Genomic DNA, 72,089 nt, shown 5'->3' on the forward strand with positions numbered 1-72,089 from the left:
ACACATCGAACCCTCACGTTACATTTGGTGGCAGCGTGGTGTTATTTTGGTGGTTTTTGCGCATTGGGTGAGTTTTATTCCCCTGAACTGTGGATGTTGTCACTTTTTGTGCCATCTGGATTTTTTTTACACTCTTGGAGAGCAGTGGATTAACTAAAAACTAGTTTGGAGATATTAAGGACTTTTGCAGTTTATATATATATATATATATATATATATAAATTTTTTTTTTTACTCTAATTTCCGTGCTTTTTGTGATTTTGGAACTGGACATTTTGTCACCATGTCGGATGAGGAAAGTGAAGCTGGGCTGCAGTCTTCTCCCTCTCAACGCCGCCTGGATGCTGCAAGGACTCGAGCCACACGTTCTGTCTCCAGTTCCCTGAAAATTGAGCTTCCACCTGCTTTTAAAGGAGATGGGACTGAATCCTTCACAAGTTGGTCTCGACGCTTTGAAGTTGCAGTGTAGGCTATGAGTTCAACTGATACAGATCTGTCTACAGTGATGGCCTCCATCCTCCCTACTCGCCTAGCTGATGCTGCGTATCTGTATTGGGACAGCCTTCCTGCTTCAACCCAGAGAGACTATGATTCAGTGAAGGAGAAACTCAGAGATGTTTTTGGACCAAAGTACTCCCTACCATTTTTCCAGACTCATGTGAATGCTCGACCTCGTAAACCAGGTGAGAGTTTGGATGTGTACAGTGCAGACATCACTCGTCTTGTCCTTGAAGCCTTTCCCAACTATGACTTCAATGCACTAGAGGGTGAAAAATTTTGCTGCTTTGTTGCTGGCTTGGACCCGAATTTACAGTCAAAAATACATGAGATGGGTGCTGAGGATCTTACGCCGTGCGTATCGCCAGCCGCTGTGAGAGAGCACGCACAGCGCTCCAACTGACAAAAGTAGTGCCTCCACACACTCAACCTTCAGAACAGGTAGCTATGGTTCAGTCTAGATCTTCTGATGACAAGCTTCTACATGCAGTTCAGCAGCTGACTCTTACCGTCAGCAGCTTAAAAAGTGAAGTACAGCAGTTACGAGAGAAAAACAGTTACCTGGCTCAGCGTGTGGACTCCAGACCTGACAGATTCTCCTCCAACGAAGCTCGATACAGTGCATGCAGTGTCTCTCCACAACCTTACCATAACAGACAATACCGCAGAGACTATTACTCACCTGAGCAGTATTATGGTCGTGATCCAGAGTCCTACGAACGTCGTCCTCCTTCCCCTGTTCATCAGAGAAACCGTGAGTGGCACGACAATGACAAACGCGACCGGCACAACTCTCCATCACAGCAATCCTATCAGTACTCCAGGTATGGTCGCCATTATGATGTTGAAACAAGCAGATACAGACGCAGTCCTAGTCCTGCTCCACAGAGAAACAGAGATGACAGTCCACACCCTAGAGGCAATGTTCGTTTCCAGTTCCAGTTGATTTCCTGCTGAAACACCATGCCCTTCTTGACATCAAAAACAAAGTACTGCAACTTTGGGACATGAAGATTCCTCTCCTGCCCAAAGGACATGAAGTGGCTGCCTGCTGTAATGTGTCTGTGTTAGCGCCCACTAAGATTCCAGCTATGATTGAAACCCTCATCACAGCCTGTGTGTCAGCAGCTACACCTGCTTCCCCCATGCCAACTGACTACTGTGGTGTTCTCATGCCCAACCCATCCTGTGACGTTATAGTGGCACACTCTCTCAGTGAGGTTCAAAATGGCACAACTGTTATTCGAGTCTTAAATCCCTCCAGAGATGACATTGAGCTGCATTCTGGACAACACCTTGGTGAGTTTCATTCTGCTTCATCTGTTGACATCATGTCAGCTGAAGAGATGTGCTGTGCAACCTCACCTGTTCATGATATAGCTCCACCTGTACAGATAAATGAAAGCAAACTGTCACCTTCCCAAGTTCAGTTTCTGAAATCACTGCTTCAGAAATACTCAGCAGTATTCAGTTAACACTCAGAGGACAGAGGTCGCACAAGCATCATCAAGCATCGGATCCGCACTGGCGATGCCACTCCGAGTAAACAGAGAGCTTACAGAGTGACACCAGATCAGAGAGCTGAAATACAGACTCAAGCTGAAAAACTGTTGAAGGCAGATGTCATTGAAGAAAGCTACAGTCCCTGGGCTGCGCCAGTTGTTTTGGTGCGCAAGAAAAATGGCACATGGCGTTTCTGCCTTGACTACAGAAAACTCAATGTGGTGACAATCAAAGATTCCCACCCTCTCCCAAGAGTCGACGACGCACTGGATGCTTTATCAGGATCTGCCTGGTTCTCCACAATGGACCTGCAACATGGTTATTGGCAAGTTGAGCTGGATGAGAAAGATCGTGAAAAAACAGCATTCACAACAGGCAGTGGACTTTATCACTTTAAAGTTATGCCAATGGGTCTTATCAACGCTCCAGCCAAATGCCAACGCTTGATGGAAATGGTACTTTGTGGCCTCCCATGGAAAACCTGCCTGGTGTATTTGGATGATGTCCTCATCTACAGCCGCTCATGCAGTGAACATCTCCAGCACCTGGAAGAAATCCTCTCCAGATTCCAGTCAAGTGGCCTGAAGCTGAATCCATCAAAATGCTGTTTTGCCAGAGATCAGGTACAGTTTTTGGGCCATGTTGTATCCAAAGACGGCATTCGGACAGACCCATGAAATGTGAAAAGTGTTCAAGACTGGCCCATTCCACGGTCAGCTACAGAAGTAAGAGCATTTCTTGGACTTTGTTCTTACTACCGCAAGTTCATCAGAAACTTTGCACATCACAGTGTCCCCCTGCATGCACTCACAGAGAAGAATCACCTTTCCAATGGACTTTTCAATGTCAGGATGCATTCACTTACCTGAAACATGCACTCACAAACTCTCCAGTGGTTGCATTCCCTGACTTTACCTTGCCATTCTTCCTCTACACAGATGCTTCATGTTCGGCTATTGGTGCTGTGCTTGCACAGAGACAGGGACATCAGGAGAAAGTGATTGCTTATGCAAGCCATGTTCTCACGAAAGCAGAAAGGAAATGGTCAACATACGACAGAGAACTCTGGGCCATTGTCTGGGCCGTACGACATTTCCGCCACTACCTCTACAAACAGCCCTTTGTTATTGTCACCGACCACAAACCTCTCTTGGGTCTCAGAAAAATACCCATTGACAATGACAGAACTGGTCGTCGTGCTCGCTGGGCTCTTGAACTTGACCCTTTTGAATGGACTGTGGTTCACAAAGATGGCCACCGCCACCTCAATGCAGATGCAAAGTCACGTCGCCCTGCTGACATCAGACCAACAGAGCAGAGCGCCTCCTCCAGTGTTCCTGATAATCTGCATTCAGGTGAGAGACATTCTAGTCCAAGTCCTGTCAGTCTATCTTGTCCTGTCAGTTCTGTACATCACAGACCCTGCAGTACTGATCCAAAGCCAGCGTCCAGTAACCTGACGGGACCATAGCCCCCTCCAGCCTCCTCACAGGGTGCTACACAGTCTGTCTCCTCCACATTTGTGCTTCAGCTCCCCGATGATGATTTCAAAAAGGAACAACAACAAGATGCCATACTGTCAGAAGTCAGTAGTTGGAAAGCTAAAGGTCAGAAGCCACCATATTGGCGCATGAAAAAACGCACACCTGCTGAGAAAGCACTATGGCACGAGTATCACAGACTCACCTTTCACAATGGAGTACTCTGTCGTAAAGTTTTTAACCCATCCACAAAATCAGTGTTCCATCAAGTGATTGTTTCTCACACTCTTAAAGACACTGTTCTGCAGATGTTGCATGGAAATCCAGTAACTGGTCATCTTTCTGCTGATAAAGTCCTGAAACGTGCTACTGGCCCTTTATGTCACGTGATATCAAGATGTGGTGTAAGCAATGTATTCCATGTGATGCAAGACGAAGTCCCACACCTCATCACAGAGCTCCAATGAAAACAATTGTTGCTACTGAGCCATTCCAAAAGGTTGCAGCTGACATCCTTGAGCTCCCCATCACAAGCCGTGGAAACAGGTATGTGCTTGTTGTCCAAAATTATTTTTCCAAGTATGTCAACCTTTATGCCATTCCAGACCAGCGCTCCACAACAGTTGCAAAATGCCTGTTTGACAACTTCATCTGTGAACATGGTATTCCAGAAATGCTTCACACTGATCAAGGAAGGCAGTTTGAGTCTAACCTGCTGAAACATCTGTGTGAGCTGCTGGGCATTCAGAAAACACGAACCAGCCCATATCATCCTCAGTGTGATGGCATGATTGAGAGATTCAACAGAACGCTGATTGATCAGTTAGCCAAGACACTTATTCAACAGCCTGGTGAATGGGATGACTGCCTCAACCAAGTTGCTTTGGCTTACAATACCAGTCCTCAGTCTACGACAGGTTTCACACCATTCTTCCTCACACGTGGTCATGAAGCCAGGATGCCTGCCAACATGCTGTTACCTAACAACACACCATCTTCATCTACTCCAGGTTCTCCTGCTGACTATGTTGCACAGTTGGCTCAGAAACTTCAGTCAGCCTTCGGTTCTGCTGAATGGAACAGGGAATGTGCCCACAATCAGCAGAAGCGGCAGTATGACAAAAGTGTTAAGCACACTCCCTATGCTCCTGGAGACCTTGTATGGTTAAATGACCCCACCACAGCAAGACAAAAACCTCGCTCCTCACTGGAAAGGCCCCTTTGAAATATTAGAATGCCTTGGATCTGATGCAGATTTTCCCGGAGTGACATACAAGATTCACTACCTCCTGGATCAATCCGACAAGTCCCAGATTGTCCATTACAACCGTCTCAGACCCTACCATGCACCTGTGCCAGATCGTGGACATAAGACACCTGTGTGTGACTCGTTGCAGCTTCAACTCCCTCGTTTGACTGCATTGTCAGGTGCTTTGCCCTTTCAACCTTCAACGTCGACAGCTACGAAGAGCTACGGCTTATCTGGCCACAGCAGTGCTCCCTCGCCGGCACCTCCTACTGGCCATTCACAACCCCGACCACAGCCCCAATCCCCCACTCCCCTGGCTGAGTCTTGGACTGCCCTCCCCACTGGCCAAGTACGTCAGTCTGACACTGTCCCCTCTTCCACTCTTCCAGGTTCTGGTTCCATGCTACGCCCCGGAAGACATCCAGTTAGACTTCCCAGTTACCTTAGGGACTATGTTCTGAAGTGAAACTTATTGTTGTTTCCGGTTGCTTGTTTATTTACTTGTTTACTTATCTAGTTTATGAGAAACGGGGACGTTTCTTTTGTGGGAGGGGGAGGAAATGTAAGGTTCAGAAGTTAATATAATTTATATTTGACTAAAAGATGCTTTTACAATGTTATCATTTTCATTAATTGGCTTTTTGTGTATTTATATTGCACATTTATTATTTACATATTTACATGTTGAATGTTTGCAGCTGCGTCTTTAAGACAGTTTAGGACTGGCTTCTGATTGGTTGATTCAGTCTGGTGGATGTGAGAAACCAGGAAGTGAAGTTGTATTGAAGTTAGGTGACTGAGAAAAAAGGCTGTTTGAGAAAGTCATCTGTCTCCATCTTGCTGTCTCTCCTTATAAAGTGAGATCCAACCACCACACATCGAACCCTCACGTTACAGCACTGAAGTTTTGTGGACAACAACAGGCGTCAGAGACCTGAAACATCTTGCTGAAAAATGCAAACGGCACGAAAGTAGCCGTAGTCATCTTGACAATAGCTTGAAGCTAAGGTTTTTTGGCAAAGTTAGCATTGCTGAACAGTTTGATGAGGGCTATAGAGTTGGCATTAGAAAGCACAACCAAGAGGTGACAAAAAATCGTCACATACTGTCTAGAATAATAGACTGTGTGAAATTTTGTGGGGCCTTTGAGTTGGCTTTACGTGGCCATGATGAGAGTGAGAGCTTTATTAACCCAGGGATATTTTGTGGGTTGGTGGATTTTGTTGCTTCTCTGGATGGAGCTTTGAAAGAACACCTTGAGAACCCCACTGTTTTTAAGGGTACTTCAAAAACTGTACAAAATGAGCTCCTGGACTGTATGTTGTCTGTAGCAAGGGAACAAATAATCAGAGAAGCTCAAAGCAGTGATTTTTTTTATCAATCCAGGCAGATGAGACAACAGATATTGCCACACAGTCCCAACTTGTGCTTGTGCTACGCTACATTGATGACAAATACAGCGTGCAAGAAAGATTTTTTGAGTTCATTCCTCTGCAGTCAGCTACATCGGAGTCCATTGCTACTGCATTAAAAGAGCGTCTTGCTGTCATTGTTCCTGAGGATCAGAAAAGCAAGCTCATCTGCCAGGCGTATGATGGAGCCAGTGTGATGAGGGGTTCCACTGCAGGTGTTCAGAGGAAAATGAAAGATGTGTACCCAAATGCCCACTATATCCACTGCTACGCACATCAGCTCAACCTGATCATGCAACAGGCCACCTCTCACATTTCCAAGGTGAGAATTTTTTTTTCTGACCTAGGTGGATTTGCCAGCTTTTTTTCAAGATCACCCAAGCGTACATGTGTTCTTGATAAAATGGTGGCCTGTAGACTGCCAACATCCAGCAACATCAGATGGAACTTTCACAGCCGAGCCATCAACACTGTGTTTGAGCACAGGGAGGATCTCATTCACTGTTTTGAGGACATATGAGACTCAAATGACTTTGACCCCAATACCATCAAAGAGGCAGGAGCCTTGGCCAAGCTGCTGGATCATCAGGACTTTAAGTTCTTTCTGGAACTTTTTCACCACATTATGCCACATGTGGACCTTCTCTATGCCAAGCTCCAGAAGAAGAACATAGACTCAGTCCACATCAAAGGGAGCATCCAGCAGTTCGAACAGGACATACAAAAGATCAGGTAATAAGGATTCCTGTTAGTAATATGATCATTATTTACTTTTTTAAAATGATTATTAGTGGAGCGGCTAAGTGATATAATCGTTCAGTTTATGATACAAGCGTGAAAATTGGCATGAACACTCTCCATGGATCACTTGACAAGAAAATTGTCTGAGACATTTGAAATTTTAAGATGGTGGCCATTTTTCAAGATGGCCCACACCTAAGTGGAGCAGTTAAGTGATATAATGGTTTATTTGGTGATACAATAATAAAAATTGGCATGCGCAGTACCTGTGGGTCACTTGACAATAAGCCACCCACAGTTACTTGAAATTCCAAGATGGCAAATTTTTTTTCAGGATGACTGCCGCCTGCCATGTGGAACTTTAAATTATACATTTTCTCATAGAAATGTATTAGGTTCCTCAAGAGAGGTTGTTTGACCGTGTTTTGTCTGACTCCTCGCCCACGACCTGTCCAGTTTGGTAAAACCTGTCAAGAGTTCCCTCCCACCGGCATAGCTCTCAGGGTTCACCTAGGTACATAAGCTCCCTTACCATGGGGGCTTTTTAAAAATACTTTTTTAAAAACTAACCGCCATTAAACATGCCAATTAAATACTCAGGGGTGGGGAAACACAGTTGTGGTGAATGGACAGTGCTCCAAAATAACAATTGACCAATGGTTAATACTGAATGGCAACAATGACAGGTCCAGAGGCCTTTCTATAACAGTAGGTCTCATGTCTGTAACCCTTTTTGTCTCTTAGTTATAATCATTTAAATATGCCCCAGGGTTAAGGTTCAAAGGTCAATATCTCAAAGCAAGAATATTATAGAACCTTGAAATTGATATATGTTACTCTCCAGGCCAAGACCTTTCCGGTGATGTATTTGGTTTAGCTCTATGACAAAGTTTTATTTTTTTCAAACCTTGGAAATCTGCCCTAACAGACTTAGATTCCCACAGCCCTTTGAGTGCTCTGAGTGCGAGATGTGAAAAAATAAAACTCTGTCATAGAGCTAAACCAAATACATCACCGGAAAGGTCTTGGCCTGGAGAGTAACATATATCAATTTCAAAGTTCTATAATATTCTTGCTTTGAGATATTGACCTTTGAACCTTAACCCTGGGGCATATTTAAATGATTATAACTAAGAGACAAAAAGGGTTACAGACATGGGACCTACTGTTATAGAAAGGTGTTGACATGGACTATAATGTGAGCATAGTCACTAAGGGGTGGGAGTGGGGGGGCTTTAGGATATGCTGAAAAAATAACAAATCCCCCATTGAACAAGACAATATTTAAATTCTGATGCCAAAAATGTGATTGACATCCCCTCAAACCCCTGGAAAGCCACTAATTAAGTATTTCCAACTTCCAATTTTAGGGGAAAACCTGTTTTATTAAAAAAACTACAACTCCCTAGACCTCTCGTTTTGTAGTTCTTCTGTATTAGGGTTGTGAAAACCTATTTCTACCCAATATATCGAATATCACACACTGTCTAATAAATAACTATACTGTATGTATATTATCTATGCTAAAAAAAGACAACAATGTTTGTTTAATGAAGATATTTTAACTAAAACAGGAGAGCAGAGTCGGGGCCATTTACAGTGAAGTGCGATTCAATGAGATCGCACAGCACATCCGGGAGGAACGGACCACATCCGGTATGATCGCGGTAGATTACAAAATAAAACAGATTTCAAAATAAAACACAGCGGATCGTCTTTTTCTGGCGAGATCTTCGCCACAAAGTGATTATGTACATTCACTGAGTGAATATCAAGAAAATAAAACATATATTTCTCGCTAGAAATGTAATCAAAATCCATTTTTATGCAGAAAAAAAGTCAAAATATTTTTTTTTTTTCACTAAAAATGAGAGAAATGTCCGGCAGCGGAGTGCCGTAAAACAAACGAATACAAGTTTATTTCTCAGAATTGAAGGAGAAAAAAATGATACTGAGAGCCACAACATGAAGCTATTTTATTGTTGAATTATCAGTGAGACTTTGATGTGTTTGTGTTGAGAAATGTTGACGATGTCATTAAAAGAAATCCTTAAAATAGGGAGAAAAATACTTCCATGCACAGGGTCCTCGGTTCTCCAATCAGATTGTCGCTCGCAGCGTCATGGAGGGCCGTGGTCGGGATATTATTGGAGTGAATAGATGGCTGTAGCCTCTGCTCTAAGCGTTTCTCAGCGCCGCGAGCGGGTTTATATTGGAGTCAATTGAGAACCCAGAGCGTTTCACACAGACGTGGAAGGGTACCCTTTGCGTCAGTATGATACGTCTAGGGGTGTGACAAATCGTCGGTATATTACGCTTTGGGAATGAGAACGGGTTGCAGAAAATATACTAGGGAACTAAACTGAAAATGTGAAAGCAAGGTTACAAAGTAACAACTGAACATGTGACAGTAATAGGCTGGTGACAAAGTAGAACATAATGCACCGATGTGGCGAGGGGAAGCCAAGCCATAGGCCTACACTTGAAAACACAAAGGACAACAGGGAATAACACTGGCAAAAGTAACAAGCAAATAAGTTCTAGCAGGGGCAACTACATAAGCATGTGCAACTGAGTCCATATCTGTAGCACTTACTCTTTCCAGTACATGCCTTGGTGCACCCACATTTTGTCATCTCTCAACAACTCTCCGCAATTGGTGGAAGTGGAATTCAGAAGACTTTCCACTCCTTGTCCTGTTTAACTCATCCCCAGTCGGACAGACTCGGCATATGTGGATGTGTCTTCAATGCCTGTCCCCACACATATCCAGCCTCATAAGAAGTCTGGGACCTTCTTGACCACTTGACATGGATATCTTTGGTATCTTCAGTGTCTTTAGCAGCAGTAAATGCTCTTTTTTGTGCCCTTTCCAGCTGTGTGTTGTTGAACATAAGTTTACAGCTTGAAGTGTGCCAGTGTGCCCTGGTAGTGCAGATACTCACTCTTGTCTAATCTTTCTATGATCAACAAACTAACACGACTGTATTTTGATGCGTTAAAACTTGTTCTTTAGAATAATCTAAAACCCAATACATTTCTATGAGAAAATTGATCTTTTTAGGATCCAGGGGGCGGCTATCTTGAAAATAGAAATTTCAAGTGGCTGGGAGTGTTTTTTTGTCAACCCTTAGAGACTCACACCTATGTGCATGCGTGTGTCACTAACTAAACAATCATATCCCTTAACTGCTCCACTAAGGTGGTGGCCATCTTGAAAAATGGCCGCCATCTTGGAATTTCAAGTAACTGTGGCTTATTGTCAAGTGACCCACAGAGACTGCTCATGCCAATTTTTATGCTTGTATCACCAAATAAACCATGATATAAATTAATTGCTCCACTTAGGTGTCGGCCATCTTAAAATTTCAAATGTCTCGGACAATTTTCTTGTTAAGTGACCTATGGAGAGTGTTCATGCCAATTTTCATGCTTGTATCATAAACTGAACGATTCTGCCAAAAATGAGCACTTAGCCGCTCCACTATATCTCTCTTCCCCCTTTTTAATTGTTATTATGAATTCTCCTTGTTCTTTCACAGAAATTCTCTCCATTCCATGGGTGAGCAAAGCAGTGGCTCTCTGCCAGCAAAGAGGCATCAGGTACTCAGTTCAGAGGAACGTCAAAGGATTGCAGAAGAGGTGAGTTTATGTTATACAAATCTGTCATAGTCCATGTTTCATCGGAGGTTGTAATATCTGTTACAACCCAGTTTCACAGTAGAACGTGAAACTGTCACGAAATTAAACAATCTAATTCGTGCTCCCCGAAACAATTGTAAAACATTTTTTTCGTGCTCACTGAAACGATTGTACAACATTTTTTCGTGCTCACTGAAACGATTGTACAACATTTTTTCGTGCTGCTCAGGACGTATTTTACAGTTGTGCGGTCGTGCTTCTGATAATCACATTTGTGTGTTTTTAATGTCTTAATAGACGTTTAAAATCAATATCTTGTCTTTCTGTAATTTATAGGTCATAGAAGCGCACTGTTTTCATGCGCAGTCAGCACATATGACAGAAAATTAGAGAGTTTTTGCATTTCTTTCGGCTCAGAATGTATTAATTTGTTATTATAATGTACACTGATCATTAACAATACTGCAGAGTTGTGTAGTGGCCATCGCAATGAAATAATTCTGCTTCTTTTCCGAGAAATATCGCAATTTCATTGGCTTGTTGCGTGAATTTACACTACAGTTTACTGTAAGATGGACATTATTATAAGTCGCTTGCAGCACCACCTGCAGTCACCGGCGCGTTTCAGCAGCTTCCTGCGGGGATCAACTCATTGCGCTCACATTACTCTCCAGGTAAGACGTGCGCTCATAATATTCTGCTGCATGTTTTGCTGAAATGTCATTAATGATGCCGTTCTTTGACATAACTCGCATGATTTATTCATTAGGCCAATGATTCAAAGCCTGGTCGATAGTTTGGACTTTATCAGCAACATAAATGTGACATTTTTATTTCATTTTTGACTGTAAAATTAGCTAACGTTCAGGAGAAAGGAAGCATCGACCTTTTTAAAGAGTAAAATGTGAATGGTTCTGCAGGGTCGGACATGCCAAATACTGTTAAAATATGAAAGTGACATAAAACAATATTCACGGTTGAGTGGTTGGTGAATTATACATCTATATGTCTGTGGCTGGTAAAATGTTCATATCTGAAAAAATTAAGTTCCATCCCAACCTGCATGAATGTATCTGTAATGACAATATTAATTTAGCCTGACCGGCCTGCTGCACAGGCCATTTGGTCACAGTGAGGAAAACCACAGACGATATTACGCGCCTTTAACAGTGTTACAGGAAGCGGACGACCCCGAACGTCTTTTACCGTAATTACTGGAGACGCAACAGAAAATTAAAATTCCTTCATTCAGATACACATTGCAAACCTTTCAATATTAATATAGGAACGACTGAGTAGTATATTAGGCCTATTATATGTAGGCCTTCCTGTCAGACTGGATGATGTGGCAGGGGGGAGTGAGGGGAGAGAGTTCAGCATCCTGACAGCTTGGTGTATGAAGCTGTTTCTGAGTCTGGTGGTGCGGCAGTAGAGACTTCTATACCTCTTACCAGAGGGTAGGAGGCTGAACAGGCTGTGTGCAGGGTGGCTGGTGTCGTTCGCTATCGAGGTAGCTTTCCGGGTGAGGCGGTTGGTGTAAGTGGCTTGCAGGGAGGGGAGTGGGGCTCCAATGATCTTGCCAGCTGTGCTTAACTTTCTCTGTTCTCTCTGCAGATACATCAAACCAATACGCAACAACACACAACCCATACTACACCCACACCACAAAACCAACGGCACTTTTAAGAGCCAATTTCTGTCTGTCTCTCTCTTTATCTTTACCTCTGTCTATCTGTTAACCTGTTTGTCTATGTTGCCCCGTCTGTATTTCTAACAATCTCTGTCTACTTATCTGTGTATCTGCGTAATGCCAGGGGGATCTACAAAAAAGACTTGTCCATATTGTCAGGGCATTTTATTTTGTGCTCAAAATTTTTTTTCCCATTGTAAAATGGATCAGCCTGTGAAGCAGCACCTCAAGAAGAAGCTTTAGAGGTTTGACGAGAAGCGAGAGGAATGGGTGTTGGGCCGTAAGAAGAACCACAACCTTGCATCCATCTAGGATGAGGCCCTTGTCATGATATGTTCAATTTTATATAAGATATTGAACTTCCAGATGATATTGGAAATTAATTCAATGGTACCATAAGTTTTTGATAAATCATTCTATAGCAAGTTAGAAACATACATGCTCCTGTTACGCCTGGATTCCACTGGATGCGTAACGGCTGCAGATCCGTCGTCGGAGCCGTTACGCACCCATTATAATCAATGTGTGAGATTCCACCGACTGCAGATCCGCTGTGTAATGAGTCCGACAACTCAGGGCCATCCGACAGCCCTCGCAACACTTGCGCAGAGATTCTATTTTTGTCGGACGACGGAGCACTACACATAAATTCAGCACAGAGCAGATCGTTCGGGACAGGAAGTCTTGCACAGACACAAAATAAAACACCGGTATATTTTCAAAATAAAATACCTCGGGTTCGCTAACGAGGTCGGCCGGCTCGTCAACAAGCCGGCCGACCTCGTAAGCGCTCGTTAAGACGGAGTCGCTGGATTTTTCTCCAGTCATTAACGAGGAGATGTTGATTATCTTCCAGTTATATCAATTGATTAGGCGTGAATTCGCGAGATCTCGTGCGTCCTCGGGACTCTGCTGTCCGCAACAGCTCCGACACAGACGGATCTGGTGGGTGTTGACGGACTGCGTAGATACGCAGCCGTTGCGGACAGACCCCTGTTGGAGTCGTTACGCATCCAGTGGAATCCAGGCGTTATTTTTGTGTCTATGTCACATTAGTAACCAATAACTTTGAAGCAATAATTTATTGTGTTCCTGCAAGAGTATAATTGAATGTACTGTTTATACTATACTAGTACTATATTTCTATAATAATAACCATTAGTTATCATATGTCCCCATTCACAAAGTCCTAAATATCATTTGATAAATATGAATATTTTTGGGCTACACGGTGATCTAGTGGTTAGCACTTTTTGCCTCACAGCAAGAGGTTCGCCGGTTTGACTCCGGCCTGCAGCTCTTCTGTGTGCATGTGCATGTTCTCCCTGTGTCAGCGTGGGTTCTCATCGAGTTCTCCGGCTTCCTCCCACAGTCCAAAAACATGTAGCTTAGGTTTAATTGGTGACTCTAAATTGTAAGTGGGTGTGAATGAGAGCTGAATGGTTGTCTGTCTCCATATGTCAGACCTGTGATACTTCTTGCCCTATGTCAGCTGGGATAGGCTCTAGCCCCCTGCGACCCGAGTGCGGATAAGTGGAGAAGGATAATGAATGAATTAGTTATATATATTATATATAGCTATATATTATATATATATATATATTATTATATTATATATATATATATATATATATATATATATATATATTTATATATATCAGTGGTGGGCCGTCAGGGCCAGCAAGGCCTTCTCTGCTGGCCTAACATAACCAGAAATCATGATCATAATTATGATAAAGGTTCATTTAATTTTTTATTTTCTTTCCCTAAATATCTAAAAGTATGAGAGGCACCTGGCTGCAGACCTCCACTGTCAGGCCCCTACCTCCACTGTCAGGCCCAGAAGTGAGGACGTTTTTTGGGGCGTGGGGTGGTGGGGAGGACATTTTGGGAGGGTCATTTTCACCTGCCCTTTGAATTCGAGAGAGACCAGCGAGAGCGCATATGTTCGAAAAGAAGAAGAGTAAGCTTATTCTGCGAGTAGCGGTGAGTTTCTGATTTTTACTATCCAGAGAAAGTAAATGCATGGTTTGTGTTCTTCGTCAATATACGTGCCGTTGTAATAGTCGTTATAGAAGTAATTAATGACGCAAATTACCGAATGTTATATGTCGGTTTGGGTTGTCGTTTTGAAGCTAAGTTAGATGACTTTCACCATTCGTGAAAAGTTTACTTTCACCAATGGTGGTTTGCATCAACACCTAATGATTCTTAACTTTTAGTGCATAACGTAAAGTAACTGTCCGCATTTGTTTGTATGTAAGTTATGAAATATTTTTGTAAACTCTCCGTGCATTAATTGAGCATAGTCACAAAGTTGAAAACATATTTTTGAACTTGTGGAATCAACATGTGGCAGAACTACATGGAACATTTTTACTTTTATTTTTCCACCTCTGTTGTATACTACAGTGTATAAAAAACCGAATAGTAACTGAAATGCTTCTGCACCATCAGTACTTTTATTTTTGATACTTGAGTATATTTTGCTTTTAACTGTCGCAGAAATCATCGAGTCCAGTTGAGAGGTTTGCTGTGGTGGTGTGTTTATTAAGAAGCATGCCGGCTTTCGTACTTTCGTAGTCATTATTACTTCTTCTACATAAGTATGGCCTCATTTACACTACCTGGTGCAAGTGGCCATTTTACCTGTAAGCAAAGACAAGACAAACAATAAGTTTGCAGGCTGTATACATTAATTTGAATTGAAGTTCATGTACTATAATTCAAACACATGACATAGCCTATTTTATGCTTTACAGTATGGGAGGCTGTGGAAAGAAGACTTGGACGAGAACGAAAGAGAAGCAACCCTGGAGCCATTCAAATTCACATTTCACAACCCTGATGACATTTGGAGATTTTGTGAAGAAATAATAGAGAAAATAAATTATTTGGCTTATTGTGAATGTCCCACTGAGTGAGTGTGTGTGTATGTGTGAGTAAAGGTATACAGAACATTTGATCATGTTGTGACTTGGTGTTTTTTTGTGTGTGTTTTTGTTTTCTCGTTGACTTAGGTGTTCCAGCAGCACGAGAACATAATTAGCATAGACATAGAACCAAACATGAAATTTATGGTGGTTAAGAATAAAAATACAGAATAATACAACAGAAAAACTAACTGAAACAAATGTATAGAAAAAGAGCAGTGCAATAAAGTCAAAATGAAATCATAATGAAAAGGCGGTGAAGTACTAATATAATGTACAGTATAGGCCTATGACATCTTATGAGATGTTGGCTTATGAATATGAGTAATAGCTTAAGAGCAAATGTGTGCACTGACGAATCAAAAGTTTACTATACAAATAAAAACAATATATACAATAGACCGGGGATTGGCATATTTTGTCATATTGTTTACAAATGAATTAATTTGTGAAGAAAACGATTCAACCGGAAGTGCATTCGCGATTTTATTTTAAAATGTATCCCTTGCATTTCCGGGCCTGAGAGTGGAGCCTGCAGCGGTACAGACCTCACAGTGGAGGTCTGCAGTTCTATTTTGAAATGTATGCCTTGCACTTCCGGGCCTGACAGTGGAGGGGCCTGACAGAGGAGGTCTGCAGTTTTATTTTGAAATGTATCCCATGCACTTCCGGGCCTGACAGTGGAGGGACCTGACAGTGGAGGTAGGGGCCTGACAGTGGAGGTCTGCAGCCAGGACCTCTTGAAAAGTATTCATATTCTCTTCATGTCATATTATGCTCCTTCCAGTGCTGTTGTTTTTAGGTTAGAGTTTTTATCCAATCAGAATTCAGCTATCTTATGTTGCCAGGCTGTATGAAATCTGCCCGGGCCTTCAGAATCAACAATGCGGGCGTCTGTGCACTGTAAGTGAACGGGCAAATACAGTTGATAGATAGTTGCGATAGCCAATCAGATCACGAGTTGTGTCAGTAACATTTACGCGTCCTGTGATTGGATATGGATACTTACTAGTTTGAGCCATGGCAGTGCTATGCAGATCAACAGAGTCACACCCGGCCGGGACTGTTAACGGTATGTAAATAATCTGGCGCATTGGCGCAGCTGTGTGGTTGTACTCAAAGCAACAGGTCACATAAAGTCGTGATACCTCACGTTTTGACATGAAAAAGTTTTTTTTACAAAGAGACTTGTTTATTGTGTCGCTGTCGCCAAAGTATGGCCGTCTTGTTAGTGTCTTTCTGATATTAAACTGCGATTTTGCAATGTATTGTACAATCTTGTTAAAGCTTGCATATTCTTTGTGGACTCATTTAATAAAACTTTTTGGAAAGATAATTTTAAAGACCCTTTTATTTTTAAGTTTTGACAGTAGCATATCAGATATGTTTTAATTGCTGATGCGGTATTGTTGATTTTTAAAATGCGCCGGATAATAGCCCATTTTGTAAACAACTGAGGTGATGCAATGCCTAGTAGTGCTTAAGTGTGTTTCTAACTACTTTCCAGTCCTGGTGTTATAAATGCTGGCAAAATGAAAGGTATTTATTGACTAAGTTGGACATCACTGAAGGCCTAAGTGTGAAATGCACCGCCCGCCACTGATATAACTGTGGTACCAGTAAACTGACAAAGAAAAATAAAATACAGGCAGGGTCTGTTCTGATACAGATGCACACCTCTAGTGGTTTATGAGCTTGGTTTAAGCCTTATGCCTTATTTCAGGCATAGAGCATTTTAAATTCATGTAATACATTTACACATTTCCTCCTTGACAACTTTTCAGGCTCACAAATAATTTCTTGCTTTAAGCCCTGTTCAATTGATGGTTGGGAGAGATTTTAGGGAAATCCAATTCAGATTTGTTTTGCTGTTTGTTAATATATAGTTGGTTTATGCTTCTACTATGAGTCTTTCCTGTTAACACATACATCATCATACAAAAGCTAAACCCACCATGAAGTCATGTTGTATTTCCTCAATAATTAATATGCTGAGATACTTCTACTGTTGCTTTTCCATTTTAAAAAAAAAAGAAAAGTCATATTTTTGTCATTACAGCTTTAGAAACTCAGTGCAGCTGGTTACAAGCCACTGCTGCTTCTAGTCAAGGACAAGAAGAAGAAGTGTGAAATCTTAACCCCTCGCGGCCCACTTGATGCCGTGTGACCCACCGGAGGACAGAAGCAATGGGGAAAGGGCGAGGACCATAGAAGGCCAAGTGGAGCAGGAGGAGAGCACCACTGAGGGGCAGGTGGAGCAGGAGGTGGAGCAACAGAGAACCACTGAGGGGCAGGTGGAGCAGGAGGTGGAGCAACAGAGAACCACTGAGGGGAAAGGTAATCCGGACCGTGCTTGACCCATAGGTTATGTTGCTCAGCTTCCAATGATGTTTCCCCATAATATGTTAATAATTCATTTATTTATATTTCTTTGGGCCAGTAATTAAAATGACTACTCATAAACAGTTAATTAACAAGTGATTAATCTAAAGTAATAGATTAATCAATAATTCCTGCTATAAATTGCATCTGTGTTGTTGTGTTTGCAATTTAGTTCTGAAGTTCTTACTTTCCGTATTTCCAAAATTTGTCAAAAAATGATGTGTACCATTTTGTGCATCTGCATTATACACTACTGTATGTGTATAGTTTTGTTTTTTGTTGTTGTGTTTTTTTTTTACCAGTGAAGCAAACTTCACAGTGACAGAAGAGCGTTCAGAGCATGAATAAACAGAAAGATGATTGCCACAAAACTTAAGTAATAAACATCATAGTGTGTATATCCTTGTGGAGTCAAGACAGGCAGTGTCCATGTCTATGAACACTTTAGTTGAAGGCACCGCATGTATTAGTCTATTGGATTGCCGTAAAATTTGAGGAGCACATGCTGTCAAGAAATTTGGATTTTTACATACAGTACAGCACATAAACAAGCAAAAGCACCTGGAGTTAATGGATCAACACCAGTTAAGTCTTACTACATGTGCTGCAGCATTTGTGAGATGTTTACATTATTTAAAATAATAAATTAAATCATAGTGTGGTTTTTGAGTAATTTTTCTTCTCCAAACCCACAGCTGTCTCCAGAGGGTCAGTCAGGGTCAGTCAGACTGGCAAAAAGAAAAAGTCAGCTATGTAAATGTTGTAGGGTAATTAAAAATATATTTTTAATGAATTGTATTGGTATGATGATAACTCCATATATTGCCATAGCTATTTTTTCTTGTTTGTTTTTTTTGAGTGGACATGCTATATGACCAGACTGTAATTTTACACCCTACAGAGGCACCAAGGCATCTGCCTCCGAAGAAAAAGCCACAAAAGTGTAAGTTAAGTTATTCCTGTTTTTAACCTGGGTGGCACAGACAGATCATTTAATGCCTTTACATGCATAAAACAAATCTGACTATTGCCAGTCAGATAATAAAAAGGGTGTTGGTTTATATGTGTTACCCTACTCTCAAAAGTACATGTAAAGGCTATCTGTTGACATTGATATTTTACCCCTGTTTGCTTTTTAGAACTGCTCCTAACAGATCATTAGTCAGAATAGACAACCTAAATATATTCAGTCTTAGTTGATAATGTAGTGGTATGAGGCACTGTTATATTTTTGGTTTCACCCTGCCCTACCTGGCTAATCAGCCAATCACTGTTTACACCGAGAGGATAAAAGTAGGACAGGTCTCCCCCCTCTGCCCTTTCGCTTCCTGCCTCTTCGGCCCGCCCACTTCCGGGTCGTTGTCTCTGCCGCTCACCGCATAGCACAGGTAGGCACACCTTAGCTCGCCGGTTTTTCACTTGTTTAAGTATTATTTAACTAAAACATAATCTTGTCGTAGATCGGCATTACCGAGACGGCCGTGGCGATGCATTTGGGTCGTTTGCCTATGTTGACCGGAGCATAGGTGAGTTGCTGTGAGCCACCGTTGCTAATTGTTTTTAGCCAGGTGCTAAGCCATCTCCTCTCCTCTCCCTCTAACAGCTGCTGGTCGCATGGTGTGTGGTGGCAGTCCTCCCCCGCTGCGCCGACCCTCTTCACCCCTCTCCCTCTTTGGTGGGGACTCAAACCGACCGGACTGGAAACCGGTATCTTGACCGTCACGGCCAAGTAAGAACAGTATAGAGTGATCTCGGCTATTTAGCCACGGCTACCTGCTACTTTGCTGCTACTTGCTACTTTGCTGCTACCGCTACTTTGCTGCTACTTCGCCGGCTTGGTGTGGGGGTCCTGGCGGCCGTTCCCGGCCGACCTGTGTCTCTCGGCGGGCCCTGTTTCCTGCTGCTGCTGCTGCTGCACGCAACGCAGTGTGTGTTTTGGGTGTGTGGCTCCGCTTGTACTGGACATTAAGAGTCCCGTTCGGAGACTCAGCCACTGGATCGGACTGTGTGTTCGTGGATGTTTGTGTGTTTTAATGTAATTAATCAAGGTGTGGTGTAATTCTGTTTATTTCTCTGGTTAACCTATTTTGATAATTTCTTATTATCTCAGTTGTTTATTGTTTTGTTTGAATAACCTGTTTATTTTGGGGAGTTTGTTGAAATTATTTAATTTTCTTTTGGGAGGGAAATTTGCTTTATAAATGGATTAATTGATTTAAGATTAACTGTTGAGTTTATCTCTGGCCAGAGACTCCTTAATTTTCTTTTTCATTAGTTTGGTTGATTTCTGATCAATTAAATTTACTATTCTTTAGCTTCTTATTTGATCATTCGTTAGCCCATTTATGTTTTGGGATATTGTTTGTTTCTTTGATGGTGAGCCCTGTTAACTGTGTTTTTATTATTTTCCTAGAGTTGGAGGCCGACGGTGGTGGTGGTGGTGGTTCCCTGTGTGCGTGTGATTCCCATTCAAGATTATTTTGTGTGCACCTCACGTTTTGCTGTGTGAATGGGGTGTTCCCCTCTTTTTTGGACGTCACTTCCCTTTTGTTGACCCCTCCTCCAGCCGGTAAGCCTCAGCTCGCACCCCCTTCTACAGTTGGGCTCGCTTCATATTTATTTTTTTCATTATCCCAGACCTTGTGCTTATTTTTAACAATAAAGTTTTGTATAACATTTTGAACTCCGTCTCCTAACCTCCCTGTTTTGAACAAACCTGTGTCCTTCTACAATAGTTGATAATTGACCTTTCCTACGGGTCCTTGGGCCCTAACCCAAGGTGGCGTTGTCCGTAATATAGAAGAAAAGATCATTTGAGAGATAACTTAGTAAATCACCCCTAGTGCCGCCACAATAAGGTGATGAAAGCCATGCAGTATAGGATGCAGCAGTGGAGTATTTTCAGTTGTCAGCTGTGGCTCAGTAGTTTTATGGTAATTCCAGCAAGAGTACCACATTGGAACTGAGAGCAGCTCCACGGTACAAGTTAAGTTTGGTCTAACTCAGGGGTCGGCAACCCGCGGCTCTGGAGCCGCATGCGGCTCTTTGGCGCTGCCCTAGTGGCTCCCTGGAGCTTTTTCAAAAATGTATGAAAATGGAAAAAGATGGGGGGAAAATATATGTTTTTCTTTTAATATGGTTTCTGTAGGAGGACAAACATGACACAAACATTGGTAACGTTTAAAAATATTAAATTTCAACATTTCTGTCAACGAAGATTTGCGTCATAGCCTGCGACACACGTTTCTTTCAGTTGGGCGTGGTGCCAGGCAGGTGGCTGTTGTAAACAAACCAGCGGGTGTGTGATGGGCCATGGATCCTAAAGGTAAAAAGAGAAAGATAGCTGAGGAGAACAGAGGATTCAACAGTTCTTGGACTGAATCATTTGCTTTCATTGCCAGTGCGGAAGGTTTGCCTGTATGTTTGATTTGTAATGAGAAGCTGTCAGATAACAAAAAGAGTAATGTGGAAAGACATTTCCAGGGAAGGCATGCTACATTTGCAGCCGAGTACCCAGTTGGGAGTGAGAGAAAAAGTGCGATTGCACTACTTCTGGAGAAATTAGAGGAGCGCAAAGACAGATTTAAGAAGTGGATTGCATCTCCAAACTCCACTACTGCTGCTAGTTTTGTTGCAACCCGGGAGATAATAAAGCGTGGAAAACCGTTCACAGACGGTGACTACATGAAGGATTCATTCGTTAAAATATCAGAGCACCTATTTTCAGACTTCAAAAACAAAACCGAGATAATACAGAAGATTAAAGACATGCCTCTCTCCGCAAAGACAGTGAAGGAAAGGGCCATTAAAATGGCAGGCAACATCACCTATCAGCAAATCGAGGACATTAATTCAGCTCCAGCATATTCAATTGCCTGTGATGAGTCGTGTGAAGTCATCGATATTGAACAGGCAGCACTGTTATGCAGGTATGTGAACTCTGATGGGCCGCAAGAAGAGATGATACAATTAATACAACTGAAAGGCCAGACACGGGGGGAGGACATATGTGAGGCTGTGCTGAAGTGTTTAAGTGACAATGGAATAAACACCAAGCACCTGATTTCAGTGGCTACAGATGGGGCACCCAGTATGAGAGGATCACAAAAGGGGTTTGTGACTTTACTACAGAAAGCGTTGGATGGAAATCTGCTTGCATTCCACTGCATCTTGCACCAAGAAGCGCTGTGTGCAAAAACATTCCCACCGGAATGTATGGAGGTGATGAACCTTGTTATCGAGATGGTGAACAAGATAATTGCAAAAGCATTAAACCACCGTCAGTTCCGTCAATTGCTAGATGAAGTTGACAGCCAATATTCCGATCTCCTGCTACACAACAAAGTCCGATGGCTGTCCAGGGGTGAGGTTTTGTGTCGCTTTGTTGCTTGTTTAGAACACGTGAAAACATTCCTGAAAAGCAAAGACCTGAACTACCCGCAACTGGAAGATACCGAGTGGCTGGAAAAACTGAACTTTATGGTGGATATGACAAGTCACCTAAACATGCTGAATAAGAGTCTCCAGGGGGAAACACTGCACTGCAAATGCTGGAAGCTGTGTTGTCATTCGAGCGCAAGCTGACTGTATTCGCCAGAGACGTACAGCGAGGCACGCTCTCTCACTTCCCCTCCCTGAGGGATTTCAAAGAAGCCCATCACGATCACACACTCAACGGTGATTATTTACAAGGTGCGATCGTTGATATGCAAACTGCATTTGGGAGCAGATTTGGTGAGTTCCGAAAGGAAAAAATGACACTATCTTTCCCTGTCACACCCCTGGAGATTGACCTAATCTAATTGGGTGTCTAAATTCAAAAGTCTGACAGCCGAGCTTGAAGACGTCACTCGCCAGAAAGCGCAGCTTGCCCAAAGCCACAAGTGGAGCGAAATTGAAAGCCTCCCAACACCCGAGAAACTTATGTTTGACACATGGAATGCTCTTCCTGACAGTTATAGGAACATGAAGAAATATGCATTTGGAGTATTATCCATCTTTGGATCAACATACCTGTGCGAGCAAATATTCTCAAACCTGAACTACATCAAATCCAAATACCGCACCCGCCTTACTGATGAGAGCCTGCAGTCCTGCGTGAAGATTAAAGTTACATCTTACATGCCCGATGTTGAGAAGCTGTCCAGTGATGTCCGAAAACAGAAGTCACATTAAACGGGTAAGAACAGAATCCTGTCATAGGCACATATTTAGTAACAAAGTGGCCGTTTTTATAAAGTGATTTCTGATTTTTGTCAGTATATATTTGGAATGACACAGGGATATTATTGTGTTTTGTTGCTCAGGTCCGAGGATGGCTGCGTTGTGTGTGTGTTGTGTCAAAAGAGAAGAGGATGCTGCTGTGTTTTACCCTTGCACTGACTTACTTGGCATTTGCTGAAAAAAACTAAAGAGAATAGGATAATGCACAGAAATCGAACTTAAACTGTATTATTTTAATTTAATATACTTTACCTTTTCAAAAGACTGCCGTTTTATTTTTATAATTGCAGGCTGCGTTTTAACGGCAGGCTGTGTTTTATTTCAGTCTGTCTGTTGCCCAGATAAGGGGGGAAAGATCAGAGGATTGTATTATATTATTGAGGATTGGAGAGGACTGCATTTTATTTCCATGGGGAGGTCTGAAATTACAGGAGGCCTATTATGCACGTTCCATTTTGTTGTTGTTTTTTTCGAATCCTCAAAATAAAAATGACATCAAAAATCTGATTTCTTTATTGTATTTCTATAATTTCATCAATGCAACGAAACATTATACTTTGATATTGTAATGGAAGTTAAACTTAAAGCACGATCGTACAGCAGAGTAGTCACGTGGTGCGTCATTCTCTCCAGGATGTGCTGCAGGGAAAATAAACATTTAATCATGAATGCTCATTATGTATTTGTAGCCTACTTAGTCATTTTGATAGTAGGCTAATATAGCTAATATAGACACTTACAGCACATGTTGCCTTCATTATAAGGCTAATATAAGGCTTTTAATTTTTTTGCGGCTCTAGACAGATTAATTTTTTGTTTTTTTGGTCCAATATGGCTCTTTCAACATTTTGGGTTGCCGACCCCTGGTCTAACTATTCATCAGTGATAAACATTGTCACTTTTCATCCTTGCAAGTTTGGTCACTGCTTACGTCTTCATAGCTGTATTTATTTGGATCCTAATCTAAAAGTGAGTGAAATGTGTTTTTGATGTCTACAGATTGCTCCTACCACACTCGCCTACAGGCTTTCCCCATCAGGAGCATAATAAAAGAAAGAGTGAGAAAGGTTAGAAAGGCAAATAAGAAATGCATATAGTGGGCTGTAGGATTTCTAAACTTCCTTGTGTGTTTGCAATTCATACCATACTTGTCAGCTAGATACTTTATGAGTAGGGTCTTTCTGAATTACAGATTAAAATGCAGTTTGTACTGAAAATTTCATGATCCCATAATGTAAATACCAACTATTACTTATTGTACCGAAGAAACTCAGTGACTTTAACTTAAAATCTTAAAATCTATGTTTTTGTGTTTTTATTGTCTTCGCAGGGCAAAGCAGAAATGTTGGTTGAGTGGGAGCCGTGTCCAGTATGGTATATACTCTGCTGTTTTTCTGCTTCATGTCTGCTTCATCCCTTGTACTCTCAAGAGGAAGAACAAACACATTACATTTTACAGATGCGATACAACTGTCAACTTCACAGGCTATCCTACCACTTTTTTCATGTCTTTCACTTGTGCTTGAGTTAAAGCAAAAAATTGAAATATTTGCATAGATGGAAAATAAAAACAGTCATAATTAACATTATATTGAACAGCTATAAAAGACACATTCATAAAATGTTGTTTGCTTGATGCATGTTGGCTTTAAGTTTATTGGAAAGATTCAACAAGGACCAGTAACAGCAACATTTCCTTCTGTTTTCAGTGGCGAGCAGTGGCCCGATTCCTGGCAGCCAAAGAATTATCTTCAAAATAATGTTTAAAAATAAAATGTATAATTTGAACTCCACTTTTGTTTCTGCATATTTATTATTTATCTTCTGCATTTGAGGGGTCATGTCTCACCTTTCTCTTATGAGGTGAGAAACCCTGCAATTGGGTTGACACAGAGTTTAACCACAGGATTGGCCTTAATAAAAATGTACTTAATCCTACTCAGTTTCCTTTTCAGAAGTTCTTCAGCAACATATTTTTAAGTTTTCTAAAATATGTTGTACTATATGTTATTATATTACACTTTACATGTAATTAATTAATATAAATAATTCCATGTTCCACTGTTGGTGCTTTCAACCTGACCTCAGTCAGTGTTGGGATGTTACTGAGTACATTTACTCAAGTACTCTGCATAAATTGACAAACCTCAATATTACAGTTTACAGTCATGTAATTATTAGAGATGAAACATTTTCAAGATTTTCAAGTAATATAATACTGTGAAAGGAGTCATTCTCCTGTGTTTTTCAACTCAAAGCCTACAACTACACCTGAAATTCTTCATTTTCTAACAGTTCATTATTTATATTTTTAAGTGAATTATTTTAGAAGTAGCCTAACAATTTGGGGTAGCATTTAATTTAATATTAAGACAATCCTTATCTGGATTACCATGGTTATAACTACTACCTGATGGAGACACGAAAAAACTGGGTCAACAACTGGATCAAGTTCTTCATCCAGAGAGTCAGCGCTTCGTCAAGGGGGAGCCCCCACCTGTAGCCCTGAAGTAGTACACACACACACACACACTGTAGCAACTTCCCATTTTAAAATCACAGGTTGTAAAATGCAGTTTGTTAACGGAGATAGTGGCATTTAGATTCAGGTTAAGGCCGACCAGCTGCAGTTTGAAATGGGATGAAACCCATCCATGGCAGACAATGTAAAACAGGAGTCGAATGAGCCCGCCTATGTTAGGGTCAGTGGTGGAAGGTAACTAGCGCTTGCACCTAAGTACAAATTTGAGGTATACTTGTAATTCCATTTCATGCAGCTTTATACTTCTACTCCACTAGATTAGTCTGAAACCTTTAGTAACTAGTTACTTCAAAATAACAAGTTTTCACACACTTCCTGCCCAGTGAAAACCACAAAGTTGATGGTTTTAAATGAACATTTTTAGAGATTTACATGGTTCTCACAGGACAGTGATGCTACAAGTATATGGACCATATACCTTATACCTTATAGACCATGATGCATTGTTGTGGATTAAACTACCAAACAGTATATACTGTAACATCAAACTTAACGAACAGCCTGAGGCACTGCTGAGGTGTAATGGAAGCCCATGTTGCTTTTATAGCAGCCTTCAGGTCATACGGTGTCTCTCACCTTCCTCTTAACAAAAGCCCATAGACTCCTATGCTACTCCAGCTTTTGGTACCTTTGCCAGTGTGGGCAGGTGCCAAGTCCTTCTGGAAAATGAAATCAGCATCTCCAAAGAGCTTGTGGAAGCATGAAGAGCTCTAAAATGTCCTGGTAGATGACTGCGTTACTGTCCCCAGATTCTTGAATGGATTCTGCTTTCTTTATGGAGGATGCCAATGACTGTCTTCTGGACATCTGTCAAGTCAGCAGTCTTCCCCATGATTTTGTAGATTTGGACTGATAGACCATTTGAAGCCTCAGGAAACCTTTGCAGGTGTTTGAGTTAATTAGCTGGTTAGGGTGTGACACCAATATTGATTTTTCCACAATATTCTAATTTTCTGACACAGAATCTATATGACTTTCTGAAATGATTGACAAAAAATATTGAACTTTCTCACAATATTCTAATTTTTCAAGATGTGATTAGAGATGAAACATTTTCACATTGAATGGGAGGGGCACAGAGGCCCATCCCATTCAAATCTACAGTTGGAGGTGACTTAAACAGTGAGAGGTTTTGCTGCAAGGACCAAAGAGGCAGCCAGTGTCTGACCTGCTCTATATGAAAAGTGTCCTGAGATATTCAACTGAATATCTCTCCAGCAAACAACTATAATTGCCATCTTATTATGCACAAGCCAACCTGGCAAACAAAGCCTTTAATGTTCTGCATCCAAGTGATGTGACTAAGGCTGATTTGATCAGATTTTTTGTCATTTGAAACACATACTTTAAAATGGATTGCTAAGTATTTCTACTTACCCTCCTCAGCCACCCTGTTCTTGAGAACCACTGCCATGTTCTGCAACCATGTGCAGTGTTGTGCCATCTCCAACATCTTTTTTCTTCTCACAGTCGCATTGTCAACATCACTTGATCGTGCAGCTGCTTCTTGATTATGATATTACCTAAAAATCAAAAACATTACATGCATACATGAGACTGTTTCATATAATAGCATTACAAATTGTTTGAAACTATAAACGGGTACTTTGTAGAAAATTGATTTATAGGAAAACTGAAAATAAATCCATAAACTAGATGAAAATTAAAACACTCCATATGTTATTTGGATGACTCAGTTAAAGGCATACCAAGTAAAATGTTCCTAAAAAACAATGTTATTAAATGTTTTTTAAATTCGTATGAAGCATGTAAAACTGACATACCGCTACCATGAACCACCCCTGGCCATATTGGGGACACAGTGCTCTCGGTCAGGGAATGCTCCACCATGGCTGTATCTATATTTGTGGCAGAGGCTTGCACAAGATGGTTGTATCTGTTAATCTCCTCAAACAGGATCTTTTTGTCTTCCGCCAGCTTCCTTCGAATGCGATGGCGAAGTTTGCTGCTGACTAGAAAGACATGAAAAAAAGATGCAGGCTTGTAACAGAACAAAAATGCACTGCACACAATCGTCATTTAAAACACAGAATTTAATAATTCACTAAATTAGCTTGACAGCAACTAGTTTACGTACATACTGTAGTTGTTGGTGGAGAGTTAAGAAAATACTTAAATGCAGCAATTTGATTTCATCAGCCCATTATATAATATAGTCATACCATTCTGATGGTAGATGGTTTGCTTCCGCTGTGTCACACTCAGGTAACGGCCCTCGATAGACTGCTGAAGGCCAGTGTTTGCGGTGTCCTCAGTGCTATCAGATGTCTTTGGCATCTCTGTAGAAATATGTGATAGAAAATAACACACAACAGTTTCAATGTTTTAATTGGTCTTACATATCAAACCCCTTTAACCCAACCTGATTGTATAACTTAGTATATATGCTTCCTGTAGGAAAACTGGAAGTAACGGTAAACATGACATGAATATACATAACATCTAATAGTGACATGTTGTTGGCTGGTGGCAGGTCACCATCTGTTTTAATCCATACATATAATCCACTGAATTCAGTCAATCAATAGTATTAGAAAGGGATATAATTTGTTTTCTGTTATTTGGTCATATTTACCATCAGCTGCCCATTCCTTCACATCTGAGGTCCACTGTGACACTGTCTCATCCGAGCACTGTAGCTGGGTTTGTAGTTCCCCTGGCCTTGCAGTCTCATCAGTGAGTCTCTGACAGGTCTGATAAAGTGTTAAACAATAGTCTGAATTAAAACTTTGTATTACTGACAACAGGCCAAGTGTACACAAAACAATTAAGAGACACATGAGACTTACCTTCACATATCTTGTGGAACGGGCCTGATGAAGAGTGACATTTTTTTGGTGGTTCCACCCCATTGCATGCACTGTAAGCATGTCCACCCGTGCTGTTGAAAGCAAATAATGATGTTAGGATATTTACAATATAAAAAGGTATGCAAGAATATGCGACACTAATCACCTGCTTTAGACATATATTTTGTCGTCAGGGCACAACGGGAGAGGTAGCTGTTGACCTGCTCCACCTCCTCACTGGCAGTTGTCCCTGCTCCTTCCTGGTTCCTACCACTCCATTTAATCTGTTAGCAAAGGGTCGGTGCAGTGGTCATGCAAAAAGATAGCAATTTTATATTATCAATGTGGTTGTGAGCATTAGAAATGCACATATGATCCAAGAAATATTAAAACATACCTCACACTTAGTAGCATGAGCTCGAGCATGCATCACACTGAGGAACGGCTTCATGGTGGTCAGCTCCTGGAGAGCAGGAAGGACACTGGCAGCTTTCTCCAGGTATGGCCAGTACTTGCAGGCCACATCCATGGCGAAGAACTGTGCCTTGGCTGGCATGAGCTGTTTCTGGAGATACAGAGGGTAAGCAAATATCTCCCCCCTGTACATGTTAAGAGCCTTCAGAAGGAATCCATGCCGACACACTGCAACTTCCATCCCCTCTTCATCCAGTTTGATGCTGTCCACTGTGAGTCCCCACATGTGCCTCTTCCCTGTGTCTATGACATAATATGCATTACAAATCAAATTAAAGCAATGGTGTCATACAAAATTTTGGAGTAGATGGTAGGCATAAGTAGCTGCAGTGGAAAGAATATCAAGGGAGGACAAACAATAGATGGTTGTTTTATTAACTATTTTTGTCAGATGATAAAAACTTGCATTTTTCACTGATCGCCGTATGGTGTCCACAAATTCAGACACTGCACTGTCTTTAGCCACAAAGAGCCCCTCAAAAAAACCAGGGTCATCAGACCTGAGGAAGACAAAAATAGGAAATCAATCCATGAAATATGTAAGTTATATTTACAGAGATAAATCAATAAAATCACTGCAAGAAAGGGCACCTTCCACTTCGGCGAAAGCGATATAGCTTCCTGTTCCCGTCTGCTACAACAGCCAACATTTCTGGCGTGCAGGCTAGGCAGGTAAATGGTTCACCACAACAGAGCTGGTCTTCCTCAAACGAAGCATATGTGAACTCTAAGAAGTTACGTTGCAGTGCATCGCCACTGATATGTCCAGTCTGGAAGACATAACATTAAATAGTTTATTTGTGATTTTGTCTGCTTATGGAGAGGACATTTAGTAACAGTGAAAACCAATTACACTTACCCTTCCTCCACACTTTGTGCGATGCTCCAGTAGCTTAGCAAAAGCCTGTCTGGAGAATCCCGGAGAGATAACCTTGAGTTCCTGAAAGGAGCTAAGGAGGTCCAACGAGTACAGTGTGGACGTGTTGACAGTCGCCGGCCAATATCCACTCCTAAGGAGGTCCTTTAAATTGGGGGACCACTGCTGCTGACATGATTGACAGACATATAGTGGCTGATGCAAGTCATAACGCCCTTGAAGAAAAAAACAAATATGATTATTATGCATTTTTCTAGAGTGACACTACATTCCAGCTGAAATCTCCATCTTTTGACCTCCAAACATTCCAGGTGCAATACCCCAAATGCCAAAAATGATGTCTGTTTATGTTTCGGGTCAATAACAATAGCATGTGCTGTACCATGGATTTGACACTACTGCAATTGTAGACACAATGCCACATTAAAGTAATGTCAAGAAACATAAAATCTACAACAGAAATATAAACAGTAAACTGTTTACCATTAATGATGATCAAAATCACTGGTTTGCCTGGAGATACAGTGAAGTTTGTGCCTTCACATGAGCAGCTTTGCACCTTCACAGTGGGCAAAATGCACGCTGGCAAAAAAGAAAAACACCTGTGTACATTATCTTTACCTGGCTACAGACACGTGAACAGCAAAATTAAGGCTTTTATGAGAACATAACTTGCTCTTGGGTGCAATATCCACTCTCCCCTCTCATGATGCATGTGGTTGGAGGAATGGCTTTAAAAAAAACATCAATCACAGCTTCCCTGTTGTGGAGAGGCTGTTTTTTGTGATGCAGTACATCACAGCCCCCACAGAACCACTCCTCAGGCAGACATTCTCTGCACCTAGGGAGGAAATACAAAACTTTGCTTATATAGTGATAAGCAGTAGTACTATACATTCAACTAAAGATATTCATAATTAACTTTGATACAAGGTTCGATTTTATTGCGTGGTAGCATGGTGACAGTGTTCCGCACTGTCACCTTAAAGACCCAAGGTCAAAGATTAACTTACGTTCATAGGTTTCCTACTGGTATTCATCTTTTTTCCCACCCAAAACATGCATGTTAGCTAACAATCTATAGCAGGGCACTGAGCATTAATGCTCAACAAACCAACCTTGGCTAAATAGATTAACAAGTTTGATATAATATTCATGAGATCCAACCTAATAACAGCAGGCTCGTGGCAGAGGCCACACAAGGGTTGACCAACAGCTTCTTTTTCAAGAAGGCATGTTAAGTGGTATGGTCTTGCTTCTTTCCAGCGCTCCGAGGCTTTCTGCTGCCGAAAAGACCATGATGACGCAGAGCTTCTTTGAGGTTCAGCAGAGGGACATGAGGCCAAGATAGTTTGAAGCCTCTCCATATTTTTTTCTGTAAAGAAAATATGAACTTGAGCTATAAACAATTATTTACATGAGAACCATGAAAAGCCAACTGATCAATCTATCATTTTATGGTTCAGCAGGACTAATCAGACACAGGTGAAACCAATCAGGGTCAGGTGCAAAATCAAAAAAGGAAACAAAAAACCCCCAGACCAGACGGACAGGGTGGGCTACAAAATACATCAGGTGGAACTACAAAATAAAACAGCAAGTACAGAAACAAACTCAAAACTATTACAACCGTCTATTGTGATTTTTCTGTCTCATTGATAACTGTAATTAGACATGTATTTTACATTTAAAATGAAATGAATCACTATGACTTACCAAACTCCTCCTGAGGATTTCGTTGTGTTGAGGGTTCAGTACATGCAACCTCCACACTGGATGAGATGGAGCACTCAGCAGGACATGTGACTTTAAAATAGTGCACAGAGGAACAAGAACAGGTTAGTTTATCATTGCATTCATATTTATTTCAATCTACATACTCATTAACAATTTATAAAATCAGATATAATATGTTAAGTACTTGGTAATGTACTTTTATAGATGGGAATATTTAAACTCTCAACAATAAGACTTTAGAAGAATTTATTTAATTAATACAAATAAAAATTAATGCAAATCAAAATTAATTCAAATTCAGATACCAACCTGAGGCACGACGTTGGCCTCTACGCCTCCCCCTGGGCTTGCCCCGTCCAGCAGTAACCCTTTTAGAGGTCTTTGGAGGGTCTCCTCCAGAGCGTGCTCGTTTCCGCTCCTCAGATCTTCTCTGTGTGTTGAAATGAAATATTGTGAAAGACTGATGTTAAATACTGAATACTGAAAACCAAAACAGAGGTGACAAATGAAAGGAAACCCCAACATAGTGTGTTACTGAGGAATTGAATAGCTTCAATGCAAAACGGCTTTGACTGTACATATCTCAAGGGATGAACAGCATTCTATAAAAAGATAGTCCCTCATTTTGTGTTATAATGATGGTAAAGGAGAGGGTGTTTAGATGTGGTGATTGTGAAGGCCATAGCATATTATTCACATCAAACCACTGAGTGAGCCCTAGTGCCTTGTGCACTTTGTCACCCGCCTGTTCAAGTACACAATGAATGAGATATTTTAAATACTTACCCGGGCTTCAGCTAGAGTGTGGTCTAAATGCATAAAAACAGTCCTGCGTCTCTCATCTTTGTAGTAGGGATTTTCGGGGTCAGTGGTATATCTGTAGGTCATTGTGAACCAGACAGATACCGACAGACAGACGAGTAATACAGATATACAAACAGACAGATTCTGTATAGAAGAGAGAGAGAGACAGACAGAAAGACAGCGCAAGATAGACAAACAGGTTGAGAGATAGACAGAGGTAAAGATAAAGAGCTGGTTGGAGAGAGACAGACAGAAATTGGCTCTTAAAAGTGCCGTTGGTTTTGTGGTGTGGGTGTAGTATGGGTTGTGTGTTGTTGCGTGTTGGTTGGATGTATCTGCAGAGAGAACAGAGAAAGTTAATGTAGTTACCAAATACAAAATACATAAATATAATTTAGAATAAATATATATTTTTTCTTTGTAAACATCTCAAAACATTTTCAATCGCTATAATAGGCATTTCGCATGTTCTAGACAGTTATTTTTTCTCTCACCAGGGCCACTGCTGACAGGAGAAAAGGTGTTTAAATATGTAACACTAATCTTTTGTAATCTGATAACATAATTCTGATTGGCCTACATAGAATAGACCTAATATACTACTCAGTCGTTCCTATATTAATATTGAAAGGTCTGCAATTTGTATCTGAATGAAGGAATTTTAATTTTCTGTTGCGTCTCCAGTAATTACGGTAAAAGACGTTCGGGGTCGTCCACTTCCTGTAACACTGTTAAAGGCGCGTAATATCGTCTGTGGTTTTCCTCACTGTGACCAAATGGCCTGTGCAGCAGGCCGGTCAGGCTAAATTAATATTGTCATTACAGATACATTCATGCAGGTTGGGATGGAACTTAATTTTTTCAGATATGAGCATTTTACCAGCCACAGACAGATAGATGTATATCATTAATGACATTTCAGCAAAACATGCAGCAGAATATTATGAGCGCACGTCTTAATAATGTCCATCTTACAGTAAACTGTAGTGTAAATTCACGCAACAAGCCAATGAAATTGCGATATTTCTCGGAAAAGAAGCAAAATTATTTCTTAGCAATGGCCAACTCCGCATCGTTAATGATCAGTGTACATTATAACAACAAATTAATACATTTTGTTCACAGTGTGTTGGCTTACATGTCTGGGCCAGATCGGCCAATCAGAAAGCTTCAAATTCTGTTTCCTGTACCGTTTGTGGCTGGTCCATTTTTATTATTCACACATTATTTTCTTTACATGTCAATACAACTGCTACAAGGCATTGTTTTATATTATATTTCGCCACTGACGACATCGGCAATATAAAACATTATACTAAAAGGTTGTGTCGTCACCATAGCAATGGCCGCTGATACTCATGGGAAATGTAGTGTAAATTCACGCAACAAGCCAATGAAATTGCGATATTTCTTGGAAAAGAAGCAGGATTATTTCTTTGCGATGGCCACTACACAACTCTGCAGTATCGTTAATGATCAGTGTACATTATAATAACAAATTAATACATTCTGACCCGAAAGAAATGCGAAAACTCTCTTATCATATGTGCCGTGTGCATGAAAACAGTGCGCTTCCGTGACCTATAAATGACAGAAAGACAAGATATTGATTTTAAACGTCTATTAAGACATTAAAAACACACAAATGCGATCATCAGTAGCACGACCGCACAACTGTAAAATACGTGGTGCAAGCACGAAAGATGCTTCCTATTGAAATACATTCGTTTTAAAGTCGTCCTGAGCAGCACGAAAAAATGTTGTACAATCGTTTCAGTGAGCACGAAAACATGTACAATCGTTTCGGGGAGCACGAATTAGATTGTTTAATTTCGTGACAGTTTCACGTTCTGCCGTGAGACTAGGTTGACAGGTGTATGTGCATGTGTGTGTGTGCATGTGTGTATGTGGATGAGGGGCAGATGCTACGACATAAATATAAATATATATAACATGGCTCACTTATATGTATAACACAATGAAAATATCTGTGTAAAACATGTTACTTCCTGTAGCCAGCGGGGGGCGCTATGACTGTGTGTCAATAATGACATGTGGGTGTGGTCAGGGCTGGACCCTCATCAGGTGTGGGAAATTTGGGACAGATTGGACAATGTATGGTCAAGTTATAGAGTCTGGTGTATTATGGCGAGATGCCATATTTTGCCGGCATGCCACACACACATATTCGAAGGTCAGTAAAGGTGTTGATAAGTTATGTTCCCAAAGGGCTTGTAATGGTATTGACCAACTGAGAAGTCAATGGGATTAAATTTGTAGGCGGAGTTTGGTAAAGTATTCAACGTGGTCATTTTATGAAAGGGGGCGTGGATTAAGCATAAGGGGCGGGGCTTTATGAAATATTGTTATTTAGAAGTGTTAAGGGCTGGATTCTGATGAAGCACGAGAAGTTTGGACCAGATGGAACAAAGTATGTAAAAGTTATAAGGATGTGTAGTTTTGTGGCAAGACGCCATATTTTGCCGCCATGCCACGCCCACATAGTGTGGCAGTCGGTAAAGCTTTCAATAACTTTTGATCCCAAAGTACAAAGCCCTTGTGATACTGACCAAGTTTGAAGTCCATGGGGTGAAATCTGTCGGAGGAGTTTGTTAAAGTATGCGAGGTGGAAATGGGAAAAAACGATGAATCGTGCAATATTCAAACCAAGCTGGCAGACTTCCAGTTGGGTTTGAGGTATGGGTCCAAGAGGCTTTTTGGTGCGTCTCCACATGATTCATGTGTGTACCAAATTTCGTGTCTCTACGTGAAGCCTACTGCTAGGGCTAAGTATAAAACATGTGACTACCTGTTGCCAGCGGGGGGCGCTCTGACGGAGTGTCAATATTGATATGTGGGTGTGTTCAGGGCTGGACCCTCATCACGTATGAGAAATTTGGGACAGATTGGACAATGTCTGGTCAAGTTATACGGTCTCGTGTGTTGTGGCGAGACGGCATAATTTGCCGCCATGCCACGCCCACATAGTGTGACGGTCAGTAAAGCTTTTGATAACTTTTGATCCCAAAGGCCTTATGATGGTACTGACCAACTTTGGAATTAATCAGGTTAAATCTGTAGGAGAAGTTCATTAAAATATGAAATGTGGTCATTTTATGAAAGGGGGCGTGGATATAGCATAAGGGGCAGGGCTTTATGAAATATTATGATTTAGAAGTGTTAAGGGCTGGACTCTGATGAAGCATGAGAAGTTTGGAGCAGATCGGACAAAGAATGGAGAAGTTATAATGATCTCATGTTTTATGGCGAGACGCCATATTTTGGCGCCATGCCACGCCCACATAGTGTGACTGTCACCGGCGCGTTTCAGCAGCTTCCTGCGGGGATCAACTCATTGCGCTCACACTACTCTCCAGGTAAGACATGCGCTCATAATATTCTGCTGCATGTTTTGCTGAAATGTCATTAATGATGCCGTTCTTTGACATAACTCGCATGATTTATTCATTAGGCCAATGATTCAAAGCCTGGTCGATAGTTTGGACTTCATCAGCAACATAAATGTAATATTTTTATTTCATTTTTGACTGTAAAATTAGCTAACGTTCAGGAGAAAGGAAGCATCGACCTTTTTAAAGAGTAAAATGTGAATGGTTCTGCAGGGTCGGACATACCAAATACTGTTAAAATATGAAAGTAACATAAAACAATATTCACGGTTGGTGGTTGGTGAATACCCCTGACAATTGACCATAGAAGGCCAAGTGGAGCAGGAGGAGAGCACCACTGAGGGGCAGGTGGAGCAGGAGGTGGAGCAACAGAGAACCACTGAGGGGCAGGTGGAGCGGGAGCTGGAGCAACAGAGAACCACTGAGGGGAAAGGTAATCCGGACCGTGCTTGACCCATAGGTTATGTTGCTCAGCTTCCAATGATGTTTCCCCATAATATGTTAATAATTCATTTATTTATATTTCTTTGGGCCAGTAATTAAAATGACTACTCATAAACAGTTAATTAACAAGTGATTAATCTAAAGTAATAGATTAATCAATAATTCCTGCTATAAATTGCATCTGTGTTGTTGTGTTTGCAATTTAGTTCTGAAGTTCTTATTTTCCGTATTTCCAAAATTTTCTCAAAAAATGATGTGTACTATTTTGTGCATCTGCATTATACACTACTGTATGTGTATAGTTTTGTTTTTTGTTGTTTTTTTTGTTTTTTTTTACCAGTGAAGCAAACTTCACAGTGACAGAAGAGCGTTCAGAGCATGAATAAACAGAAAGATGATTGACACAAAACTTAAGTAATAAACATCATAGTGTGTATATCCTTGTGGAGTCAAGACAGGCAGTGTCCATGTCTATGAACACTTTAGTTGAAGGCACCGCATGTATTAGTCTATTGGATTGCCGTAAAATTTGAGGAGCTCATGCTGTCAAGAAATTTGGATTTTTACATACAGTACAGCACATAAACAAGCAAAAACACCTGGAGTTAATAGATCAACATCAGTTCAGTCTTACTACATGTGCTGCAGCATTTGTGAGATGTTACATTATTTAAAATAATAAATTCAATCATAGTGTGGTTTTTGAGTAATTTTTCTTCTCCAAACCCACAGCTGTCTCCAGAGGTCAGGGTCAGTCAGAGTGGCAAAAAGAAAAAGTCAGTTATGTAAATGTTGTAGGGTAATTAAAAATATATTTTTAATGAATTGTATTGGTATGATGATAACTCCATATATTGCCATAGCTATTTTTTCTTGTTTGTTTTTTTGAGTGGACATGCTATATGACCAGACTTTAATTTTACACAGAGGCACCAAGGCATCTGCCTCCGAAGAAAAAGCCACAAAAGTGTAAGTTAAGTTATTCCTGTTTTTAACCTGGGTGGCACAGACAGATCATTTAATGCATTTACATGCATGAAACAAATCTGACTATTGCCAGTCAGATAATAAAAAGGGTGTTGGTTTATATGTGTTACCCTACTCTCAAAAGTGCGTGTAAAGGCTATCTGTTGACATTGATATTTAACCCCTGTTTGCTTTTTAGAACTGCTTCTAACAGATCATTAGTCAGAATAGACAACCTAAATACATTCAGTCTTAGTTGATAAGGTGATGAAAGCCATGCAGTATAGGATGCAGCAGTGGAGTATTTTCAGTTGCCAGCTGTGGCTCAGTAGTTTTATGGTAATTCCAGCAAGAGTACCACATTGGAACTGAGAGCAGCTCCACGGTACAAGTTAAGTTTGGTCTAACTATTCATCAGTGATAAACATTGTCACTTTTCATCCTTGCAAGTTTGGTCACTGCTTACGTCTTCATAGCTGTATTTATTTGGATCCTAATCTAACAATGAGTGAAATGTGTTTTTGATGTCTACAGATTGCTCCTACCACACTCGCCTTAAGGCTTTCCCCATCAGGAGCATAATAAAAGAAAGAGTGAGAAAGGTTAGATAGGCATATAAGAAATGCATATAGTGGGCTGTAGGATTTCTAAACTTCCTTGTGTGTTTGCAATTTATACCATACTTGTCAGCTAGATACTTTATGAGTAGGGTCTTTCTGAATTACAGATTAAAATGCAGTTTGTACTGAAAATTTCATGATCCCATAATGTAAATACCAACTATTACTTATTGTACCGAAGAAACTCAGTGACTTCAACTTAAAAAAGTAGACTCATCCTAAGAATAAAATCTATGTTTTTGTGTTTTTATTGTCTTCGCAGGGCAAAGCAGAAATGTTGGTTGAGTTGGAGCCGTGTCCAGTATGGTATATACTCTGCTGTTTTTCTGCTTCATGTCTGCTTCATCCCTTGTACTCTCAAGAGCGAGAACAAACACATTACATTTTACAGATGCGATACAACTGTCAACTTCACAGGCTATGCTACCACTTGTTTCATGTCTTTCACTTGTGCTTCAGTTAAAACAAAAAATTGAAATATTTGCATAGATGTAAAATAAAAACAGTCATAATTAACATTATATTTAACAGCTATAAAAGACACATTCATAAAATGTTGTTTGCTTGATGCATGTTGGCTTTAAGTTTATTGGAAAGATTCAACAAGGACCAGTAACAGCAACATTTCCTTCTGTTTTCAGTGGTGAGCAGTGGCCCGATTCCTGGCAGCCAAAGAATTATCTTCAAAATAATGTTTAAAAATAAAATGTATAATTTGAACTCCACTTTTGTTTCTGCATATTTATTATTTATCTTCTGCATTTGAGGGGTCATGTCTCACCTTTGTCTTATGAGGTGAGAAACCCTGCAATTGGGTTGACACAGAGTTTAACCACAGGATTGGCCTTAATAAAACATTTACTTAATCCTACTCAGTTTCCTTTTCAGAAGTTCTTCAGCAACATATTTTTAAGTTTTCTGAAATATGTTGTACTATATGTTATTATATTACACTTTACATGTAATTAATTAATATAAATAATTCCATGTTCCACTGTTGGTGCTTTCAACCTGACCTCAGTCAGTGTTGGGATGTTACTGAGTACATTTACGCAAGTACTCTGCATAAGTTGACAAACCTCAATATTACAGTTTACAGTCATGTAATTATTAGAGATGAAACATTTTCAAGATTTTCAAGTAATATAATACTGTGAAAGGAGTCATTCTCCTGTGTTCTTCAACTCAAAGCCTACAACTACACCTGAAATTCTTCATTTTCTAACAGTTCATTATTTATATTTTTAAGTGAATTATTTTAGAAGTAGCCTAACAATTTGGGGTAGCATTTAATTTAATATTAAGACAATCCTTATCTGGATTACCATGGTTATAACTACTACCTGATGGAGACACGAAACAACTGGGTCAACAACTGGATCAAGTTCTTCATCCAGAGAGTCAGCGCTTCGTCACGCCCCTCATTGTGAGCGTCAGTGAGAAGGGGGAGCCCCCGCCTGTAGCCCTGAAGTAGTACACACACACACACACACTGTAGCAACTTCCCATTTTATAATCACAGGTTGTAAAATGCAGTTTGTTAACGGAGATAGTGGCATTTAGATTCAGGTTAAGGCCGACCAGCTGCAATTTGAAATGGGATGAAGCCCATCCATGGCAGACAATGTAAAACAGGAGTCGAATGAGCCCGCCACACACACCGGAAGAACTACAAGTACACCGGCCAAGTTGTATGCTTCCTACTGAGTTTTATGGCGTGTCTAAAGGGAATTGTAGTTTTTAATTATATTAGTCAGAATTTTTCAGTTTTTAACTGTGGGTAACTCTGGAGTTTTAGGGGGTGGGAAACACATTGGTGTTATCAGATTTAAAAAACTGAATTGTTAAATAGGAGCACATTTCTTGTGTTCATATTTAACAGGTGCCCAAAGGTGACCATAGCCACATGACAGCTGAGGTCAAGAGCTTTCTATAACAGCTGTTCCCATGTCTGTAGCTGAATGATAAGCCTTCAAATTGCACCAGGTTTACCAGTTCAAAGGTCAATATTTTAAACCAGGAGGCCACATAACCAGGTTATGTTACTGTGCATTCAAAGAGTGGTGCTGTCGCAAAGCAATCGATAAATCTATACATTCACATACACCTCTATACCCACACCTTTTTCAAATTGCATGAGAATCAACTCATGTGTAGATCATTGTTAAGTCAAGCAGGCCACGTATCATCTTCATACTGCCATGATGTTAATCTGCAAGTTGAGAGCTTTCCAATGATGTATTTGGTTTAGTCCTACGCCAAAGTTTTAATTTTCACATTTCATGAACATAGCTTTGCACAGGCATAGCTTTACAGAACCCTTTGAAAGTGAAATAGGCTGACATATTTATTTTAGATTATTTTTGGACTCACTCATTTTTTCTGATTCCTCGTTAAAATTGTTGGACTTGGCCTGTTTTAACCTTATTTTTTGGATGAAATGCAAGACATGTGTTAGATCTACAGTATGTTAGGGTCAGTGGTGGAAGGTAACTAGCGCTTGCACCCAAGTACAAATTTGAGGTATACTTGTAATTCCATTTCATGCAGCTTTATACTTCTACTCCACTAGATTAGTCTGACACCTTTAGTAACTAGTTACTTCAAAATAACAAGTTTTCACACACTTCCTGCCCAGTGAAAACCACAAAGTTGATGGTTTTAAATGAACATTTTTAGAGATTTACATGGTTCTCACAGGACAGTGATGCTACAAGTATATGGACCATATACCTTATACCTTATAGACCATGATGCATTGTTGTGGATTAAACTACCAAACAGTATATACTGTAACATCAAACTTAACGAACAGCCTGAGGCACTGCTGAGGTGTAATGGAAGCCCATGTTGCTTTTATAGCAGCCTTCAGGTCATATGGTGTCTCTCACTTTCCTCTTAACAAAAGCCCATAGACTCCTATGCTACTCCAGCTTTTGGTACCTTTGCAAGTGTGGACAGGTGCCAAGTCCTGCTGGAAAATGAAATCAGCATCTCCAAAGAGCTGGTGGAAGCATGAAGAGCTCTAAAATGTCCTGGTAGATGACTGTCCCCAGATTCTTGAATGGATTCTGCTTTCTTTATGGAGGATGCCAATGACTGTCTTCTGGACATCTGTCAAGTCAGCAGTCTTCCCCATGATTTTGTAGATCTGGACTGAGAGACCATTTGAAGGCTCAGGAAACCTTTGCAGGTGTTTGAGTTAATTAGCTGATTAGGGTGTGACACCAATATTGATTTTTCCACAATATTCTAATTTTCTGACACAGAATCTATATGACTATCACTTTCTGAAATGATTGACAAAAAATATTGAACTTTCTCACAATATTCAAATTTTTGATGATGTACTTGTATATACTATCAACGCTTATTCTGTGGACTCACTTGTGATGTCTGTTAAATAACGATGTAATATGGATAATCATTTTAATAAGCCTTTTTGAAAAGTTATTAAAGTGTTTAACCCTCCCGAGAATCTAATAATGGCTACATAGTATGATGGCTAATACCCACAGTGACCCAGATGAGGATATTAATATATCAGTGTTACCCCAAATTATTTACTTCTAAAAGAATTAACTTACAAAAAATAATGCATTGTGTTATATAATTACAGTAATGATAAAGTCCCACATATAGATATATATACTGTATAACGTTTGTTTCTCTTTCTTTGTATGTATGGAAAGGTGAAAATACTTATCTTTGGAAATATTTTATTTATCTTTCATGAACATACAAGTGAAATGACATATATGCATATATGTCAAATAAGCCATAAGACTATTTATTCATAACACTGGACAACAAGGCTAGGCTAACTTGAAAAGCACTGACAAATCAGGATGGAATCAGGTATAATAAAAACATAAAACAATGTATTACGTATGTATTTTCTATGACAATGTATAATGTGCCTTTGAGCAAAGTGCTGTGCAAACAGATAAATGTTGAATTTTCAAAAGTATAGGATGGCATACTAATTCTGATGTGCCCTTGAGCAAGATACTGGAGTATGTGTGAAAGTGTATGAATAGTAAGCTAAAAACTGATAAACATGAATGTGTGAAGCTTAAAAGCGAGTAGTCTTTTAATATATACATATAAAACAATCCTTCAAGAGTATCGGGTCTAGGCTTGTGAATAACTGAATATTAATCAACAAACATAGAAACATAAGTTAATTACCTAGATTGTGTTCTCCTCTTCATCTTCACTGGTGTCTGGACTGCTAAGGTGTTCGTCCTCTTCGATGTGGAAGGACAGAGGCCTCAGGACCTAACGCAGTCTTGTACTGTTGCTGGACCTCATGAAATCTGTTCAACACCTCTGAAAGTGTTGCTGTCTTCGCTGTATCCTCCGTCGTAGGATACAGCGAAGTCCTTCACTTCCCGTGCCTACATTTGAAAATAAACAAGAAATTACATTAGACACATACTACATGATAAGATAGTAGCACAGAGGCCCCTCCCATTCAAATCTACAGTGAGAGGTTTTGCTGCAAGGACCAACGAGGCAGCCAGTGTCTGACCTGCTCTATATGAAAAGTGTCCTGAGATATTGAACTGAATACCTCTCCAGCAAGCAACTATAACTGCCATCTTATTATGCACAAGCCAACCTGGCAAACAAAGCCTTTAATGTTCTGCATCCAAGTGATGTGACTAAGGCTGATTTGATCAGATTTTTTGTCATTTGAAACACATACTTTAAAATGGATTGCTAAGTACTTACCCTCCTCAGCCACCCTGTTCTTGAGAACCACTGCCACGTTCTGCAACCATGTGCAGTGTTGTGCCATCTCCAACACCAAAACATTTTTTTCTTCTCGCAGTCGCATTGTCAACATCACTTGATCGTGCAGCTGCTTCTTGATTATGATATTACCTAACAATCAAAAACATTACATGCATACATGAGACTGTTTCATATAATAGCATTACAAATTGTTTGAAACTATAAACGGGTACTTTGTAGAAAATTGATACATAGGAAAACTGAAAATAAGTCCATAAACTAGATGAAAATTAAAACACTCCATATGCTATTTGGATGACTCAGTTAAAGGCATACCAAGTAAAATGTTCCTATAAAACAATGTTATTAAATGTTTTTAAATTCATATGAAGCATGTAAAACTGACATACCGCTACCATGAACCACCCCTGGCCATATTGGGGACACAGTGCTCTCTACGGTCAGGGAATGCTCCACCATGGCTGTATCTATATTTGTGGCAGAGGCTTGCACAAGACGGTTATATCTGTTAATCTGTTAAAAAATCTTTTTGTCTTCCCCCAGCTTCCCTCGAATGCGATGGCGAAGTTTGCTGCTGTCTAGAAAGACATGAAAAAAGATGCAGGCTTGTAACAGAACAAAAATGCACTGCACACAATCGTCATTTAAAGAACAGAATATAATAATTCACTAAATTAGCTTAACAGCAACTAGTTTACGTACATACTGTAGTTGTTGGTGGAGAGTTAAGAAAATTCTTAAATGCAGCAATTTGATTTCATCAGCCCATTATATAATATAGTCATACCATTCTGACGGTAGAGGGTTTGCTTCCGCTGTGTCACACTCAGGTAACGGCCCTCGATAGACTGCTGAAGGCCAGTGTTTGCGGTGTCCTCAGTGCTATCAGATGTCTTTGGCATCTCTGTAGAAATATGTGATAGAAAATAACACACAACAGTTTCAATGTTTTAATTGGTCTTACATATCAAACCCCTTTAACCCAACCTGACTGTATAACTTAGTATATATGCTTCCTGTAGGAAAACTGGAAGTTACGATAAACATGACATGAATATACATAACATCTAATACTGACATGTTGTTGGCTGGTGGCAGGTCACCATCTGTTTTAATCCATAGATATAATCCACAGAATTCAGTCAGTCAATAGTATTAGAAAGCGATATAATTTGTTTTCTGTTATTTGGTCATACTTACCATCAGCTGCCCATTCCTTCACATCTGAGGTCCACTGTGACACTGTCTCATCCGAGCACTGTAGCTGGGTTTGTAGTTCCCCTGGCCTTGCAGTCTCATCAGTGAGTCTCTGACAGGTCTGATAAAGTGTTAAACAATAGTCTGAATTAAAACTTTGTATGACTGACAACAGGCCAAGTGTACACAAAACAATTAAGAGACACATGAGACTTACCTTCACATATCTTGTGGAAAGGGCCTGATGAAGAGTGACATTTTTTTTCATTGCATGCACTGTAAGCATGTCCACCCGTGCTGTTGAAAGCAAATAATGAGGTTAGGATATATACAATATAAAAAGGTATGCATAACACTTTACTTGTCATTCTTTCTCACTTTGCAGTATAAAACTCTTACCTGCAGAGAGGAGATGAAGTGTTAACTTTACATGGACACTCCACGTGATATAATCAAATTACGTCGTGCCGAAAATGTATTTGTTGTGTCGGCGAAATTCATAATAAAATGCGCTTGGATAATTACTGTACAGTAAATATCAAAGGGCATTTTATTCTGATATTCCACAGTGACACGTTCTGTGAGTTTTTGAGTGAGAAGATACCCGAGGTCCTCCGGTATTAGACTGGAATTATTGATTGGAAACAGATTATTTTTTAATGTAATGTAATATTTACTTGGCTACACGGTGGTGTGGTGGTTAGCACTCTTGCCTCACAGCAAAAGGGTCGCCAGTTCAGCGGCTCCTGTTCAGGGTGTACCCCGCTTCTCGCCCAACGTCAGCTGGGATCGGCTCCAGCCCCCCGCGGCCCAAGTCCGGATAAGCGGAGAAGGATAATGAATGAATGAATATACAAGGGCATTGTATTGTGAATTTCGCCGACACAACAAATACATTTTCGGCGCGACGCAATTTGATTATATCACGTGGAGTGTCCATGTAAAGTTAACACTTCATCTCCTCTCTGTTGTGTTTAGCCTTCATGTCAGCTCGCTCTGAACCGGCTCAATGAATTTACCATAAATATCACAATACGGGCGCACTACATATATATGGGCGACTGGTTTGACTATGGAGAAGTGAATGACGGCAAGAACCAATCAGGAGGAGGATCAGTGTCCAATATGTACCTACCCTTTCCATTTTGATGAATTGCTGGTGTGTTGTGGTGAAATGCTGGCGCGTTGTGGTGAAATGCTAGCGCATTGTGAATTGCTGGCACGTTGTGGTGAATTGCTGGCGCGTTGTGTGAATTGCTGGCGCGTTGTGGCGGAATGCGGCGCGTTGTGGCGAATTGCTGGTGTGTTATGTGAATTGCTGGTGTGTTTTGCACTTCAGGGCCACCGTAAATAAGTCATCAATTCAAGATAATAACAGACAAATTAATCAATGACAATAATCATTAGCTTTGGTCCTACCAGGAGTCACTTGAAAAGCGGACCGATCTTCGTCCCCACGGACCTCACATCGATGTAAATCATCGAAATCATCGATATAGCCTGTGGGGCTCAGCAGCAGGACATCGCCGCTGTCCTTCACCAGATAAATACTGGATGGGATCAGCTGAAGGTGGAAGGAAGACAAAGTTAAATGTTTGATACACTGTCATGCACGCACAGAGTCACACGTGTTTTCTTTTCCTTCACTCCTAAAAGAAAACACCTCAAGGTGCCACCAGCTCCTAATGGTGTAGGTCAGTGGTGTAGTCTAGTTTTTTGCAGTGGTTATACTATCTATACTCGTACTGACCCGTCCCAGAACAACACATCTTACAACAACAACCATCTTAGAGCAACACCTCATAAGCACCATCACCACCTTGTGTCTGATCCTAACATCCTAACATGTTGATAACAGACCCAGTCTGTCAGAATGCTCTCAACAAGATGTATACTGTAAGCTATGCATAAGTGAATGTGATTCAGAGTCAGATGTTTTTTATTCTTGAACTAAAACCATCTGAATCTGAATCACATTCACTAACGCATAGCCTTCAGTATACATGTTGACAGTATTCTGACAGACTGGGTCTGTTATAAACATGTTAGGAGACAGCATCAGACACAAGGATGCATGAGACTGGGCATATCGTTCATAGTTCTGTGATTTCCCTGATGTTCATGAACGCGACATACAGTAAGGGGCTGAGAAGCCTGTCAGTCATTGTCGTTCTCATGACAACGGGTTGTTTTGAGGTGGGCGGGAACTGGGGATGTCCTGAGAGCTGACAGGCGAGAGAGCCGAGCTAACGGTTGGTCCGTTCATGATAATGACAGGTTAGCTTGTTTTGGTGTTGGCTTACGGCCCACAGTAGCCTGATTGTTCACGAATAAAGCAGCGTGAAACCAGCTGATGGTAGTGAATGTACTGAGGAACGGTAGACTATATTTAAATATACCAACAATCACCTGCTATGCTAATTTCACTTGCCGGTTGGCGTTATGGTCGCGTCGGGCTCCTTCTATCACAAAATGATGTTGTAACATGTGCTCGCGCATTAAGCGGATATATGAAAAAAAAATCTAGCGGAGTAGTATCACGCAGAATAAACCACTGGATATTCTCAAATCACTCCCCTTTTACAGTGGTCATACGGCGTATACCTGCATATCACGTAGATTACACCACTGGTGTAGGTGCCATATTAGTAGTTAAGTATTTCATTGGAATTGCAGTTCATGATTGAGTAAATGGGAAAGCTATATGGGACAGATAAAAAGCCTTTACCCATAGGCAGATACATTTTTATTATTGCTGACGTCACCAAACTGACGTCATGAATTCCATTCATTTTTTACAATGACTAATTTTACTTTTTTATCAATCAATCAATCGCTGCCATTACTTTAACGGAGCAGCATCCGCTGCGGGGCCTTTGTGTCATTAATTAGCCTACATCTCTCTTGAAGTACAGAGGCGAAACATGCCGCCCATGATTACAACAAATGTTATTAGAACAATACATAAGAATTGGCCTACCTTAAAAATCCGGGAAATGTTGGTTATTGTCAGGTCCGTGTGCCTGAGATTGACGGTTCGGGCCCCACGCCACAGACTCACTCGTTCAGCATCCATCATTCAGCAGAGTGAAGATCGTGCCTCAATTCGGTGAGGTTATAGGGCCAGTCCCAGTCCCGCCAAGAAAGTTCCGGCTCCACCCATAACTGCAAATGGGTATACTCTGTTTGAAATTGATTAGTTGGCGACAAGAAACATCAGACGCAAAAAAAAATAGGCTATGCTTTGATTGGCTTTCATGGTCAGCATGATATTTCAGTTTGAAATACGAGTAACAGTGCTGTGATAGACTGCTTATGATGTGTTTATAATCTATCTTGTTTTAAAATCTGGATACATTCAGCGCAACTCTGTATCTCTCTGTAGTTTTGCTACTAATCTAACCACAGCCACTGTATCTTTATGACACTATAACATGTTATGTGTCCAAACCTCTGCTTGTGTATTTGTGAGTTTTTAACAACTACTACCTTATATTCTGACTTTTTAAGACAGGACCGACTTATGGTCGGAGGATGATGACTGGTTACCTCCGCAGCAAAGGCATCCATGCCTCAGAAAGGAGAGTTGCGGCTGCACTGCAGGCTGTACAGCCGCCATATCACGAGAACCGTCGCCAAGTGAGTATGCACATAAACTCCTCGTTTGTACAGTTCTTTGAATTCAAAAGTAGGCTAACATACTGGGTGTAGTCCAGCCTGTAATCCAGACTAAAGCTTTGTTCAACACTTTGATGTACAACTGTCGTGATTCGCTTCTCCGTAGTCAAACCAGCCGCCCCTACATGTGTATAGGTATTGTGATATTTATGGTAAATTCATTGAAACTGCTCAGAGCAAGCTGACACATTCACATGGATCGGGTAGAAAATAACTTAGGCATCTGACAACGCAGTACTGTGGAATAAGAGTTGCCTGATGGCCAAATTAGACATACAAAAACACAGACGGCTTATGTCAGTGTAAGTAGGCTTTAACAATACTAATACTGTGATACTGACAGTTAGTTACAGTACAATTTAATGTATCGCAACACCAAGAGAAAAATGAACTGATTCAACATTCCCTTTGTCTTTCATAAGGAAGAGGGATTCCAAATATTCTGGCCGAGGGCGGATGTCAGGTGAAATTGCCAGAAGGACTTCTGCCAGGTTCAGCAGAGGCTGCTGATCTGTACCTGCAAGAGACAGGGGGGAACCTGACCAGGGAGTCCGTGTTTGGCACCAATCCCTTTCAGACTCTGGAGGAGGAGCAAAATGCTGAACAACTGTTTAACACAGCATACCCGGACTTTGGGAGTCTGTTTGACAGTGCTGTGAACCAACAGCCTCGCCCCTTCCAGGAGGCCTTGATGGAGCTCATCTCTGGTTCGCGGAGAGTCTAGAGCTGGTAACTGGAGGCCCGGGGGCCGCATACGACCCGCACCTTGACTTGAAGTGGCCCTCAGTACAACAATGTGCATTTGAGCATGAAATCTGTGCAGTTTAGTGTAAAAATGCACAAAATAAGTTCTTGAAATTAATGTTGGTCTGCTGTTCTTGCACTGAAAAAAAGAGAAAAGAAATCACAGTGAGTGGTTATTTTTTATTTGCTTCAAACCTTTTGTATTCCTATTTATACTGTTATACACTGCAAATTATTTGGTTCTTAAGATAAAACAAGATTAGATTTAGAAGTGTTAGATCATTTATCTTGTTTTAAGAGTTAATTTCTTATTTTAAGTGTTCAACATGCTTATTTCTAGATTTTTATAATCTAATTTTAAGAAATCTTGTCAAGTGAAATTATCTATCCATGCAGCAAGATAATTTCCCTCAGATTTAGTGTTTTTATCTTGTTTTTAGACACACCTTTTTTGCAGTGTAGCCTACTTGCATTTGAGCAAGTTACTGCACTGTAAACTATTATTTTATTATTTTAAATATTTAAAATTGCAGTTTCATCATACCTGGTTAAGTGCACGGTCCTATATGTGGCCCTGTGGTAGTGTTGATGAAAAATTGTGGCCCCCTGCAGCATTTAAGTTGCCCATCCCTGACCTAGAGGGAGATATGTTTTTTTATAGTTATAATATAAGTCCTATTTTGTTTTTTTCATAATTGTCCCTTGTTTCTTTTAATGTGTTATTCTGCAAGTTGGTTGTTTTTGTGTTTTAAATAAATGAGCATGTGTTTGTAATCTTTTGTTGACTGAGTACTCCTTTGTTTCCTGAGTTATGTGTTTGGGTCAAAGTGCTAGTTCTATAAGTTAATACATACCACACAGACACGAATACAGTTGTTTTGTTTTAACACATTCAAACCATGAAAATGATACTCCCTCCTTGTCTGTACACCTGCAGCCTTTTGGCTGTTTTCAAATGAACAAAATGCAAGGGTACATTACTGGGTCTGACATGACCACTGTTGACTGTATGGCAGGGTGTGTTTTATTGTAATCTCCAGTGATCCTGACACGTGCACAACAGTGAGGAGGACCACCACATTGTCCGTCCAGTGTCCTCAGAAAGAACATTTAAGGCACCGAACTGATGAAGACCTTCTACCATTCTTGTATGGGGAGCCTGCTGGCATTCTGTATCACGGTATGGTATGGGACCTGCACTGAGGCCGGCGGGAAGAGGCTTTGTTTTGTTTGTTTTTTAAATCTTTTATCATGATAAATGTAATTTCGTTTTTCAGTCCGTCTCTCTTCATCCTTATTTGTCTGTCCTGGTTGAATTGTTATCTTGTGAAGCATTGAGGTAACTGTGTTCCAAATAAGGTTAACATCTGAGTGCCAACATACACACCAAGGACGGGAGAACACTGCTAATTTCATAATCCAGCCCAGTCCTCACTATTAGTCTGTACTTCCAGGGAAAGTATGCTTTACTTACTCACTAATTTCAGGGAAAGTATGCTCTACTAACACACTAAGGACATTTCACGTCAAGAGTGATCCAACCACCATGTGTGAAACCTTCACATTGCTGTACTTACAGAGTATGGATGAGAGAATGTGGTTTCTGTGTTGTAATAAAAAAAAACATTTAATAACTCCCTGAATGACTCATTATTGTGCATTTAAAGATGTGTATTATGACATTAACTGTATTGTTTGTGTTTTGTCTTGGGATGACAACACAAGACTTCCATGAATGTACATATGAGAGAGTAAGTTTGCTTTTTATTCCAGACGCTTGCTTTGTATTTCAGACAGCCTGTTATAAAACAATTTCCACACTGTAGATCCATTTCTCAACATATTCTTTTTCCAAGTCATACAAGTAAGTAGGCTGTAAGACAAAACATAATATATCCCTGGAATATGGATGAAGCTTGGCTGCTGACACTTATACGATTATGACTTGTTACAGCTGCCATGAGCAAAGAGCAAAAGCATTGTTTTGTAGTGTACAGAACCCTAATTCATTCACTATACTTAAACTGATTCGGAAGTAAATTCTGCAAATGACATGGTACCTGTCTTAAGTTATGGTAAGTGGTAAATTATGCTGGGGAAAGTGGAGAAAGTAGGTGTGAAATGAGCAGGAGTTACAGTACTCAGGTCTACTCAGGTCAACTGCGCCACCCTGTGGCTAAACTTCAGCACTGAAGCGATAACTTCACAAATTCTCGTTTTCAATTATTATTATGTTTATAATGTGTGTGAGGTTGTCGGTGCAGCTGCTGCCCGTTCGTCACTATGCTGACAAGTTGCCGGTGACAACGCGTTGCCATGGTGATAAGATAAACTACATAAAAGTACTTCAGAAGCGATCAGCAGCACCGGCGACCGGGCTGTATAACATGTGGTCAGATAGCTTTCCCAAACGTCAGGCTCACCCGCCGCCTATGGCTGTAATTAAATTATATGACAATGTTCTGAGTGTGCTATAGCCTGTCTAATCAAAGGGAATCTTTTAATGTCCTACTTCATTTATCTTGAAAAAAAAACAAACTCTTTCATAGCGATGGCTTTCATTTATGGCGTTAGGCCTGGCATTAGTTATAATTATAATTAATAATCAATAATAATTATGTTAATAAATGCATGCATGGTTCAGAGAACAGTAGCCTATGCTAGTGAACACAGTATAGGCTACTATAAATAATGCCTGGCTCACCCGCCGGCATTAGTTATGATTATATTTAATAATCAATAATAATTATGTTAATAAATGTGAACCATGCATGGTTCAGAGAACAGTAGCTTATACTAATGTACGATTGTACGTTTTTTTAATCCTTTATATGCTTGATAATAAGTTCTTATTAATACGGGACTTTTATTTTGACGGGACTTTTATTTTCCCGCTTCCGATGTGTCCGACGTCATATCAATAAAGGAGAAACAAAAAAAGGAAAAAATGAATTTGCAAAAACCAAATAACCGCCGTTATTTCATTTAGGTTTTTTGGTTATTTCGTTTTTTGATGCTGATAGCAAAATCCGTTTTTTCGTTTTTGGTTTAAAACGAAAAAAGGAAAAGGGGGCACTGTTTTCATTTTTTCGTATTTTCGTTTGGACAGAAAAAGGAATTATACTATGGCACCCCGACCCTGAAGGCTGCTATAAAAGCAACATGGGCTTCCATTACACCTCAGCAGTGCCTCAGGCTGTTCGTTAAGTTTGATGTTACAGTATATACTGTTTGGTAGTTTAATCCACAACAATGCATCATGGTCTATAAGGTATAAGGTATATGGTCCATATACTTGTAGCATCACTGTCCTGTGAGAACCATGTAAATCTCTAAAAATGTTCATTTAAAACCATCAACTTTGTGGTTTTCACTGGGCAGGAAGTGTGTGAAAACTTGTTATTTTGAAGTAACTAGTTACTAAAGGTGTCAGACTAATCTAGTGGAGTAGAAGTATAAAGCTGCATGAAATGGAATTACAAGTATACCTCAAATTTGTACTTGGGTGCAAGCGCTAGTTACCTTCCACCACTGACCCTAACATACTGTAGATCTAACACATGTCTTGCATTTCATCCAAAAAATAAGGTTAAAACAGGCCAAGTCCAACAATTTTAACGAGGAATCAGAAAAAATGAGTGAGTCCAAAAATAATCTAAAATAAATATGTCAGCCTATTTCACTTTCAAAGGGTTCTGTAAAGCTATGCCTGTGCAAAGCTATGTTCATGAAATGTGAAAATTAAAACTTTGGCGTAGGACTAAACCAAATACATCATTGGAAAGCTCTCAACTTGCAGATTAACATCATGGCAGTATGAAGATGATACGTGGCCTGCTTGACTTAACAATGATCTACACATGAGTTGATTCTCATGCAATTTGAAAAAGGTGTGGGTATAGAGGTGTATGTGAATGTATAGATTTATCGATTGCTTTGCGACAGCACCACTCTTTGAATGCACAGTAACATAACCTGGTTATGTGGCCTCCTGGTTTAAAATATTGACCTTTGAACTGGTAAACCTGGTGCAATTTGAAGGCTTATCATTCAGCTACAGACATGGGAACAGCTGTTATAGAAAGCTCTTGACCTCAGCTGTCATGTGGCTATGGTCACCTTTGGGCACCTGTTAAATATGAACACAAGAAATGTGCTCCTATTTAACAATTCAGTTTTTTAAATCTGATAACACCAATGTGTTTCCCACCCCCTAAAACTCCAGAGTTACCCACAGTTAAAAACTGAAAAATTCTGACTAATATAATTAAAAACTACAATTCCCTTTAGACACGCCATAAAACTCAGTAGGAAGCATACAACTTGGCCGGTGTACTTGTAGTTCTTCCGGTGTGTGTGGCGGGCTCATTCGACTCCTGTTTTACATTGTCTGCCATGGATGGGCTTCATCCCATTTCAAATTGCAGCTGGTCGGCCTTAACCTGAATCTAAATGCCACTATCTCCGTTAACAAACTGCATTTTACAACCTGTGATTATAAAATGGGAAGTTGCTACAGTGTGTGTGTGTGTGTGTACTACTTCAGGGCTACAGGCGGGGGCTCCCCCTTCTCACTGACGCTCACAATGAGGGGCGTGACAAAGCGCTGACTCTCTGGATGAAGAACTTGATCCAGTTGTTGACCCAGTTGTTTCGTGTCTCCATCAGGTAGTAGTTATAACCATGGTAATCCAGATAAGGATTGTCTTAATATTAAATTAAATGCTACCCCAAATTGTTAGGCTACTTCTAAAATAATTCACTTAAAAATATAAATAATGAACTGTTAGAAAATGAAGAATTTCAGGTGTAGTTGTAGGCTTTGAGTTGAAGAACACAGGAGAATGACTCCTTTCACAGTATTATATTACTTGAAAATCTTGAAAATGTTTCATCTCTAATAATTACATGACTGTAAACTGTAATATTGAGGTTTGTCAACTTATGCAGAGTAATTGCGTAAATGTACTCAGTAACATCCCAACACTGACTGAGGTCAGGTTGAAAGCACCAACAGTGGAACATGGAATTATTTATATTAATTAATTACATGTAAAGTGTAATATAATAACATATAGTACAACATATTTCAGAAAACTTAAAAATATGTTGCTGAAGAACTTCTGAAAAGGAAACTGAGTAGGATTAAGTAAATGTTTTATTAAGGCCAATCCTGTGGTTAAACTCTGTGTCAACCCAATTGCAGGGTTTCTCACCTCATAAGACAAAGGTGAGACATGACCCCTCAAATGCAGAAGATAAATAATAAATATGCAGAAACAAAAGTGGAGTTCAAATTATACATTTTATTTTTAAACATTATTTTGAAGATAATTCTTTGGCTGCCAGGAATCGGGCCACTGCTCACCACTGAAAACAGAAGGAAATGTTGCTGTTACTGGTCCTTGTTGAATCTTTCCAATAAACTTAAAGCCAACATGCATCAAGCAAACAACATTTTATGAATGTGTCTTTTATAGCTGTTAAATATAATGTTAATTATGACTGTTTTTATTTTACATCTATGCAAATATTTCAATTTTTTGTTTTAACTGAAGCACAAGTGAAAGACATGAAACAAGTGGTAGCATAGCCTGTGAAGTTGACAGTTGTATCGCATCTGTAAAATGTAATGTGTTTGTTCTCGCTCTTGAGAGTACAAGGGATGAAGCAGACATGAAGCAGAAAAACAGCAGAGTATATACCATACTGGACACGGCTCCAACTCAACCAACATTTCTGCTTTGCCCTGCGAAGACAATAAAAACACAAAAACATAGATTTTATTCTTAGGATGAGTCTACTTTTTTAAGTTGAAGTCACTGAGTTTCTTCGGTACAATAAGTAATAGTTGGTATTTACATTATGGGATCATGAAATTTTCAGTACAAACTGCATTTTAATCTGTAATTCAGAAAGACCCTACTCATAAAGTATCTAGCTGACAAGTATGGTATAAATTGCAAACACACAAGGAAGTTTAGAAATCCTACAGCCCACTATATGCATTTCTTATATGCCTATCTAACCTTTCTCACTCTTTCTTTTATTATGCTCCTGATGGGGAAAGCCTTAAGGCGAGTGTGGTAGGAGCAATCTGTAGACATCAAAAACACATTTCACTCATTGTTAGATTAGGATCCAAATAAATACAGCTATGAAGACGTAAGCAGTGACCAAACTTGCAAGGATGAAAAGTGACAATGTTTATCACTGATGAATAGTTAGACCAAACTTAACTTGTACCGTGGAGCTGCTCTCAGTTCCAATGTGGTACTCTTGCTGGAATTACCATAAAACTACTGAGCCACAGCTGGCAACTGAAAATACTCCACTGCTGCATCCTATACTGCATGGCTTTCATCACCTTATCAACTAAGACTGAATGTATTTAGGTTGTCTATTCTGACTAATGATCTGTTAGAAGCAGTTCTAAAAAGCAAACAGGGGTTAAATATCAATGTCAACAGATAGCCTTTACACGCACTTTTGAGAGTAGGGTAACACATATAAACCAACACCCTTTTTATTATCTGACTGGCAATAGTCAGATTTGTTTCATGCATGTAAAGGCATTAAATGATCTGTCTGTGCCACCCAGGTTAAAAACAGGAATAACTTAACTTACAGTTTTGTGGCTTTTTCTTCGGAGGCAGATGCCTTGGTGCCTCTGTGTAAAATTAAAGTCTGGTCATATAGCATGTCCACTCAAAAAAACAAACAAGAAAAAATAGCTATGGCAATATATGGAGTTATCATCATACCAATACAATTCATTAAAAATATATTTTTAATTACCCTACAACATTTACATAACTGACTTTTTCTTTTTGCCACTCTGACTGACCCTGACCTCTGGAGACAGCTGTGGGTTTGGAGAAGAAAAATTACTCAAAAACCACACTATGATTGAATTTATTATTTTAAATAATGTAACATCTCACAAATGCTGCAGCACATGTAGTAAGACTGAACTGATGTTGATCTATTAACTCCAGGTGTTTTTGCTTGTTTATGTGCTGTACTGTATGTAAAAATCCAAATTTCTTGACAGCATGAGCTCCTCAAATTTTACGGCAATCCAATAGACTAATACATGCGGTGCCTTCAACTAAAGTGTTCATAGACATGGACACTGCCTGTCTTGACTCCACAAGGATATACACACTATGATGTTTATTACTTAAGTTTTGTGTCAATCATCTTTCTGTTTATTCATGCTCTGAACGCTCTTCTGTCACTGTGAAGTTTGCTTCACTGGTAAAAAAAAACAAAAAAACAACAAAAAACAAAACTATACACATACAGTAGTGTATAATGCAGATGCACAAAATAGTACACATCATTTTTTGAGAAAATTTTGGAAATACGGAAAACAAGAACTTCAGAACTAAATTGCAAACACAACAACACAGATGCAATTTATAGCAGGAATTATTGATTAATCTATTACTTTAGATTAATCACTTGTTAATTAACTGTTTATGAGTAGTCATTTTAATTACTGGCCCAAAGAAATAAAAATAAATGAATTATTAACATATTATGGGGAAACATCATTGGAAGCTGAGCAACATAACCTATGGGTCAAGCACGGTCCGGATTACCTTTCCCCTCAGTGGTTCTCTGTTGCTCCACCTCCTGCTCCACCTGCCCCTCAGTGGTTCTCTGTTGCTCCACCTGCCCCTCAGTGGTTCTCTGTTGCTCCACCTCCTGCTCCACCTGCCCCTCAGTGGTGCTCTCCTCCTGCTCCACTTGGCCTTCTATGGTCCTCGCCCTTTCCCCATTGCTTCTGTCCTCCGGTGGGTCACACGGTGTGAGGTGCAGTGTAAAAGTGTTTTCACTGGATTCCTTGTTCCTTTCTGTTAAACAGAGTGTTGTGTTTTTTTTACTTAAAACAATGAGATTGACCATGAGCTTTAACAGTACCTGAAGTGTTCTCTGACAATCATTATAGTCCAATTCTTCCTGACCAGATTTGTGGTCACTTTAGATTACAGAAGAACTAATGACGTACTAAATATTATCATATCTGTATTTAACTTTGTATAACTGTAACAAATAGAATATATTGTTTTGAGAGTCAAAGCATACTCATATCTATTCAAAGAATGACAGCAAGCCTGTTTACAGACGGGGTCAAACTAATTAGTTCACAGTGTGTGCTAAAAAACTTTGGGTTTTATGCCTCAAAGTGAGTAGAAGTGTCATTTGTGATATATCCATGTTTCTTTTTCTTTGAGATACTTTTGTTAATGGCCCATCTGCATCTAAAGCTCTACATTTGTGCACCATCCTAAATGTTGTTTCATTTGTGTAGAGTATATTAAGATTTTTACTTATTTAATTCATTGACTCTGTACTTTGCAAATTTCATGTCTAATTAGGGCCTCGGGGCAATCACACCGAGCACTACTGTTATACTGTGGATTTTTTCTTCTTCCTCTTCCGGATGCAATTTCGTTCCGCTACTAGTCCTACAACTTGAAGAGTTGCAGGACAAATTATATATCAAAACGTGCGGTTTGATCGGGATCGGTGTGCTATTACTTTTCTCTAAAGAATACGAATTTACCCAAACTGCCCAAAAAATTGTCAAAAAATAAATTTGAAAACTGCGCTCCAGGCCGCAAATTCCACTCTACAGATAAGATAATTTATACATAGAAATGTAGGAAAATTGTCTTCTCACTCACAATCCTCTGGTAAAGCTGTCAGAGTTATAGTTTGGGTGTACGATGCACAGATGCGCCACAAACACCACCAACAGCCTCATTGGGTCCCATATTAAAAACGCAGGAAGATTTCGGAAAAAAGGAAGATGGAACAGTTTATTTAGATCGCTCTAACAAAGCTATTTTTTTATTTTTCTTTAAAAAAATTAATATGTAGACGTTCAGGAAGAACTCGGGACGCTCAAAGTGAAGTCGGATCAATGATAGGTATTATGGTTTTGCCAAAAATGCTTTCTGTTCGAGGCCAGAAATTCCAGTCCACCTCTGGACCTCTGTTCACCTCTGGCTGCTGTCACTGTCAGGTGTCAGTTAATTCTGTTGATTGCTTTGATTCGATTGCCTTTGATCTTTGATGTGATTACAGTTACAGATACACACACACACATGCGCGTAAACGCTCACACGTGCATACACATGCTTCAAACACACGCGCGCGCACACACACACAGGTAACTTTATGTGATTTTAATTATCTTTATATATACACACACACACGTAACTTTATGCGATTTTCGCTACACACACACACAGGTAACTTTATGCGATTTTCGCTACACACACACAAACACACATTTTGAGGTTAAAGGGCATAGTTTGAAATCTCTGAAGAGTCTCATCATAGTGTACACACACCGGCAGTAGCCCCCGTGGCCCTTTCAAAATGTCCCCAGAGGAAATTTTCTAGTTAGTATATGTTACTACAAAAATGTGTATGCGTTATAATCAGTATTCAGCTCATTCAGTTAGTTAGTTGTATTTGCACAATATAATTTAACTTCCACTGATTGAACTTCACTTGAACTTCAATTGTTTTGAAAATAATTGATCCAGTGTTGTACTAACTGTGTTGATATATTAAAATGGGAACCTTTCCTAAATTTTTACTGTCAAGGAGGTGAGTTGATGATTTAATTTGAGTTTTAAGGGTGAACCACGTTTTTAGGACATAAATATTGATCCAATCTTTTACATACCCAACACTACATCTGAAATCTTACTTAAAAAAAATACTGTGCATGCTTCTCACCTTCACAAAAGTACTCATACACTGAGCCTATTCTTTGAAGGCAGTCCTGGGCAAAGGCGTCAAGTGGGTCGCGAGGGGTTAAGATTTGACACTTCTTCTTCTTGTCCTTGACTAGAAGCAGCAGTGGCTTGTAACCAGCTGCACTGAGTTTCTAAAGCTGTGATGACAAAAATATGAATTTTCTTTTTAAAAAAATGGAAAAGCAACAGTAGAAGTATCTCTGCATATTAATTATTGAGGAAATACAACATGACTTCATGGTGGGTTTAGCTTTTGTATGATGATGTATTTGTTAACAGGAAAGACTCATTGTAGAAGCATAAACCAACTATATATTAACAAACAGCAAAACAAATCTGAGTTGGATTTCCCTAAAATCTCTCTCAACCATCAATTGAACAGGGCTTAAAGCAAGAAATTATTTGTGAGCCTGAAAAGTTGTCAAGGAGGAAATGTGTAAATGTATTATATGAATTTAAAATGCTCTATGCCTGAAATAAGGCATTAGGCTTAAACCAAGCTCATAAACCACTAGAGGTGTGTATCTGTATCAGAACAGACCCTGCCTGTATTTTATTTTTCTTTGTCAGTTTACTGCTACCACAGTTATATTTGCTATTGGTTGAGGCTGTAATTTCATATATATATATATATATATATATATATATATATATATATGTATGTATGTATATGTATGTATATATTGGGTGTTTTGAAAGGCGCTTATAAATAAAATGGATTATTATTATTATTATTATATATATATAAAAATATAATATAGCTATATATAGTATATATAAATAATTCATTCATTATCCTTCTCCACTTATCCGCACTCGGGTCGCAGGGGGCTAGAGCCTATCCCAGCTGACATTGGGCAAGAGGTGAGGTTCACTCAGGTCTCCAGAGTATCACAGGTCTGACATATAGAGACAGACAACCATTCGGCTCTCATTCACACCCACTGACAATTTAGAGTCACCAATTAAACCTAAGCTACATGTTTTTGGACTGTGGGTGGAAGCCGGAGAACTCGGTGAGAACCCACGCTGACACAGGGAGAACATGCACATGCACACAGAAGAGCTGCAGGCCGGAGTCAAACCGGCGAACCTCTTGCTGTGAGGCAAAAGTGCTAACCACTAGATCACGGTGTAGCCCAAAAATATTCATATTTATCAAATGATATTTAGGACTTTGTGAATGGGGACATATGATAACTAATGGTTATTATTATAGAAATATAGTACTAGTATAGTATAAAACAGTACATTCAATTATACTCTTGCAGGAACACAATAAATTATTGCTTCAAAGTTATTGGTTACTAATGTGACATAGACACAAAAGTAACAGGAGCATGTATGTTTCTAACCTTGCTATAGAATGATTTATCAAAAACGTATGGTACCATTGAATTAATTCCCAATATCATCTGGAAAGTTCAATATCTTATATAAAATTGAACATATCATGACAAGGGCCTCATCCTAGATGGATGCAAGGTTGTGGTTCTTCTTACGGCCCAACACCCATTCCTCTCGCTTCTCGTCAAACCTCTGAAGCTTCTTCTTGAGGTGCTGCTTCACAGGCTGATCCATTTTACAATGGGAACATTTTTTTTAGCATTTTTGAGACCATGTGAACCGGTAACTCTGCCGCTGAGACCGTGTGAACGCTGAATGCTGAAGGTCAACAAAGAACTGGATACTCAAGTCTCTTAGGTGAAGTAGTGTTTATCTAGAACAGGATGACAACCGTGAGCATTGCAGCAATGTAACAATAATGTGTTATTAATGTTTTAAATAACTGAATTAATGTATCACTTATTCATAAAAATCAATATGAAGCTGAATATAATCATTTGAATTAAATACACACATAGCACTTCTAGAAACATAGCAAAATTTTCAGCATATGTGCCCCTCTGCATCCTTTCTAGATAATATACATTTTAACTTTCTTCATGCATTTTTATAGCACCCATGGTCCTCAGGGGTCAAAAAGGACCTCATGACATTAGACTGGTTTTAGGAAATGTAGAAAAAAATATAACCAAAAAAATTATATTTAATTTTCTTTTTTTTTTCATTATTATTGGTCAATTTTATTCAAATATACAAATATCAAAACATAAGTTTCACTAAAAGTTAACATGACCTACTCTGTGCATTCGAATCAAGAATTATTTTCTTCCACTATTACTATTGAAAAAAGTATTCAGGGTTTTTTTTTTTTTTACTTTTTTCTCTCTTGAAATGAGGCCTAATTTTGAATGTTTGACTAAAATTGACCAATAATAAAGAAAAAATTATGAAAATTATATATCAATCAATTTTTGGGGCATGAGTCGCCTTAAATGATAAAATGATTTTTTTTTAAAAAGTTTGTAGTATTTTTTTTCTACATGTCCTGGAATCAGTCTTGTGTCATGGGATCCTTTTTGACCCCTGAGGACCATGGGTATATAGTCGACGGGAGGACAACACAAGGGTTAAAAAAAAAATAATACATCATTTATGAAAGTAGTTTATGTTAATAACAGTCTTTGACAAACACTCACCAGTAAATAAATGGTCAAACTGTAAATTTGTGAGGTGAAAGACAGGATTAAAGCTTGCAAAGAAGATGAATATGAATGGATAAGTTGATAATTCTATTGACACCACAGCTCGGTAACACCATGGTAATAGTTATGTAATAATATGATAATAGTGGCGAATACTTTAAAAAGCTTTCAGTGTAATAGTACCCAAATGCACCCTATACTAAATTTAAGCCATTAATGGCTATGACTCTGGTATTACAAATACACCTTATTACATTATAACCTCTATTATCAAAATAGTACTGCAGTATTAATATCAGAAGAAAACAGGATTAAAGCCTACAACGAAAATGCTTCACAGCACCACTTGAGGACACAAACACACACACACACACAAATTAATCCAAAGCTGTTTAAGCCTACATTTTCAACTCCCAATAAATCTCTCTCTCTCTCATCTCTCTCTCACACACACATAAATGTATGATCCATGATTATCTTTTCTTTTTAACCTCTCATTACCAAGTGACATGAGTTTCAGTTTAATATTATCCAAATACACCCAATGTTCAAATTTAGCCATTGATGAGTATGACATTGGTATTACTATTACACCTTATTACATAAGAATACCAAAACATCCTCACAAAAAACAGGACTATTATCAAGAAGCTACCATCAAAATCCACATACAATTATCACAGTTAAAAAAAAATCGTCAGGCCAACATTGTACACAAACCCTACATTAAAATGGCATTTAGACAACATTAATCAAGGAAAATAGCATAAGCTAGCAATTTTTTAGCATTATTATATTATTATGAGCATAATGACACCTTCCCAGATAGACACAAGACAAAACACAGCAATCATAAACTGTTGTGGCCTAGATTATCAACCCACAATGCATTATAGGCTGTCTCTCAGTAGCATCAAATCAGTCAAACTATGCAATGCACTCTTAGAATCAATAGTGTTTGCTAACACCAGACACATCTACTGTTATAACAACTGTTAGCATCATGGTAACTGTAACTAACCACTTTTTGGTTTGTGAAATGCTGTTTCTTGTTTTGTCCACCAGAGGGCAGCTTGTGTTTGTTTTATCGGTTAAAAAAGCTAAAAAAGTCCTTAAAAAGTGTGTTTAAAATACATTCTAACATGATTTGGGTATAAAAATATTATTCATGATTTAAGTTTATGGTAAAAATGTAATGCATCTGTTTTTATGTGCCTATTGTTCATTTTTGAGCTAATGTTAGTAATGAGCTTTTGTTTTGTAAAGAGCTTTTGTTTTGAAGGATCGCTAAATCTCTTCTTACTTCCTGGCGGTATTGTGTGCGGTAAAACCAAGCAATTGCAACGGTACGAGCTGACAGTAAAGGCAGTAAAGGCTTAAGTAAATAAAGGTAACAAAAGGAAAATAAAGCCGTGACGGTAACACAAGAATAAAACGGCGAAGGCTGTAATAGCAACCCCCCGAGGAGGCACAAGGTAGAGTGTTTAGTGTTTATGGTCATATTTATTTTGTGTTGGAAAACTATGTTAAGCTAACTTTGCGTACCTGCTGTTGTTGTGTATTGCTTTGTGTATACAGTAGTGACAACGGAATGTTACTGTATTTTCTTTATTTTCTGTACTACAGTTCTCACGTTGGTTTCACTTTGATATACGGACTTAAAAAAGGAACTTGTATGGAAATAAACATTGTGAAAACTATCAGTCGGGTCCACCATCTTTCGGAGGGTATGCTACAGTAACTGTAACATGGAGTAACTGAAGATATTCTGCCTCGACGGACCATTTATAAATTGCTTCGACATGATGCTAAAGCTAGCTCGCTAGAGAGCGCTAGCTCAGACCTAAGACCAGTAGCCGCGAATAAATTAGCAAAATAAAATGACAAACATCGTCCAAATGAAACTCAAATAACTTGCAACTACATTTCACAAAATTTTCGACAGTACTTTAAAAGTTCAAATATGAAAATGCTAACATTGTAAGGCACAATTGTAACGGTAGTATGCTAGCAAAACACGTCTTCTTACCTCAGACGAAAAGCCAGAGGCCGAGTCCCGCCAGCGGACAGGATTTACATCAAGCCAAAACACAAGGAGCCAATCAGATTCGCCCCATAACTGTGCTCCAATCCAGTGATTCCCAACCGCTGTTCCGCAGCACACAAGTGTGCCGTAACAACAGAGTGCAGTGTATCAGTGAATCTCGCGAATTCACGCGTAATGAAGTGATATAACCGCAAGACAATCAACATTAATGACTGGAGACAAATCCAGGGACTTTGTTATCCAGGGATAACAGAGGGAACGATGGAGACTGGTGAGCCAAAGGAGATGAGAAGACAGCAAGGAGGACACTACTGTATTGTACTGGGGAGTAAAATGAGTTTTACAAAGTTAAGGCCGAGGACAAAACAGTCCATTTTCACAAACTTCGGAGAGCAGTACTGCTGCGCTGACTGGCGGTGAACTCAGAAACAGCCAGAGTAGCTCCAGGCTTTAGTCTGCTGGTCCGGCGGACCACTACCTTGCCAAACTCAAAACTCTTCTGCTCTATGAAAATCAACCAAAAATCTTCCTCCAGAAAATGCTAAGTACAGATGCTGGAGTGTTTTTAATTTCACCGCCGTTATAACCGGAGCTCTACTGAGAGCACAACACTCAGTATAGTACAGCGGCATCAATCCACCGCAGTGACAGACAGGCAGTGAGACAGGTCAAGTTAAGTCAGCAGGTAGTAAGTCATCAACTATGTCCATACTCAAAAACAAACCGTATACACAAACACAATAATTGAAACGTAGCTGTCCGACTCTGTCCCTCTGAGAGCCTCTTATTAAACACACCTTTCACCTCAAACAGCAGCCCTCATAAATACCCTCACCACTCTGAGCCTAAACATGAACATATCTGCAGCTCAGGATTGGTCTGAAATTACTGTCAAAATTAAAAAGTAACCACAATAATATTAAAAAAAAACACCTGTCTTAAAACCCAAATAATTCCACATCATCATTTAATTCCTTGGCCAGAGGAGCTCATCACAGCTGATGCAAACCTCTAAAGAAATTATTATTTTTACTTATTATTTCTTACCGTGACTCCACGTTCTCCACCTCAGTCAGTCAGGTTATCCTAAATTCCGCGACCTCCCTCACCACATCTTACAGGCTATATTCTTGTGATGCGTGCAGTTTAGCATGTGCTATTCCTTTACTTGGCCTAACGGCTTCAAATGCGTCTCCATGTGTAGTGGCAGATTTTAAAAATAAAAAAAGCTTCGCCAACACGAACCAAAACAATGCACAATCGTTTAATTTTGGAAAAATATTTTACTATTGACAGTAGCTAGCTAAAAAAAAAGATCACATGGGTTCCTTTGACCCTTGAACCCCGTGTTCCGTTAAGACCCGCCCTATCCTGCTTCTGATTGGCTCCGACTCTGACAGCTCAACAACATGAACCAATAGTAGCGCCAGTACACCAAGTATATTAAATTAATCAACATGGCGAATTTTCAGGATTTGAGCCCAGTCCAGCTTTTGTATTTGAGATTCTATCATAATCAGTTTCTATAACTATTACTAGCAACTTTTACATCACTTAGTAAAAAACAAAAACAAAGTGAAGAGCAGAATACAAACCATTAATAAAACATTATGTGGCGAGCGGCGCTCTAGGTGTAAGTCAATCAGTCGTGAGTACAAAGAAGCCAGACAACGCCAGCCTGGGAGTTCCACCCAGGGAATTGAAATAGTATATATAAGTTAAGGCACTCAGGTTCGTTAACCTATAAGCAAAAGACAGTGTTCCAGGTACAAAAATATTTTTATTTCACAAGTTTAAGATTCAAAAGCACTTTAAAATTACATAATACTGGCATAAGGGGAAATAGGGGCCAACTCAGAGCTGAGGCTTACCAGGGGGGGAATGGGCCACACGGACAGCCAGGGAGCCCGGGAAGAGTCACCCCACTCACACGTGACGCCAAGCACACACAAACACGCACACACTCTCATGTCAGTGTACCAATCAAAATCAGGGGGGGTGAGCAGCACAGCACACAAGAAAGGGGGTCCCCACCACCGACGTCACCCGTCCCACCACCTTCGGCCTTCAGCTGCTGAGACAAGAAACGAAAATTAGGGGGAGAACTCTCAAAACAAAAACAATATTTTGAATTACTAAAGGAAATTCAAATAAACTCCAAAATCACAAAGGAACTTAATTGACAAAACACAATATTGGGTACACAGTATACTCAAAATCAAAATAACCTAAACTACACAAAATAACAACTGTCAGAAAAGAAATACAGTAATAAGCTAATCAACCAAAAATAGCTTCAATCAAAATAAATCAATCAATCAATTAGAAGAAATGATACATCAACCAAACACAAAAAGAAGGATAAGGTAATTAAATCAAATATCACTGAGGTAGTTAACACCCATAGGAAAAATGTGTTGCTCATCTGTTGTTCAATCTCATCTCTTGAGATCAATTTAAGCTTCTCATATTCGTATCATTCTGTGATCATTTGTTTCTGAATTACTTCTCCTAAGGGTCCCTTAGGAGCAAGAGATAAGCTAAAAAGAGACAAGACATCACTGAGACAAATGAGGTTGAGTTGAGAAAACCATTTGAGCAATATTTGAGAAACAGAGGAGATCTCAAAATTGTATGCCCCTGATCTCAATTATGTCTCAGTTATTTTAAAGGATAATTAAAGAGACTAACATGAGATGAATCTGAGACTTTCATGAGACAAATCTGAGAAGTATGAGCCTTAAAAGAGATCTCATCGTTGTCTATCCAATGTCTCATCCATGTCTTGATTATTTCTCTTAAATATGAGAATTATGAGTCATATTTGAGAACAAATTGAGCATACTCAATATTGAAAAGTTAAACACTTTTATTTGGGTTAAGGTTAGCAGCATTCACACTTAAAATTAAAAACTTTAAAATTAAAGCAAAATACAAAAATATAAAACAAATACAGCTGCTCTCAGGCTCATGTCACATTTTGTCAAAATACAAAAATATAAAACAAGTATGTATTGTTTTTTTTCTGAGCACAGTGTGTGTCCTGTTTAATGTATTGAAAATAACACAAAAAAAACAATACATACTTAAGTATGTCTTTTTTTGTGTTGTTTTCAATACATACTTAAGTATGTTTTGGGTTTTTTTGTGTTATTTTCGGCGGGGGCTATTTTGGATTTTATGGATAACTGCCACTAGGGGGGCCGCCCCAACTTGTATCCATGGATTTTTGAAAACCTTAGGCCCATATCTAACACCCTGCCAAAACTAAAAAACTTTTCCAGAAGTGCCCAATCTTCATGAATTTTCATGTATTCCTTCCCAGCTATATCAGAAGACGTTTTATTTGAATTGCCTCCACTGTATTATTAGGGTGACTCAAATTATTATTAAAACAGTTCATGCTCTATTATGTGTTAAACTTCCCAAAACTCTTTTACTGAGCTTTGCTATGAATTTTGTCAAAAAAAACTGTGTATTCAACTATATATCATCTACACTAAACAATGTAAAATTGTCCATTGCAAGCAAGTCCATTCTCCACCAACCTTAAAACTGCATAAATGAAAATAACACTCATGACAGAAGATCTAAGATTTTCACATGATTTTGTCAATTTTGTACATTTTAAAATACTATGTTGAAGTGTGACATAAAACTGTTATCCACAGAATAAGTGTCAAATATTCGGTAGTCCATTTCATCACCTGGTTTTAGTAAAGTCCATTCTCAATCAACCTTTACACTTTATGCATGAAAGTGACAGAGGAACCAACATTTTACCACAAAGAATCCACAAGGTATCAATGTTCAAAATGTACTTGATTTGCCAAAACATTCCCTCGTCAATTGCTGAGCTGTGACTCGATGCCGTCCACTTTCACAACGTTCGGAGCTCTCCTAGTGAAGGCCATTTTCAAGTCTTCATCTGTCAACTGGATAGTTGGGTATGGAGTGGCAGGAACTATTCAAAACCAGAAGAAAAAAAGACAAGCAAATCAGATTAACATGATAGCCTTTCCAATATAAAATGTAATTTTACACTATATAGAATAATAAGCACATTTATTATCTACCTTGCTTGACGTTTATTGAATATTCTGTCTTTCTTTAGACATTGTATGGCTGAAATTGTTGGTTCTGATTAGAATGTGACAGTTCTGATGTGGAGTTCAGGCCCCATAATGTAAGATTTTAAATATTATTGTGCACAAATGCACTTGATAAGCATTTAATGAGCATTTAAAAATATATAGTTTTCAAATTCAGTTTATGTTAGTACTGAAGAAGTAATTTACTGGGCAATTGAATAATGGTTGAAAGCTAACAATTATATGGGACCATCCAGACAGTATTCAGCACAGCATAATTATCACTTTACTTACCTCTCACAGTATGTATGGAGTCATTATAGTAGCAAAATAGCTGCACATGCATACAGAATTCATAAATGCGCAATTCAATTTGTGAATGGTACAAGGATTGGTACAAGAATTTTGAACAGTTTGAGATGTACATTTGCAACCATTTGTAAAAATCTGATTACACACACAAAGATTGAGATACGCATTTGCAGATATTTTGCTACTATAATGGGTTCAAACATGAAATGAAATATTTGAAGTGAATAAAGCATCCCTTTAATTTGAGATGTTTTGTTTTAAAATGTTTTTTAAAAACTTTTTTCTACCTACAATCTAATGCTTCATTAAATCAGGGGTCCTGTCAACTATGTTTTGTGTTGTGATGTGAACAAAAGATGCTTGCAGGATACACATACCTTTCCAAGAGTAATAAAGCACTCAATGTTCTCCTTGAAGATGTGTGGCAAAAAGATGAGGGTTGCTCTGAAGTCGATATCTGCAAGACATAAGACATACTTTAAAAAAACAGCATTTATTCTATTTCCAACATTTTTTCTGATTCAAAAGGAGAGGTACAGGTCAGCTGTAACTCTGTAAACTATGCATTTGGTCCACTGCAATTAGAATATGCTCAATTATTTAACCAGATTTATCTTAAGTAAATACAAGGCACATTTCAATGTCCTTAAGATTAGGCAGCATTATTTTTATTATTTAAAAACAGTACCTGGTAGATCCTCTGTGAGAGCCTCTTGCCTTGCTTCCAGGTAGAGTTTAGACAGTAGGGATTCCCCTCAAGCCAGATTGAGAACCTTTGATACAATACAATACAATACCTTAGACATGCAAAATTAAAATTCTACAACAGTTAGCATTTCCTGTTGATATATTTAGCGCAGCAATTTCAGAAACCACACCCCAAATACATATGTAAAGTACATTACCACTACTATTACCCCTTTCAGTTAATTGTTTATTATTGAGGTGAGCAATAAATCATGTCAATGTGGAACAGAGGCAGCAGATAACATTAAAAGTTTTGGGAGGCTGATTTCAAACAATGCGTTGGTTTTAGAGCGTGTTTTAAAGACAACTACACGTTTTAATGAGTGTAATTTTATTCATTTTCATTAATTTGTTGGCTTAAGCCCGAGAGCCGTGGGCAACATCGCCTCCTATACATGAAAAACATCTCAGGGTAGTTAAACAAGCATGAATATAGTCATATAGAGAATAGAGGAAAAACTATTGAAAAATACATTTATAAACTGCTCCCGAGGCCACAAATGCCACTCTACATAAATGATTTATACATAGAAATGTAGGAAAATTTCTCCTTTCATTCATCTGCTGAAGCTGTCAGACTTATAGTTGTTGTTATATGTGAATATAACATTTGATACTGAATTTGAAAGTAGGGCTAGCCTGTGAGCTAACGTTTTTCTTTAGCTAAGAAGAGAAGTTACCCCAAGGCGCCATTTTACATTTAACTAATGGACCGCAGTTGTGTATAATGCTGATTTCACCCGAGTGAGAGAAGGAACATTTTTGGAGGAAATGCCTCCTTTTATAAATATATGTACCTTTTATATTATTCGACCATAGTTATTTAAGTTACTAAGTTGTGTAAGTGTTAGCTGCGTTAGCAGACGGGCTATGTAACCGTTTTGAATTAGCTAGCGGCTAACGTGAAAAACGTTAGCACTCAACATTTTGTCAACAGCTGTAGCTGTTTGTCACACTGCTGTTACCTCTGAATCTCTGGGCTTCGACTTCAGTCACCATGACACCTGCCTCACCTCACTTCATTAGCAGGTCCTGGTTGTCGGCCGAATAATGTCCTGCTGGGACCAGAGGAGAAATTTCTGGTAACGGTCGGTTTTGTCAAGTGTCAGTACAACAACCAATCACGTTTGCGCTACATGTGAAATGCACCAATCAAAAGCCGAGCTGTCTAAAGTACCCCAGCAACAGGCAAAGAGCTCTAGCATGTTAGCGTTTGCGAGTTGGCGCCGGTTGGCGCCGCGCCTGACGTCATGCGTTTTAAATTTGAATTTGAGACAAACACGTTAAACAAGCTGGCTTTGTCCCGATTAATTTAAGAGAAAAAAAGTGTTAATGACAAGCGGAGTAAACGCAGACTTACCCGAGAGTAAAGCTGTCAGCTGTCAAAAACTCAGGAGAGACATCCATGTAGATATATCCGATATATCCACAGCATCAGTGTCCGTTAAATGCTGGCCGGCCGCTGTCTCCGTGCGCGTTTGACCTGCGCATGGTCTGTCAGGTAGTCACGGGGCTAATTTGAAATTAACGTTTAGTCTGTCCTGCGCTTTGTCTGCCAGGCTGTAGGTAGCTGATTTTACTGTGCATGGTTGACCGTGTGTGTGAATATCATAATATACAATATTGACTGGATGATTAGTACTTTTTCATACCTGCAAATCTGCTAACAAAAAACATTTTATATCAAGGCTACTCAAAAATGGTTAAAAGTTAAATTCTTTATTGAAGACTCAAGCAAACAGTGAAACCTTCACATTTAAAAAGTATAACTAGGCTACTGCTGAAGAAATATTTAATAATTATTTAAACAATAATTAATATTTAGGCTACTGCCATTTGTAGAGCTTAACACAGTCTAGTCTACCCCAACATGTAGAAGAAAAGGTACATATATGTACCTTTTACCACTTGGGTACATATCTGTACCTTTTGGGCCCCCAAAAAGGTACAAATATGTACCTTAAGGTCCAATAACTGGCCCTAGGGGGTACATTAGTGTAGATTGTACCTCGGGGGACAAAAAAGGACTCTTACTGTAGCCCTATTTCTGAGAGTTTGCTGTCAGAAAACAAGATAATTAAATTGACAGCACAATGTTAACGTCTCTTTTTAGCCCATCATGGCCGTTTATGTTAATGGGTCAAGTTTTGGAACTCAAAATTGTAATTCAGGAATTATATGACTTGAGTAAGAAATTATTAAGTTGTAAGTTGAACATAATGTAAATAAACCATATATCTCAAAAAATTATTTGCCTGTATTGATTACTTATTTTCTCAAATTTTGGCACGAGATAAACTGAGATATGATTGAGGTATAATGTGTCATCATTTGGGAGCTTGCCCTGCTCTCATTTTTCTTTTTGCTGAGACACTAGAAAAGAGACAGCTATAAGAGAATCTGAGAACTCAAATAGTGAGCAGTGAGAGACAGAACCATGTATATTTCTCACTGAGACATTACTGAGATAGTGTTTCCAGGTAAGGATACCAAATTGAGACATATTTGAAAGTTGCACAATATGTCTCATTTGTCTCTTAAGTGAGATCAAGAAAAGAGACAGCTGTGAGAGAATTTAGAGAACTCACACATTGCTCACCTTGAGACTTATTTCTCAGGAGAGACATTTGAGAAGAATGAGAAAACCAGTCTGGTCTCGATTAGTGCTCATTTATGTCTAGGAGATGTAAATGTGACATAAAGGAGATCTCATCTTCAATTTTGCTTTGCTATGGGCAGACAAAACTGAAATAAGTATAGTTGTTAACAAATCAAACTAAATGACAACTTAAATAAATTAAGTGGTCAAACACAATATAAGAGAAGTAACAAGGTAATTAAACAAACAAATAAGCAAACTAATCAAACAACAGTACTGAAATATAGGGGAACAAAGATTAATCAAACAAACAACAAAAAGGAAAATAACCCCTTGCGCCACACAACAATATTAAGACGGCCCACTTTAAAAAAGGTAGGAGTTAGTATTTTAAGTTGTTAGAATAATTTGAATATTATACTTGTTGAAAATGAAATGTTACTGTCTTCCTCTCTTTTTCCTCTTTGTGATTTTTTTCCCAACAGTCATCACAGGTCACTATGCATACGTAATTCACTAAATCTTGATAATATCTATCTCTGTGCATTTATATTAATCAGATAATATGATTTTGATACATTGATTGTGTTTGTGTGTTAATATTGATGTAGAAAACTATGATTACTTTAATTACATATATTCCATTTGCTTAAACTAATTAAGATTCTATAATCACAAAAAATAGTATTGTCTGTCTTATATTTTTTAACCTTTAAAAGAACATGTAGATATTGAAGAATAGTTGGCTCTTGTTATATTTCTGTAGGTCATAATAAGGCAGTATGTTCGTCATAACAAGTTTGTTAGCAGACCACAAGGCCTTGTCCTGGGTAGCAGTGATTGTTATGCCCAGGTGGCCTGATGTGTGACGGTATGAAAGAAGACTGGCGAATCAGCGGAGGGGGAAGGCTGGACTTCCTGGAGGAAATCGACCAGCATGTTTTGTAAACAATTGTAAGGTTATTTTAATGAGTTCCAGGGAGAGAGTCAGGGTTCAGACTTCACGAACTGAAACACGTCTGTTTGTATTCAGGGACATGAGTTAATTTTGAACCCGGAGATCTCTGTAGAGTGCACATTTTTTGACGTATTGTAATAAAACTTTTGTTAAACTGAGAAACTTGGACGTCTCCAGCTCTTCATTTCCCCATCAACGAATGCGCAGAAAAATGGGGAGGTTTTTTCTGTTGGTGACAGATTTTTTCTGTCGGTGACAGATTATCAATTTTCAAGGTTTCCTCATGCAATTTTTCTAACAAAGTCCACAATGCAGCAACTGGTGGCAAGTAGGAGTTGGGCAAAGCGTGGACAGCAGAAGGAGGCAAAACAACCGGCGGCCAAAACCGCAGAGGCAAACAGATGAGCAAGCAGTAGAGGCAAAGCCGGTGGAAGCAAAACTGGTAGAAGCAAAGCAGCAGTGTTTTCTGCAAGGGCTAATGTTAGTAGCCACCGCTCCCCATAGTGTTACACTGAGGCCCTGCAATAAATACACACACTTTACTGACTGATCAAACCTCATGACAGAAAGAGAAAGCGATGTGAGCGTCCACCTACCGATCAGGCAGAATAAGTGCATGCGCCGCACGGGAGGAGATCACAGAGAGAGAGAGAGAGAGAGCGAGCGAGCCAGTGCGACAGGAGCCACCGGGACGACTGTTGCGGCCAGGGAAGTGCCGTTGCTGATGCGGGACCAGCACCGGAGCAAGCCTACGGCACAACAGTCTTTGTAAAAACAGCGAGAAACACGTTTAGACAGACACAATGTGGCGACCGCCACCATACCTGCAGCCGGTAGGAACGGGACGGCCAGGATGTGGGCGTGTCTCGGTCCTCAGAGTCAGAGGCCGTAACTCTGCCTGCCATCTGCCTTTATAGCAGACTCCTGGCAATGATTGGCTGCTGAGAGCCAGGTAGTTAAAGGAGAAGGCCACTGCAGCAGGCATCATCCTGCTACAATCATACAGTACTTGATGCGAATGGAAAATGTTTTGAAAAATAATTGGATACAGGGATGTAACCATAACTATGCTACACTATGTGCTGTCTACACTGCACAATGATGTTAATATGTTATACACTGTACATGAGTGAAGTCAGGTGGTTATTGCTAATATAGTAAGATGCATGATTTTCCATAAATGTTA

At 39.5% G+C, this 72,089-nt stretch overlaps 3 protein-coding genes, 2 long non-coding RNA genes and 1 pseudogene across 5 annotated transcripts; 2 read left to right on the forward strand and 4 right to left on the reverse strand.

Moving 5' to 3' along the window:
• Positions 1–1,505: 1,505 nt before the first annotated feature.
• LOC131981382 (uncharacterized) lies at positions 1,506–9,693 on the forward strand (annotated as a pseudogene).
• Positions 9,694–18,869: 9,176 nt separating this feature from the next.
• On the forward strand, positions 18,870–21,175 carry LOC131982317 (uncharacterized). Its single transcript, XR_009395374.1, has 5 exons — positions 18,870–18,919; positions 18,992–19,057; positions 19,135–19,260; positions 19,945–20,100; positions 20,785–21,175. It is a non-coding gene; the product is annotated as an uncharacterized LOC131982317 (long non-coding RNA).
• Positions 21,176–26,815: 5,640 nt separating this feature from the next.
• On the reverse strand, positions 26,816–28,713 carry LOC131981383 (uncharacterized). The gene is made up of 7 exons (XM_059345657.1): positions 28,504–28,713; positions 28,273–28,390; positions 28,107–28,198; positions 27,893–28,010; positions 27,480–27,596; positions 27,077–27,269; positions 26,816–26,819 (listed from the first exon to the last, which is right to left on the reverse strand). Exons 1-7 carry the CDS (start codon positions 28,711–28,713, stop codon positions 26,816–26,818), a joined length of 852 nt encoding a protein of 283 aa, XP_059201640.1.
• LOC131981385 (uncharacterized) lies at positions 28,586–32,082 on the reverse strand. The gene is made up of 7 exons (XM_059345658.1): positions 31,981–32,082; positions 31,504–31,674; positions 29,941–30,082; positions 29,440–29,672; positions 29,172–29,350; positions 28,987–29,080; positions 28,586–28,823 (listed from the first exon to the last, which is right to left on the reverse strand). Exons 1-7 carry the CDS (start codon positions 32,080–32,082, stop codon positions 28,725–28,727), a joined length of 1,020 nt encoding a protein of 339 aa, XP_059201641.1. The 3' UTR covers positions 28,586–28,724.
• Positions 32,083–41,761: 9,679 nt separating this feature from the next.
• LOC131981386 (uncharacterized) lies at positions 41,762–46,472 on the reverse strand. Its single transcript, XM_059345659.1, has 7 exons — positions 46,377–46,472; positions 44,816–44,960; positions 43,614–43,693; positions 43,400–43,517; positions 42,987–43,103; positions 42,176–42,328; positions 41,762–41,838 (listed from the first exon to the last, which is right to left on the reverse strand). The coding sequence occupies exons 1-7, from the start codon at positions 46,470–46,472 to the stop codon at positions 41,762–41,764; spliced, it is 786 nt and encodes a 261-aa protein (XP_059201642.1).
• An 18,874-nt stretch (positions 46,473–65,346) lies between these two features.
• LOC131982319 (uncharacterized) lies at positions 65,347–67,783 on the reverse strand. Its single transcript, XR_009395376.1, has 3 exons — positions 67,288–67,783; positions 66,977–67,056; positions 65,347–66,160 (listed from the first exon to the last, which is right to left on the reverse strand). It is a non-coding gene; the product is annotated as an uncharacterized LOC131982319 (long non-coding RNA).
• Positions 67,784–72,089: the final 4,306 nt, after the last annotated feature.

The sequence above is a fragment of the Centropristis striata genome, chromosome 12, assembly GCF_030273125.1.
Source record: "Centropristis striata isolate RG_2023a ecotype Rhode Island chromosome 12, C.striata_1.0, whole genome shotgun sequence".
In the NCBI taxonomy this organism is placed as follows: domain Eukaryota; kingdom Metazoa; phylum Chordata; class Actinopteri; order Perciformes; family Serranidae; genus Centropristis; species Centropristis striata.

Coding starts and splice junctions, on each gene's coding strand:
- LOC131981383 (XM_059345657.1), bottom strand. CDS start 28,713: ATGTACAGGGGGGAGATATTTGCTTACCCTCTGTATCTCCAGAAACAG. Junction 28,011..28,106: donor GTTCCACAAGATATGTGAAG/GTAAGTCTCATG, acceptor ACACTTTATCAG/ACCTGTCAGAGACTCACTGA. Junction 27,270..27,479: donor AACCATCTACCATCAGAATG/GTATGACTATAT, acceptor ATGTCTTTCTAG/TCAGCAGCAAACTTCGCCAT.
- LOC131981385 (XM_059345658.1), bottom strand. CDS start 32,082: ATGACCTACAGATATACCACTGACCCCGAAAATCCCTACTACAAAGAT. Junction 31,675..31,980: donor ACACTCTAGCTGAAGCCCGG/GTAAGTATTTAA, acceptor TTTGGTTTTCAG/TATTCAGTATTTAACATCAG. Junction 29,081..29,171: donor CGCTTTCGCCGAAGTGGAAG/GTGCCCTTTCTT, acceptor TGTCTTCCTCAG/GTCTGATGACCCTGGTTTTT.
- LOC131981386 (XM_059345659.1), bottom strand. CDS start 46,472: ATGGATGCTGAACGAGTGAGTCTGTGGCGTGGGGCCCGAACCGTCAAT. Junction 43,694..44,815: donor CGCTTTTCAAGTGACTCCTG/GTAGGACCAAAG, acceptor TGCTTTCAACAG/CACGGGTGGACATGCTTACA. Junction 43,104..43,399: donor GAAGGAATGGGCAGCTGATG/GTAAGTATGACC, acceptor ATATTTCTACAG/AGATGCCAAAGACATCTGAT.